Here is a 72089-nt window from a genome sequence, read left to right as displayed (position 1 = left end):
TGTAAATGTTTGGTACCATTGTATTCAGACCCCGTTTATGCTGATACTCCCAAATAAGATCTAGTGCAACTAAAACCCTTCAGGGATATTTTGATCACTAAATAGAGTCCACACCAGCAGCCTAAGCATATAGAAGCATAACTACAAAGATAGTAGGGTCCCACAGATTATACAATGTATCAAAAGAAAAGCTTTAAACTTAGTCTTGAAAACAGACAGGGTGTATGCCTCACACACATCAACTGGGAGTTGTATGATCTGCCTCCTATTCTACTGAGGTTTAAACATCTAGAACCATCAGTAAAGCTGCTGTCTGAGAGTGAAGTGCTCTCTGATCTTTGTATGATGGACTATTAAGGACTTTATATGTGAGGAGAAGTTTCCATTTTCCAACACGCTTATCCCTATTGGGGTCACGAGGGGGCTTGTGGTCTCTAGCTGTCAATGGGCAAGAGGCGGGGTACACCCTGGACAGGTCGCCAGTCCCATCGCAGACATTTGTTAATATAGAATTTAAATGACATTTCCAGGTCAAAAACAACTCCAAGTTTTTTTACTTAATTACAGTTGTCATTGAAATATGCCTGTAGTCTGTAGTCAGTCTAACTCATTGGATTAGTCAGGATTTATAGATAAATATAGCTGAGTGTCATCAGCATAATAGTGGATATTCATCCCATGCTGTCTGATAAATTTGGCAAAAAAAATAGTATGTCTCATGCAAACTCAACACATCCCAGCCCCACAACCAGTAGCAGACTGTCGATAGAGAGTGCTCAGGCACTGCCTTCATCATCATTGCAGGGAAAAGTGTAGACAGTAAACAGAAATCTTTTATCTAATAAAATGTGTCTGACTTTGGATTTTTCAGCATTCCCATTCCATTTTATATTCATTTGAGGTTATTTTTTTGTCTCTGCAATATTATTTAATAGTGTGGGACTGCCAACAGATGAATGTGCATGTATGCTTTTTAATCTTTGTCTTCCGTGTGACTTCATGCCTGTCTCCAATTGGTTACATTAAAAGATTCTCCTTCGGGGTGCAGTGAACTGCTGCAGCTAATAAGTGCTTTTTATGCAATTCTTCATCCAATCAGATTAATTCATGATGCATATCAATCAAAGTTACACCTCTGACAGTTAAACTGCACGTCACAAATGTAACTCAATCATGATGCAAACAATAACAGACAATAACAACAACATAGAACGAAAATGTGGTCATTTTACAAAATGCAATATTTACAAGCTGTTTTTGGAGAAAAAAAAAGCAAATAAAGGAATTTAGACTGGAACAACCAGGACAACCAGGACCTAAATCCTATTGAGAATATGTGGTTACATTTGAATATGTCGGTTTACAAGTAAAAGGTGGCTCTATAAAGTACTGAACTGATTTGCCCATTTTCTGTTATTTTTGTCCTGTTCGTTGCATGTTTTACAGTAAAAAAAAAAAAAAGTTCAGTTGAGAAGTAAATCTGCACATAAGCTTGAACAGGTCAGTAGTGAAATATGGTGGCGGTAGAAACCATGCTGTGAAGATTATTTTTCTTGCAGGAACAAAGAAGTCGGTCAGAGTAGAAAGTTCAGTCTAAAAGAATAGGAAATAAAATTGAGCCTCTAGATGTACAAAGCTGGTAGAGACATACCAAAGGCTTGCAACTATAATAGCACCGAAAAGTGTTCTTTTGTTTTGCTGAGTTTTTTCGTTTGTTGTTGTTTTTTTTGTGCTTATTGTGTATATGACTAATGAAGCAAGCTAGCATTAGGAACCATTGGCTTACCTTCACACGTAATTTCGCTCATATAATTAAATTTGATATTACTCTAAGGGTTCCCACATTGTCCTGTATTTATCCAGAGTATTTCATCTTGCTGCCTACAACCTTTTCTGGCCATAGACTGAGCACCAGGTTTTTCATGTACCCTCCATGGTGGCGCTGTCTTTGAGTCGCACACAAATCACACTCACTTCATTGCTTCAGACTCCACGTGCTAATAATGTTGTTATTATGTTCAGACTCTAGGACCACTAGAGCTGAGCTGAGTAGATACTAATGGAAATGGATCATTTGTGTAGGTCTATCACAAAATCCCAATAAACTACAGCAAAGTTTGTGGTCGTATGGAACAAAATGAGAAGTGTTTAAGGAATGCATAGATTTCACAAAGTACAGCACTAACAAAACCTAGAAAATTTTCAAAAGCTATGATGTGAATACATTTTTAGGGTATACCGGGGCTCCTGTCCTGTTCTTATTTGAAAGTGTTGTTAAAATCTAGCTCCAACTTGTTTGGAGCTGTTGCAAAACCATCCGACATTGTAGCTGCAGGATAATCGAACCACCAGAACAAGATTTAAAAAATAAAAACTGCCTGCAGAGTTGAGCTATGGAGCTCTTCACACATTAGACATGGCTTCACACAGGTGTATATTCTGTTCTGTGGGTATGTTCAAAACAACCCTGTTTTCCTCCGATCACCTGTCGTGGCTACCATCTCTTCACACCCTAAAAAGGAGAGGAAGCTTGGAAGCTCATCACACGTGGATCCCGGAGACCTTCGTTCGTATTTGCTTGTGTGTGTGTGTGCGGCCCCTGTAACAACATGGCTGTTTTTCCCCGCTGCTCACGTCAAAGACAAACATTCCACTCCTGGGACGTTCAATGCCAAGCGGCGTTTGATCTCCTCATCATATAACACCTGAAGGAGGTGAGCGAGAGCTCTTCTTCAACGCTTCTCCCAAACACAAACCCAGCAGCAGCTTGTAGAAGTGGAACCCGCTGTGTTGACGTGTTTTTGAAAAAGCGGGTCTGTCGGTGACCTTGGATGACTCGGCTTTGTTTGACCACTCCGCCTCTCGGATCTGACATGTGGCTCTTCTATGAGAATACTTCACATGTTTTAATGCTGCATGTCTCTCCCTCTTTGCATCAACCTGCTAATTAAACACAATCCCATGCTGTGTTTTCCCAGCAATGCCAGGCACTGCCATACCACAAAGCTGACTTTATGCAGCAGCAGATGACTTTGAAAGTTATTTTCAAGGGATTTAGGTGGGAAGAGCTGGAGGATTGCAGATGATCATCTGACCTCGGGCCACCGCTCCACCACATTCTTGACATCACAGTTCAGATCAGGACTCATGTTGTGTTTTGATCGGGAAACATGTTGATGAAAATGTTCCACTTTAGAAAAAAAAAGGGAGCTTTTACATACAGCTGGGTTACTATGTGGTGTAATAAACAAAAAGTTGTTGTTTTTTACATGATATAGAAATTTTCTTTTTGCTTTTTTACATTATATATTTTCAAGAATTTGTGGCTTATACATTTAAAAAATCTTTATCTGAAAGATACTAAGAAAAGCAGTGCCTCTGTTTTAGTGTGACCTCTGCATTAATACATGGCCTGCACACAGCCTATGATTACACTTTCTGGTATATTCAACAAGGAAATGCTGAACCCTAAAGATACACAAATTAAGTTTGCCAATAATTTTTATTCTCAAATGGCATACAAAGGAAGGTCTGCTTGTAAAATTTTGCTTTTCAAGCTAAAATGAATGAGTTTGCCCATTTTAAATGAAACATGGATGCAGTTCTCCACTCAATTTTTTGTGTATTATTTATTCAGAGCAAAATGTGTCTTATCTTTTAAAGACTAACGCTGATTCAAACATGCAGATTGCTGGAGAATTGTTACCTAAAAGAAGGTGAGAATATTGTTACCAGCAGAGAATAAGCAACTATGTTGCATTTTAAAAAGCAACGGCATTTCTTCTTTATTTTGACAATTTTTCACAAATTAGAAAAATATGTATTTTATTTAAGAAAAACTGCTCATAAATACTGTATGATGTGATACATCTTAATTTGAATAAACATGTTTTCTCCCTTGTCTAATACAAACTGCCTTTGTGCATTAAAAACATTTATTTCAGTGGTAATTAGAACTGTCTGGTTTTGGAAAAAAAATATTTTGACATAGCAGATAGGGGGATCAAACATATACAAATGATGGAGCTATAGGTGCATATTGAACGTTTGATTGATTGATTGATCGATCGATTGATTGATTGATTGATTGCACTTTAAAATTATTAAGTTGACCAAAGCACTTAACAGTAAAATCACAATACATAAAAAATTACAACCATAATGCAAATAACAGGAAAATAAATATCATAGATACAATTCCACCATGCTAAGTTGTATTCAAAGTCTGCCTGGAAAAATAGGTTAAGCTCTTAGTAAATTTCTTAGGTATGTATGATTTTATTAAAATCATGTAGTCTGCACGACTGCTAGAGAAGTACCTCCTAAAAATCACTAATCATGTTTTTTTTCAGTGATTGTGGTCCTGAATATGATCTCTGAGAGATATAGAACGAGGACAAACTTGTGCTAATCATTCCTGATCAGAAGGGTTAAATGGTTATTTATTCAAGCACATACAGTTTGATCAAGAGCCTCTTAACAAAACCCAAAGTGTAGATCATGCTAAACTGGTTTTAGAACAATCCGCCCAAAGTATTTTCTGTTTGTGCAAATTCTCAGTTATTCAGGGTTATCACAACAGCATACAGGCTCATATCATAGGCAACCGGACTTTTGCTCAGTTTTTCTGAAAACATTTCGACACCTATCCAGGAGGTGGCTTATGCGAGCTATCAGACTTCTGGATAGGTGTCCAAATTTTTTCAGAAAAACTGAGCAAAAGTCCGGTTGCCTCCAATTTAAGCCTGTTTGTTGTTATTCTGATTTTAATAACTGACTAAAGAGTATCTTATGAATGCATTCAAAGGACGCAAGCTTATATTTTAAGGTTTGATTTTTCCTTTTAAGAAAAACTTATACTAAAGATAATCTTACCATCTAAATTTCTTCTTTTAGGGCCAGTCAAAAATAACACAGTCTTTTTCTACCAAATATAATAGATATTTCCATGTGAAACCTAATAGCGCAGTTATTTTTCTAAGATTAAACTGCATTTTTATTAATAAAATCATCATTAGAAGTTCATGGAAACATACGGCGATAAGTCAAGGTACATACCTTACAAAAGATGAACTTAGGAGATTTAATACAGGAGGCCAATGAGTTAAGGCCATAAATATATAATTTATATATGTCTGTGACAATCTATTTCCTGCTCTATAACTGATTGTAAAAAAATCACACTGTTTTATGTTAAGTTACATGGTCATTTAATGTGCAGTATCATCTTGTCTCTTCTCATTGCATACTTGCAAGGTTTAAAAAATATTTTACATAAACATGACCTCTCATCTTTTAATACTCAAATTTAGAGTTCAAGTAAAGTTTAACAGAAATCGGTGCATCTTTGAATCTGCTCTCGCTACAGTTAAGTTTTTTTAGATTCATTTCCCAAAGGGAAAGGAAGGGAAGGGAATCTGCTCTCACTTATCGAGATGCAAGGTCTCAAAAGAAAAAAAGTAGCTATTCTCCATTTAAACACGTGACGCATGTTCATGTGCAGCTTATACAATTTGTCCTACAGGATGTCCAAGTGTGGTTTGTTTTTGCTCACTCTCAGCCAACAGGAAGTCCTTTAATGCGTTGAAAAAAGAAGAGCGGCCTTGTCATCATGCACTGCTTCAGTACATTTTATGAGGTGATTTTTTTTTTTTTTAGAATATATGAGTGTTCTACTTTTTCTTGACATTATTCATTTTGAAGGTTATATTTAACTGTTTATAGTTGTTAAAGATGTCAGGACATTTGAAAAGAGAGCAAATTTGCAGTTCTGGTCTCTCCTAAAGTGATACTAGAGATGGTGAACTCTTTATAACTCCAGCTACCTTTATTGTAAATAAAATACATGACACAAAGGTTGAAAATGAAAATAAATTACAGCTGTTGTTTATCTAATGCTATATATTCCTCATATACAGTGCAACACAGTGTCAAAGTCTTGAATGGTTTTGTGATACCATGAAATAATAACATTTTGGTAAAAAGATCCCACCTGAACCACTTCCACTCACGCCTCAGTATAAAAGCTTCTCTTTCCACAGCTTCTACATGTGGGATCGTTGCACCTTCCTTTCAACTATACTGAAGGGTGTTAAGGGGTTCTACTTAGTTGGAAAACTTTCTTGAGCTCCAGCCAAATCAAAGTTACCCCATTGTCCTCCTGGTCTATTTACTATTTACTGTAGGTGAGGTCTGCATTTGCAAATTCACATTTTTCCTTTTAATAAGCAGTCATGACGTCTTGTAAGAGTCATGTAATGTGGGATTGTGATTTTTCTTTCAATAGTTTCTGGATGAATGTTGTCTTAAGATATGAAACCTACAACATATTGACCTATAAATTAATGATTTATTTTATATATCTGCTTGATGTACACTTTTGTGGCTGGGGTTAGAGGTAGCAGCATAAGGACATGCAGGAAACCCATCCATGTATGCTCATTCACACCAAATGGCAGTTTCCAGCAACCTTGACCATGCAACCTCCTTATAGGGGTCCAGGATTCAAACCTAGGACCTAGTTGCTACAAGACAGAAATGCTTACAATTAGAAACCTGCCATGAATCATTCAAGCATAAAAAAGTCCTAAACGCAAAGGATGAACCGGTGCTTTGTCACGATATAAAAGACAACAATAAAGCACTTTTCAACAAGGTTGTTATGCATTTCGATACATATCACATGTCGCAAACACAAAATGTATTACAATTACTTTGCTTTGATTTCGTGAGAAATATTGTTTTGAGAGAAAATGGCATTAAGGCCATGACAGAGCAGCTCTTTTTGAGGTATTGGATTAAAATGTGGGATAATGAAGATGATAATAAAGATGATCAGCTAAAGGAAGATGTGTTTCCTAGAACCTTTCTCAGGTCTTAGTTCCCTGTTTCTGAAATATTATTTTTCTGGGGTTTTTTTTTACTCTGTTTGCCCACTTTCTTTATTTTCTAAGCACACACTTCACAAACTGCTGTCATGGGTCAGACAAAAATCTGTGAAAAATCTGCTGACCTCCAAAGAAAAACTTTTGGGGAACTATTGGAACAGATTACTTTAAGAGCCCACTTTTAAAGGACAACATGGAAATGGAAATACTTAGACCTGTTGAAATGAAATGCTGTTTGAAACATTTGCACAGTACTTGATGTTTAAAAAAGTGCGACCAAATTCTATGAGAATTTCTGTCACTTAAAGACTGGAAAAGAAACACAACAGACTTTAGCTAGTTTGTTTGTGTGGCATTAAAGAGCAGATTATCACAAGATTCAAACAAAGGTATAAATGCATCGTTCTTTACCTACGTGAATGGGCAGATTTGTGAAGGGGTCCAGACCATGCGTCAGTTTCGAAGGGCATACAAGATTTAGTTTATTTTGCAGAATTGAAACAGCTCATTATCCTAATATCTAGTACATAATACAAAAAATAACACATGCCATAAACATAATAAAGAAAGAAAGAAAGAAAACATTTTAAAGTGCCATTTTCATGACCAAGTTGATTGTGTTGATTCTCAGTATTTAGCTTATACACACAGTTAAGTTGAATGTCCTTTTAATATTATTCAATTAAATACAATTTAATTATGAGACAGTTTAACTTTTCTACTTGTATTTCAGGTATGTATCTGGACTGATACATGGATATTTCATTGGATGGAGGTAGAAAATGTTCAATGCCACACCGGATTATATTTAAAGCATTATTTAGTCCGTGGCTTAGAAATATGGGCATGATTTAGAGTGACGGTTAACGCCATGATTCAGATGATGCAATCCCATCAGGCAGTTGCAAGCAGAAGAGGACACAATGCCGCTCATTGCATCAGAAAGTAAGACAGGAGAGGCCAATTAATTGAAATGTGTCAACTGGCCCAGTTGCGGCCGTAAAGCAGCTGAAGCAGTGTGCCTGCTGTGGAGGGAAGCTTGGAAATGGAGGGGTCGTTGTCACATTCTGGGCTGGAGTGACAAAGCATAAGCCGTCTTTGCAGCAAGCCGTGAAAACGTGCAGGGTTGTCCAGCGTGGGACCCTCACAGCCCCCCAGAGGATGGTGATGTGAGGGACGTGTCTGTGGTCATGTCAGACTGCCCCGATTCAAACCTCCGGTCTATTATTATCATCAGGAAACGGGTAATTTCAGCGGGACATCTCCTGGAAGGAGTTCAAAATCAGGCGTGCGCGCATACCAAAAAAGTCCCGAGCCACCCGTTCCCTTTACGAAAACGGCGACCCTCATCTGCGCTGCTATTTCTGAAACGTGGCGTTATTATCCCGCTGCAATCCTCTGGATGCTTTCTGATGTCAAACCGGAGCGACCAGTTCGTTCTCAGCGCACCCACGCTCTTTGCGCACAGCGTGGGCGTGCGTAATTTGCGCTTATTAGGTTATTCGGGTTTATTTCCCCCCCAAAGTTGTGTAAGGCGTTATTTCGAGGACAATTAAAGGGGAAACACACGCATGAATAGACAACATTGACACACATAGAGGGTGGTTTGTGTCAGAGCCGAAATCCGACACTATAGGAACAACCAGCAGCTCCAGCCTCCAGAGTGCCAGCATGTTCGCCTTTCAGGTTGTGGAAACCAGCTGAAGCAGAGTTTAATGTGTTGTTTCTATAATGTGGTGTTTTGGGGGTAGCACCCGCGTGAGAAAGGGGAGTGGGGAGGAAGGGGGCGGGGGTCCTTGATTGCAACATCAAACACTGGTGTCGTCAGCGATACGTGCCAAGCACCGCCTGTTCCAAAACAAATATTGACGTGATTGTTGTATTCAAATGAGCGGCATGACCGGACACGGATGGGCCAATCAGAGCTCATCGTATCATTACACCTTCTTTTCAGAAATCATTCATAACGCCGATGCGTCAAACACTCACAGAGCGGCCGGCTATAAATACGGCTGTGCGCAACGCACAGTTAGACATCTTCCCAAAATCAAACGAAAGGCACAGAGCAGCAACCGTGGGAATCCAATCCGGCGCCTTTTTTTTATCTGCACATTCTCTCTGAACTGCTCTGCATTTCATATTTCACATTTATTACTCAGACCATGTTGGCTATGCGTGGATTGAGGCACGTCGCGGTGGCAGTTGCCGTGTGTTCGCTTCTCGTCACGGTGACGCTGGGGTCCCCGGTAGTAGGGTCAGAACCGATCCGATGCGCCCCGTGTACCCCGGAGCGGCTGAGCCAGTGTCCGGCGGTGGCGCCCGGCTGTGCCGAGGTGCTGCGGGAACCGGGCTGCAGATGCTGCCTCGCCTGCGCACTGAAGGCGGGGGAGCTGTGCGGGATGTACACGGCGCCTTGCGGCTCTGGACTGAGATGCACTCCGAGACCCGGCGACCCCCGTCCTCTGCATTCCCTCACCCGCGGACAGGCCGTGTGCACGGAGAGCGCTGCTCCGGCGCCCACCCCGGAGCCACAGACCCAAGGTAGGCCTCGCACCTCCACAGAGTCACACATCCCACAGCTGCGTCGTTGTATTCAAAGGAGATCCTCGCATATGTGATTTAAATTAAGCCGGTTAGACTCCCCTCTCATTCATTCATTTGTTCCCTCCACCAGATCAAGGAGAGCCAGACGCGGAGATGGACAACTCGGCCATCATCGGCTCCAGCTTCGTCCCCGGTCTCCCCTTTGACCCGCGGGCTGTGACCGAAGCACAGGAGAGCATGAAAGCCCGACTCATCGCCATTCACAAGAAACTGGTGGAGCAGGTGAGACAGACACTGTGCAAGCGTGAAAATGTGGATTTTTGCAAGGATGAAAGTTTTTTGGGGGTTTGGGAGATGACCTCCCACCAGGGGGAGCTGGTGCACTTTTTGAGATGAGAGGGAGGCAAGGAGACACATTACTACAAATCGTATTTGCAGTTTAACATAACCCCCTGCTTGCCCCCTAATAAAACAGTGATAATATTGATGCTTATCATAATTTAAATCAACCTGTTCGTGTTCATTGTTTCCTCCACTTAGGGTCCGTGTCACCTGGAGCTGCTTACTGCTTTGGACAAGATTGCCAAATCTCTTGAGAAACTAGGAGAGAAATTGACCAGATTCTACCTCCCCAACTGTGACAAGCGTGGCCTTTACAAACCAATGCAGGTAGGTGTTATTTGGGGATAAAGTTTCATGAGTCATTTGACTCATTACGTGCAACAGGAATAGGCATGGCTCAGCTTATGGCTTATTTGACTTATTCCAAACATTCTCAGCATACAAGTGTTTGCGGGCTCCAAATGGATAAAGCTCAGGCTTGATGGACACTCAGGTCTTTATTGGGTCTCAAATGGTTCCAAATAAAACAATTGTAAGTTGTTTAGCCCACCTTGGACCCATATAGGGCACCCTTTTTAAACAAGGTTGTTCTGCATCAAGCCTATATAGGCGATTAACATGTGGCCATTATGTAATCTCCAGACAATCCCATCTGCGGCCCATCATTTATCCCATTTCTAACCTGTATGAGCAGCATATGGAGAGAGTGGCTGGCAATTGCTCCTAACAAAAATGGCATTCTATATTTGTTATTTTGCATTTGATGCATAGATCTAAACTAAAGTATCAGCAGTTATCCATATAATCTACCTGCGTTCTACTCTTTATAGAAGTTTAGCTAGCTGATATTAGGTAGTTAATTAGCCAGGCTATGTGTTCAGGTAGCGCTTGCAGCTTTACAGAAATCCCACTCATAGCTTGTCAACTGTAGTTTTAACAGTAATGCATTAATAAGAGTGACACTCTTCACAGTTTCCACACCATGAGTGTCAATTTTATCCATGACCAGAAGATGTTCAGCCAATATTGTCTTCTCTTTAAGCAAGGGGAAACTATAGTAGCCTTATACAGCCAGCTGACTAGCAGTGTGCAGCAACATATTGGGGAGGGGCAATGCAACACTGCTGTACAAAGCCAGAGAAAACTCCCGCCACTGGCAGGCACTTTAACTGACATCTCCTCAAACCATATTAAGAATATGAAGGAGCATTTTATTTATTTATTTTACCTTGGTACACGCTGGTGACCAGTCCATGCCTAGCCAGAAACTGTTGTGAACTGAGACTGAGGTTTGCTATACACTCAGTTTCATTTTAATGATGACACGTACCTCTTGTGTTCTGTGAAAATGAAAGCTGTTGTATTAAAGAGTGCTTTCTGTTTCTGTTTCCCCCACAGTGTGAATCCTCCCTGGACGGACAGAGGGGTCGATGTTGGTGCGTCAACACCTGGAATGGCAAGAAGCTTTTAGGTTCCAGCGACCTGCCTGAAGACGCAGAGTGTTCTTAAGGAGATCTGAGCTTGAGGCTCTTCTCACACAGAAAGAGAGCGAGAGAGAGAGAGAGTAAGGGAGAAAGAAACAAAGAAGCAAGCCACTATTTTCTTTCCTTTTTCTTGGGTAGCTGTTTATTTATTGACCTTGTCCATGGTGGTGTTTAATTCAGGTACACTGTCATTATGGGGCTACAGGTCCCAACCACCCTGAACCCCCCCACCCCCACCCCCCGCAACAAATTCCCGTCCCATAGACACAAAGAAAATCTATTTTTGTTTTTCTGTAAAGAAGATTTTGATGTTGATGCATTTACATTTAAGTCTATAGCCTTATTTATTTTATTGCATTTTATTTGTTTTTTGTAATTATTCATGAGTATTTATATCATTTTGCCTTATTGTTATTATAATATTATTATTTTTATGCGTGTATAAAGTGTATATATGGATCTTGGCCCCCACAGCTCCACAGCTGAGTTGAGCTCGCTCTACCCATAAGGAGCTGTCTGGAGGTTTGGTTTGAGAAAAACCAAGCAAGAACAAAAGCACTGAGTGACCAAATCACATTTAGAAGTTTTTCTAAATGATCTTCTTATTCTTTTTCACTTTACTGCCATTTTTGTCTTTTTATTATTTTATTTTTTTATTATTGTTTTTGTTTTAATTATTTCTTGATATGATACATCAGTTCCAGTAAGTCAGTGCAAAAGCTCTCAGTTGGGAATCGTCTACACTCAGAAACCATTTCCCATGGTTCCATGGGGCTGCAGATAACATGATGGGTGGCAAATCTCCCACGCCGCCTCTCAGACGGGTATCTCTACATTAACCTACCTCCAACATTTACGTGTCTGCTGTCTTTTTTTGTTTATGTTTCTGTGCTCTTTGACCACATGACCACAAAGTGTGAGCCGCTTGACTCGGCTCTGTATACATGCTGCTGTTGGAGAGAGAATTGTATTGTATGTGGATCTATTCCAAAGTGACTAACGCTGTATGTACACTTTTGTTACTGAGATATAATGTAAGAAAAAAAGTGATATATTTAATAAAAACATTAATCTCAGCTGCATTCCTGTCTTCTTTTTCATATATTGTCATAACACAACCACAAATGTTATCATATCTTATTCACATTTTATGTAGTAGACAGAGGTGGGTAGGGTAGCTAAAAATTGTATTCAAGTAAGAGTAGCACAACAACTATATTTTCATGTCATGTAGGAGCACAAAGTAGACCGAAAAAATTACTTGTGTAAGAGTAAAAAAGTAATTGGTAAAAGGGCTACTTAAGTAGCAAAACATCTGATTAAATTTGTACAAAATTTAAAACAAAAATTTAGATTTCAGTTTTTCACAACATAAAGCTGAATACAGTGCTTGCATCAGTTGACATATATACATATTTGATTTTTCTTATGCAGATTCTGTATAAGGTAATGTTAGAACAGTGCAAAGTTCTACTACTGGTAATATATACCATTTCCAACGTATTCACTTTACCTCCAAATGGATAGAAAACTAAATTGGAACCATCATGCTTGTGATCCAACAAGAAGTCATGTTTTGGAACAAACTGTGTCTGGTTAATTTTTATTAAAAACGTGCTTGTTTTTAATTTAGCAACCCATTAACTTTAGAATTCAGTTAACTTGTAAAGACAGTCCGTCTTTTCTGTGATCTAAGCTCTGTATGTCAGCAGCTGTTTCAACGACCACCAAAAACACACAACATACAGGTCAAGGATACAGTTCTGTGGTTCAAAACAGGGTCAAGTTTTTACATAATATCTCAAGTTTTGAATGTCTTGTAGAGCACTTTTCAATCCATCATCTAAAAATAGAAAAAAAGGATTGTACAACAGTAAAGCCACCAATACTTTGTTGTGGGTTTGGCAAGGTGCATGAACAGCTTGTCTGGGCACTTACCAGATTCGTACTGTGGGGGGTTTATGGGGTGCATGGTCTGTGGAGCACTACAGCTCGGGCCCTGGGCACTGTGCTAAGGTTTAGTTGTAATTGGGGTGATGGGGTGCATCTTTCTTCTGCGCTGTGGCAGCTGGTGTGCTGTGCTGGGCCTAGGGTGGTGAGTCGGCTGAAGTATGGGTACTGGGATGCGTGGGATATACTCTGCAGTGTGGTATTTTGCTCGCTATGGTGAGAGGAGATTGGTGCAGTGAGTTGGGGGGTGCCGTAGTGGAGCATCACTGTGGCACCCCCAACCCTCCAAGTGGTGGAGAGGTTGTGTCCCTTCTCAGGGGTGGGGGCGCCGATTGTTGCATTGATCAGGTGATAGTGCTGGGCTGGTTGGTGGTCTTTGTGTGTGTCTTGGGGGGCATGGTGGGGCCCTGTTGCCCCTGGGTGCCTGCTGCCTTCCAGGGACTGCTTGATGGGTTGGTTGTTCCTGTCTTGGTGTGGGATTGGGAGTCCGGTGGTGTTGCATGGATCTGTGGCATCTGCTTTGTTGTACTCAAGTGTGTTGGCTGGGGTGGAATTGCAACTCAACTTACCATTGAGTTGCGCTGCTCCAACCATCCCCCGAAAGCATCGGGGGATGGTTGGAGCAGGAGCTGTGTTCAGGGCTGCACTATCTGGGTGTGCTCTTGTCAGTATCTTCAGAGGTAGAGCTCTCTTGTTATTGTGCCTCTGGGGTCGGGGCCGGAGCCAGAGCTTGGGGTATAGGCCGAGTTTGCTAAGGTTAGGGCAATGCTCTGCCCTGGTCTTGACTTGTGGCTCGGGTGGTCTGTCTCCTCCAGCCTACTCTACCCAGGTACCGATACCCCAGAATATCAGTACCTAGACCTGGGACTATAGAATTTGTGTGGTAAACGCAAGTGTGTGTACAGTGTCCATTCCTGTCTGGTATTACATTGAGTATATGGTTATGAGCTTCTGCATGTGTCAGCATTAGGGTGGGAATGTGTGATTGTCACTGCATGTCTGTAACTGTGTGTTTGTCTCTTGGTCAGGTTGGGTTTTGGGCTGCCCCCTCTCCTGGATCACCTCAGATTTCCACTAATTGTGGTGTGCCTTTCTTTTTTTAGCTTTCCATTTGTGTATCCATTGAATTTAAAATAATCCCTATATAGTGTCCAATAAAGTTTTTTTACATGAGTATCAAGCAGAACACTATAGCGAAAGCACTTGTGAAAGTAAATCTCTTTGGTACTAGGAAAATAACTCTCAGGGTTACACTGCCAGACAAGACACATAAGAAACAAGTAAAAGTTAAGTTAATTTCTATAGTACCCTTGACAGGTCAAAAACCATAAAGTACTTTACAATTAAGGTATTTACCTAAAAACAACATAGACATGACAGTAGAATCAAAAGGGCATAAAGGTAACTATAAACAACAAATATAAAAACAGAGAAAATCATGTAGCCTGCAATGGATCCATCACCTCACTGACAGATGTGGTCTTTATTTACAGCAATCAGCCTAGTGTTGACCTGTTTAATAGTTTTACCTTAAGGTGTTGTTTTTCTCATCACTTTCTTCTGCTCCTTGAGATTAGCTTGTCTTGTGTTGGAAACACACCCATTAACAGTGCTGACAAGGAACAGGTGTGTTCAATCAGCTTTACCGGGAAAAAAATACCATTAACTGGAGGGAGGTGTAGTGATTGGCCTGGCCTGGGGTCTCTCTGCATGGAGTTTGAATGTTCTCCCTGTGCATGCTTGGGTTCTCTCCGGGTACTTCAACTTCCTCCCACAATCCAAAGCCATGACCCAATGATGGGTCCAAAGCATCAAGCTAAAGTCCTTAAGGATTGAGGAAGCAGTGCCAGTGAAGGATGTTGAGAAGAATGGGGCTAAGGGTCGGCTGACTGTAGCTATGTAGTTCACTCAGGAGAAAGACTGCGGCCATTTTGCAAAAATGTCTCCCATTTAAGAGTGACTTTACTGACAGATGGGACATAAAAATGGTTAAGCAGGAAAAGAGATGCTTGTATATCCAAGTCCAAGTTAACCTGAGAAACAACCTTGATATGCAGCATGAAGGTGAATCCTTTCCTTAATCAGGATCCTCACAAACAAGTAAGGAATCACTTGGTGACGCTTGTCTAGATAATATTTACAGCAGCTTGAGGCAATAACACCTTTTTCATCTGAGGGAGGTTCTGTAGTAAAGTGGGCTGAACCTGACCATCCATTCCATCCGTTCCAAGATACAGTAAGGTAAGGAGAGAAGTCAGGGGGAGAGGGGAGGATGGAGAAAGAGAGAAAGGACAGAGAAATAAAGAAAGCATATAGACAAAAATTACAAAATCCAACAGCTACAGAAAATTCTTTATGGCAGCACAGTTACTGTATTGTAAGTGACTAATTCTGTTTATGTTAAGTGGGGCGTTTGAAACTTATCAAATATAATATATTATTTAATTGACTGACTTTATTTGTCATTGTACACACAGTCCAATGAAATTTGTCATTCAACCCATCCCTTAAGGAGAAGTGGGCTGTCAATGCCCAGTGCATTCTGGGGCTAAGGGTCTTGCTCAGGGACTCAGAGTGGCAGTCTGTGGGATTTGAACCTTACAACTTCCCCAGGACACAAGTGCCCTGCTGCCTTACCACTAGGCCACCACTCCCCTCTCTGTTATTTTCCATAAGGAATATGTTTGGTTGCCTTTTCAAGAATTTTGAAGATAAAATGGTCCTTAGAAATGGGCCTGTAACCTCTAAGCATTTTTATTATTATTTAAACATCTCTGTTTCAATAATGGCTCAACAAAATTATGTTTGAAAGAGCAGGAACCACACGTGTTAAAATTAAAGTAAAATACTACGTGAGGCATAAAATGTACACATATACAGGAAATTGAGCCACCACCATGTTTCACCATTCCTAAGGTGAAACATGGTGGTGGAAGTATCAAGCTGTAGGGATAGTTTTCTTCATTAGAGACAGAGACGCTGGTAAGACCTCAGTGGAGATGAAACTACAAAGAGGTCAACACTGGGAGAAAACCTGTTGGAGATTAAAGAAGACTGGAAATAGGGTGGAGGTTCAACTTCCAGCAGGACAACAACTCTAAACATAAAGCCAGCTCTGTAATAGAATGGTTCAGATCAAAGCAATCTTCATTTACAGTAAATGGTAAATGGACTGAACTTATATGGCGCTTTTCCAGTCATACTGACCACCCAAAGTGCTGTACACTATAGCCACATTAACCCAATCGCTCTCACTGAAGCACACACAATCATACACCGAGACACAGCTCAGTAGGCAGTACCCGGCCAAAAAAAAAAGTTTTCACCAAAAAAGAGCTCACACACTCTAATATTTCGTTTGACCACCTTTAGCTTTGATTATGACACGCATTCGCTGTGGCATCTAATCAATAAGCTTCTGCAATGTCACAATATGTATTTCCATCTAGTGTTGCATACATATTTCACCAAGATCTTGCATTGATGATGGAAGAGTCTGTCTGCTGCACAAAGCCTTATCCAGCACATCCCAAAGATTCTCAATGGGGTTAAGGTCTGGGGGCCAAGCCATGTGCAAAAATGATGTCCCATGCTCCCTGATTCACTCGTTCACAATTTGAGCCTGATGAATCCTGGCATTGTCATCTTGGAATATGCCTGTGCCGGCATGGAAGAAAAGAACCCATTGATGGAATAATCTGGTCATTCAGTATTTTCGGCTAGTCAGCTGACCTCATTCTTCGAGTGCATACTGTTGCTGAAACTAGACCTGAGCAACTGCAGCAACCCCAGATCATAGCACTGTCCCCACAGGCTTGTACAGCACGCACTAGACATGATTGGTGCATCACTTCACCTGCCTCTCTTCTTACCCTAATGCGCCCATCACTCTGAAACAGGGTATATCTGGACTCATCAGACCATATGACCTTCTTCTGTTGCTCCAGAGTCCAATCTTTATGCTGCCTAGCAATTTCAAGCCATTTTTCCGGTTAGCCTCACTGATCAGCGGTTTTCTTAAGGCTGCACAGCTGTTCAGTCACAATCCGTTGAGTTCCCTTTGCATTGTACGTTTGGAAATGCTCTTACTTTCACTATAAAACGTAGCCCGGAGTTCTACTGTTGTTTTACTGTTGATTTGTTTTCACCAAAGGTTTAATTAAGTGTTTGCTGATCACGATCATTCAGGATTTTTTTCTGGACACATTTTTTTCCTCAAAGACGATGGGTCTCCACTACTCTTTCAGTTTTTGTGATGCAATGGATAGTTCTTAACCCTATTTTGGTAATTTCTGCAATCTCCCTTAGTGTGTTTCAGAAGGGTCAATTTATTGGCACACATCAAGCAGAGAAAACATCTCACAGGATGTATCGTTCGACATGGTTGTTTGAGAAATGAGAAGCAACTCATTACACCAGTTGGGGTTAAATAACTTGTTTCTAGCTGAAACACAATTGCCCATGCAGTAATTATCTAATGGGAGACTTGTACCTATTTTCTTAGTTAAATCCAGGTGGCAACTTTTCTTTTTTGGCCAGGCAGTGTATTTTAATGTACCAGTCAATGATCAGATCTAAATCTGATTATAAAACTGGACATGAAAATTTAGGTTCATGGATACTTTCCAACCTGACGGAGTTTGAGCTTTTTACAAAGATGGAGTAAAAATGTCAGTCTCTAGATGTGCAAAGCTGATAGAGAAGACCTGTACTTGTAATTGATGTGAAAAGCAGTTCTACAAAGTCTCAAGGGTAGTGAATACAAATACACTCCACAATGTTCAGATGATTGTTTGTAACAAGTTTGTAAGCTGTGTATCATTATCCTTCCACTTTACAATTAGACCTATCACAAAAAATACATAAACAAATGTAATAAACTGATATTTGTGGTTGTAATCTGACAAAATGTGAAAGAGTTCCAGTGAAATGAATCATTTTGCGAGGGACTGTAAACATGGAAGTGATCCCAAAAGTGCTAACATTCGTGCCTTAGTGCTTCCCAAGATCACATTTTTCCGTATGTAGTGTGTTTTATCGCAGAGATCTAAAGTGGAGGTGCTTGTCTAACTTTAGCAGGCTCAGCGCTGCCTTTTGACCCGCTCTGTTTGCCTTGGTTGGGCACAGGAATTCGCCTCAACCTCCTGTGCCCACTGCCAGCCTGCCTGGCACCACCAGATTTATTTTAGTTCTTTACAAATTGAACCCTTGCTTCATCCTTATTGACACATTCCACCACTGAGGGGAGTCTGATTGCATCCCTGGAGCAAATTTTTGCCCTGATTCCCTGCAGAAATTAAAGGAATAGTTCACATTTTTCAGAAATGTTGTTCCAGTAAAAGCTTATGAGCAAACAGTAGCTTACCTGCAGTAGGGAAAGCTTTACTTTTAGCTTTTCAGTTAGTGGATAGACAGATAAAAGTGAATTTCCAATGTCTGAAACATCTCTGAAATTAAATGTGTCATAGGATGTCATGCACATACTAATTTATAACTTACTAATAGTAATGGTTAATCAAAAATTAACTATGATTGACCCAATGTTTTTGCAAAGCAGAGTTCAATTTCATTGACCACAATTCAGACCTGTACCTGTATAAGAAATCCCTCAAATAGTACTTCACTGACAATATGACATAGGTAAAATTATTTAAAACAGTAATGCATCATACCTAGATCTAAAAACATTAAAAGCTTGGATAATTTACCAGGATTGATGGGACCATACATTTTGCCCTCTACCAGAAAAGTTTCAGAAGAATGCTCCAACATAGTTTTGTAACCTGAGGCTCAAGGTACTCTGATTATGCTGAAGAACAATGATCTGTAGTCCACCTCTGAATGGCTACAAAAAAGCATATCAAAGTGGCTTTGTGAAAGTACCCTTTAAATCTTATTGAAATGCTATGACATAACCTTAAGAAAGAATTGTTGCTGTAAAACCCTCCAATGTGCAAATTAAAAATGTTCCACAAAAAGGAGTTGGCCAAAATTCCTGAACATCAATGTAAATGATTCCTGAAGGCTGCTGATGTCAAGGGTGCCTCAACCAGTTTAGGGACAGCAATTAAGTTTCTACATTAGGACAGGTTGAAAGGCTTCTTCGATTTAATAAATAATAATAAAATTCATCCAACAACTGAATTTTGTATGAACTCAGGTCATCTTTGTGTGATGTTCAAATTTGTTGAACAATCTCACTCACTTAGTGTGACAAACATGCAAAAATAGGCATCTGAAGGCGGCTAAAAAAATTTCACATGATTATAATAACTTCTACAAGTGAGAGTTAAGTTCAATTCAGTTCAATTACATTTTATTTATATAGCCCCAATTCACAACACATGTCATCTCAAGGCACTTTACAAAGTTAAATCAAATCAAATCATCATCAAATCAAATCAAATCATAAAGACAGATTGGTCAAAAGGTTTCCTTTTCAAGGAAACCCAACAGATTGCATCAAGCAGCATTCACTCCTCCTGAAAGAGCGTAGAGCCACAGTGGACAGTCATCTGCACTGTTGATGACTTTGCAGCAATCACTCATACTGAACATGCAGGAAGCGATGGTGGAGAGAAAAACTGTCCTTTAACAGGGAGGAAAACCTCAAGCAGAACCAGGTTCAGTGTGAACGGCCATCTATCCCGAAAGACTGAGGTTCAGAGAAGACAGAACAGAAACACAAAAAAGCACAGAAGCACACATTGATCCAGAAATCCTTTCTATGTTATACGGTAATGGCAGATGATCTGCCCCCCGGATGATGTCACAGTTAACAGAACGTCAGACCAGGTGTACCTGCTATAAAGAGGGGAAAAAAAGACAGAGAGAACATACGTTAAAAGTTGAAATAACAACTAGCAATGCAAATTGGAGAACAGTAGGAGAACTCAGCAGAGTGAGAAAAAATAGCAGCCTATATAGTCTATAGCAGGATAATTACAGAGATAGCTCAGGATAACCTAAGCCACTCTAACTATAAGCCTTGGTAAACAGGAAAGTTTTAAGCCTAGCCTTAAAGTAGACAGGGTGTCTGCCTCACGGACCAAAACTGGGAGTTGGTTCCACAGGACAGGAGCCTGATAATTAAAAGATCTGCCTCCCGTTCTACTATGAGAGACTCTAGGAACCACCAGTAAACCCTCCATCAGTAAAGCTGCAGTCTGAGAGCTAAGTGCCCTGTTAGGAACATATGGGGTAATCAGACCTCTGATATGTGATGGAACTTGATGGGCTTTATATGTAAAAAGGAGAATTTTAAATGATATTGTTGATTTAACAGGAAACCGACGAAGGGAAGCTAAAATTGGATAAATATGATCCATCTTGTTGATTTTCATCATTCAGAACTCTTGCTGCATGTTGGATCAGCTGAAGGCTTTGAACTGCATTTTGTGGACTTCCTGATAGTAAAGAATTACAATAGTGCAGCCTTGAAGTAACAAATGCATGGACTAGTTTTCAGCATGGTTCCTGGGCATAATATTTCTAATTTTGGCAATATTCCGGAACTGAAAAAAGGAACCCTGGAAATCTGTTTAATATGACATGTCTTGGTCAACAACACAAATATTTTTTACTTTATTGCCAGAGGCCAATTTAATGCCATTTTTAAGGACTCTGGTCCAGAGATTACAACTTCTGTCTTGTCAGAATTTAAAAGCAGAAAATCAAAAGTCATCCAGGTTTTGATGTCATCAACACATGCCAGTAGTCGAAGTAATTGATTGGATTCATCAAGATTTGTGGATAAATATAGCTGAGTGTCATCAGCAAAACAGTGGAAATTAATCCCATGCTGTCTGATAATTTCGCTAATCGGAAGCATATATATAGTTAAGAGAATTGACCCAAGCACTGAACCCTGTGGTACTCCACATGTGACCTTAGAGTTTGAAGAAGTTTTATTAACACAAACAAACTGGAATCTGTCAGACGGAAAAGATTTTAACCAGCCTAATGCTTTTCCCTTAATCCCTACAGTATGCTCAAGTCTTTCTAGGAGAATATTGTGATCAACTGTATCAAATGCAGCACTGAGATCTAACAGGACAAGTACAGACACAAGTCCATTATCTGAGGCCATGAGAATATCATTAGTGACCTTCACCAGAGCTGTTTCAGTGCTATGATAAGCTTTGAAGCCTGAATGAAAGACTTCAGATAGGTCATTGCTTTGTAAAAGTTCACATAGTTGATTAGCAACTACTTTCTCAAGAATTTTAGATAAGAAAAGAAGATTAGATATAGGTCGTTGATTTATTAAATCTTCTTGATCAAGAGATGGGTTCTTTAGTAAAGGTTTAATAACAGCTACTCATGTCTAAAATGGGGGCATTAATCAAAAGGAATGGAATAGAAATAACTTGGTTAGGATTGGATCTAACATACAAGTTGAAGGTTTAGATCAACCTAAGATTTTAGAAAACTCAGAAAGCTCTTCTGCCAGATTCAGATTGGGTTCCAAAGACCCCTCCAATGCTGCCTCACTTACTTAGGATGAGGTAATCGTTTCTGGGGGGATGCCAATGACTTTATGTTAAATAGAATACATTCTATTTGGGAAGAATCCCATAATGTCATTACTGCTGAGAGCTAAGGGAATGGATGGATCAACAGAGCTATGACTGTGGGTAAATTTGGCAACTGTCCAAAAGAGAAACCTTGGATTACTTCTATTCTCCTCTATTAATGATGGAACATATGCTGTTCTAACTATGAGAATATTCTTTTTATACAACATGAGATTGCTTTTCCAGATCAGGCATGTATGGAGTTAGGCATATATGACATTTAAACTCGGCCACAAGGTTTTCAATAACAACTTGTTTTCAGTTTTCTGCCAAATTCAGTTTGATATATATGTTCAAATACCATGGTATTTCATTTCAAACTGTAAATGTTTCCCAAGGCCAACAAAATCACAGATCATTCACCACACCTAACAAAAGGCGCCAAGCTTTTCCACATCTGCATTTGTTTGTTTGCCAAACCCTGGAGTGTTTACTACCAAAAAGCAAAATCTCTGTCTCATCTGTCCACAGCACATTAATGTCAGGTAAAGTCTAAGTAGAGTTTAGCAAACTTAACATGTTTGTGTTTATGATGGTAGGAAATAGGTTTTTTCCTGTTATGTCTTCCAAGCAACTTGGTGGCATGCTGTTGACACATACTGTTTCTGTCTGTGAGATTATGGTACTGCAATGAAATATGAATTCACTTTAAGGATTTTTACACATCTTTACCAGACATGCCAATACGTGTGGATGGTACTGCATGTTGATAACCACACGATAATCATCAATCCCAGTCTAAAAAGGAACAAAATAAAAGCTCAAAGACAAACTTCCTAAAATGTGTTCATTTTTTATTTAAAAAATGACATTAAATACAAAGTATATTTTGATTCAAAATCATTTCCTCTCTTGGAAAAAAAAATAGCTTTGTCATTTGTAGCTTGTACCACGAGAAGCTTGAATAAAATATTACAATACCCGTGAACAGAGAAGAGCTTCAGCCTTAAGAAGCAGGGGAAAACAAAATAAAACGGTACAGAATTATGACCCTGGTTCTGCGCTGACTGGCGGAGGCGGGGTGGCTGGGTGTGCATGCAGGGAAGTGAGTTCACTGTCCTTAAGGGCCAGTGAACATCGATGACCTGAATGCCAAACTGACACGGCTGTGCCCAAAGGGTGCGGAGGTAAGTAACAGAAGGAAATGGTTCTTTAAGAAGAAAACATTCATTAGTGATTATAGTCCCCAAAAATACACTGAATCATATAGACTGTGCTGTGCAATCGGCGAGTCACTGAATTCTTCATAAGAAAACCTATTTTGGATCAGCTTATAATTCTTTCATAGATAAATAATTTTATTTTTAAGTACTGTACATGGTGTCTAGTCAGACATGAAGCTGGCCAAGAAATATTACTACTAATAACAAAAATAATAATATATAAAAAGATACACGTACAAACATTATGGAGAGAATAGCTTAAAAGTTTTGTGTTTGTTCCTCCCCTTATGTCAAGTCTTTGAATAGATGGGATATAGCACCAACAGGCTGGCTGTACGTTGCCGTTATCTGAGCGTGTTATGTCGATGTGGTGCTACTGAACAACTGGGCGGACGCTTCTCAGCCGTCTTTCCACATTTCAAGTCTGTGTACAGGATGTGGGAGAGTATGGAGCAGGATGTTCCATGGAGTGGACTGCATTGCCTCTGTAAGACCCCTTGCCATGTGTGTGAATGCATTTTTGGTACTGCGTCCACCTTGTAGAGATTTGTTGGCATGTGATCACACAAGATTTTTTTTTCAAAGAAACAAAAATGTCAACAATAAAAACAAAGGAGAAAAAAATGTACTGAATAGAGAAAAAGAATCAAGGGGCTGATTTTTATGTTTGCTTTCAGTTTATACTACAGTCCAAATGTTTTAAACCACCTTTCATTTCTTCATGTTTGTCCTCCAATCAGCAAGACTTTCTTGCAGTTTTTTAAAGTGGTTTTCATCAACAGTTTTTCAAGCTTTTTGAATATCTTTAAAAGTTTTCCTTCAAAACCTGTTTGGTCATATTACCAGCCAACAGTGTTTTGCATAAACCAGCAGCTTCCTATTTAGGAGAATATTCTTATAACTCTAAAGCACACTGTTGAAATAATTATAATTTGGGTTGTTTTGGCTGTAACAGAAAGTCAATAGCTTTTTCAATGTTGAGCTAGTTTAGACACAAAAAACATACTAAAGTTAAGGGATGATAATTCAGAATGTTACAAAAACAACCCAACCCAGTGACTGTAGTATAATCACTAAAAAATAATAACTAAAGTGAAAAAAGGGAATTCTTATGGTGTTATTGGAGGTTTTTGGACATTCTTTTGCAAAACCAACCATAATTCTTGTCCTTCTCAGCAAGCAGCAGGGACTCCCTCCTCTGTCCCAAAGAATCCACACGTAACAGAACCAATCCCTCCCAACTACAGTCTGAGCTCTTCACCCTTCTGCATCCAGACTTTAAATTAATCACACAAGACAGCTCATTCTTAGTGCTAAACATATTCAGGGTGTTTTTTAATCACTTTCTGACACTTCTGAGTTATAGTTAAAAAAATATGTGAATTTGGCAATGATGTCATTGAGCGATTCCTTGCTGTTCTCACAAAAGCAAACAGCTACTTTTTCATTTCTGAGAAGTTTGTAAAACTGCTAGATTAAAAAAGATCCTGAACATATCTGAAAAGGTGCTAGCGTAAAGGCTTCAAAGGTTTTCATTAAAAAGTTTTAGTTAAGCTGATTTCCAACATACCGTAAAAAGCAACATGGAAGTCCACATCCTTATTTCTAATATCCAATGTAAATCTGTCCACAGGGACACTGGGTGCATGCATTTCACTTCACCAAAACTCAGTTTAATTCTAGTGTAGAGGTGCAGTCAAAGCATTATCCGGATTAACGACTAAACTGGATTGTTAACATCTATCTCATTATTTAAAAAATAATAATAATAATATTCTTATGATGTCTCAAGCTACCACGCTCAATATATCCTTTAGAAAGCCCAGAAAACTGCTAATGAAGACCACTTAATAGAATACATAAAAGTCTGTCTGCCAGGAAGAAAGAAATAGGTGTATTGTAAAGCTTTTTCACACAACTACAGCTTATGAAATATTGTTTTCTTATAACACGCTGTAACATTTGGCATTACCACCGTGGAAAGGTACACAGATGCAGATAGGTCCAATTGTCTTTAACTGCATACATTGGTGAGGAGCAGGGCAGCTAAAGTGCTATAAGTGCTTGTGCTTGAAGCATAGGGGGCAGCTGGCACCTGTGGCAGAGCTAAGCGGTCACACCTGACTCGACCCGTAAAGACAAAAAATAGAATCAAGCCAACACCATGTTGCACCACTGACTGGAAGATGCAAAAGGAAAGGGATCAGGATCAGGCACGTACATAGAATGAGGACAAACTGAGGACAATGGTATGTGGACAAGGACTGGAGGACCTCAGAGCTGCAAGAGCAATGGGAAAGAAGGATGAACACGAAACATGCTGTGAGGAAAACTGTTAATTCTGAAAAACCAATGTCACATGTGTAAACATGCAAGCAGATTTTAAGTAGATCGTAGCTTCCACTTTTACCAGGAAAACATCTTAAATTGGGTGTTCCAAATACACTCATGAGGACTTATGAAATTAGCTTGGACGGCTTTTCAATTCAGCGAACATCCACCAATCAGGTTGGGGTATTTTTTAATGCGCTTTCCTAAAAATCTAGACATCAAAAAGACCATGTAATGCTATAGATCTTTGCAAGAAGTTACACTGGTTTATTTTATTCTAAAACTATCCTAGAAATCAAGAAATGTATCATGTCATAGGTGCTGGTTGGCAAACTTGCATTTGTGAGACGAATGCTGCACTCTGCAATGACGACAACTACCAACTTCTCAAGTCAATATTTTAAACGTAGGTTTTCTCTTGCAACGAGAACCGAAGAACCAGATGGAAAAGGGAGGCATTAAAAGAGTTTAAGGCACTTTAAATGTACGGTTTCCCTCTAACCTATTTACCCTGCACATTAATGACAAACAGCAAAAAGGCAGCAAAAAATAACAAAGGAGGTCAATGTGCTAAATAAACAAACTGCCACTCCATACACACATTGCTTTACAAAAATGGACCCTGAGCCAGAAGGTGTTGTCTTTTTCTGCATTGTTTGATAGAGTAGGGTCGAAGGAAGAAGCTGTTTTGGGAAAGCATGCTCTCACACACCATCTCAGACAGACAGGCAGCTGTGAAAACGTAAGTTATGCTGGCGCTCACGGATTAAAAGACAAACAAACCTTGCGGTTACACACTTACAACAAACACACACATGATAGATCGGTGTTGGTGCGACTTTTTTCAAGGGGGGGGGGTCACAGTCATAAACAAGTCCTCTTTAAACTGAGTGGGAAAGTCCCTCCTTCCCCTCCCTCTATAAGAATAGTGCAGATGATAGGATGGATTCTTTCCTCCTGTTGTCTCAGCTTAATTGTATATATCTATATATATGTGTGTGTGTGTATGTGTGTGTGTGTGTGTGTGTACAGAATAGATGGAGGTTCCCCAGGTATGGGACAGATAGCTGTAAAGGACAGGAGGCTGTGCTCTGCTCCTTCCCCTCCCCCTAACCCTTGTTTCTTCCCCACCCCTGAAATAGGACCTGAAACCAAAGATCCAAAGTTCCTTCAAATGTTCACATCAATCTATATGTAAGAGCAAAAACAAGCCCTCATTCTTTTCTCCTTATTTCTTTCATTCCGTCTCTTCGTTTCCCCCTTTCTTGTGCTGTTTTCCTCTCTTTCTCTCCATGCATGCGCGGCCTCATCTGTCCTCCCCTCATTTGCTCTCCAGGTGATAGCACTTGGTCTTGCCCTGTTTGTCGTCGTAGCCTGGGAGAGGCTGCCCGTATTTGTCCACGCACCAACAGAAGCCCCGGTTCCTGCCTTTAGATGGACGGCACTGAAAACAAAAACATGAAAAAGTTAGAAATTGTATTGTGCTTTTTCTTTGATGATAAGCCAGCTTTACCACTTGGGGATGAGTTACAGTACTTTTGCAAACATACTCATAGAAGCGGAACGTCTTCACATTAACATTCACGTCAACATAAACTTCAGCATATTTTATTAGGCTTTTATCTGTTAGCCCAACACAAAGTAGAACAGAATAGTGAAGTTGAACAAAAAAATACATTGCTTTGAAAGGCTTTAACAAATAAAACCTGTACTTTTAGTACCATGGCTTAGCTTCTTTCAAAATATTTTGAAATAACCAGAAGGTTTTGCCCATTCCTCTTTGCAGAACTCATCAAGCTCAGTCAGATTGAATGGAAAGTGTCTTTGAACATAAGTTTTCATTTCTTGCTGCACATTTTAATAGATTTGTTTTATGGACTTGTTCTGGGCCATTTTAATACATGAACATGTTTTGAGTTAAATACTCCATTGCAACTCTATCTGAGTATTATGGGCCCACTTTGCCCCAGTTTCAAGTTTATTGCAATCTCTAATGGGTTTTCTTTTAACTATGCCCTAAATTTAACTCCATCCCTCTACCTATCAGATCTGATCAACTTTCCTGGCCCTGCTGAAGAAAATCATCGTCATGCATTAGAATGTTGCCGCCAACATGTTTCTTCAAGGGACTAGAAAGTTCAGTGGGATCTTCAGACTCAAATTTTCACCACAAATAGTATTAGTATAGTAGCAGTTTTGTCAAAAAGTCCCAAATCCAGGCATCTGAGATTGAAGAGGAAGATGTCAACAGGGCCTTCAAGCATCTGAGTGGGAGGAAAGCACCGGCGTCCCCCCCTTCTGCTTAAAAACATGCACTGACCAACTGTCCCCCATCTTCACCAACATATTCAACAAGTCTCTAAAACTGAGTGAAGTTCCCACCTGCTTAAAAATGCCGTACCAATAATCCCTGTCCCCAACAAATGGACCATCACAGGCTTAAACGACTATGGACCTTTTGCCCTGACATCTGTGGTCATGATCAACCTATCAACCAGGGAGATATGCCAGGATCCTAGAGTAAAGCTAGGCGTTTAACACAGTCAACCCTGACATCCTCCACCAGAAGCTCACCCAGCTCACAGCACCACCCTCCACCTGTCAGGTAGTGAGACTGGGAAGCATCTTCTCATGCCCAAGAACAATCAACACGGGCATACCCCAGGGGTGTGTCCTCTCCCCTGTCCTTTTCTCTCTGTAAACTTATGGCTGCACATCTGCGCACCCATCTGTGACACTCCTGAAGTTTGCAGTTAACCAGAATGTAGCTCATTCAGACGTACCATGTATCTTGTCTACCTCACTGAGCTATTCTAGACTAGTATTCAGTGTTGTGTGTAACGCGTTAAAAAGCAACGCCTTACAGTAACGCCTTACAGAAACATAACTACTTTTTCGTGTTAAAAGTGTTGTAATGAGTTACCACTGAAAATTTGGTAACGAAATGTAATTTCTTTCTTCACTTCGGCGCAACGTTATTTTTGTTAGGGACAGATCAGTGCTGTAGCTCTGGGACAGATCAGGCCAAAGGTGGGTGCGTGTGGAAGCAACAGTCCCCCCAACCACATGCGGGCGTAAGCGATTGTTACATGATATGATAGAGAGGCCAGAGATAACATGGTGATGGAGAAGAAGCCGGCTCTAACTTTTGAGGGATGGCGGTATTCTCATTACTTTGAACTCATTGAAGTCAAAGGAAGGAATGTGAGTGTAAAGTGTACACTGTGTCCTGGTGAAAACCTGTTGTCCACTGCTGGGGACTCAACTTCTTACCTATTCAAGTATTTAAAAGGAAAACATGCAAAAGCAAAGTTCGTAGCCCCAGATCCCGGCGGAAATGGCATGCTGGGTGACTCAAACTCCAGTTTCACCAGGTAACTGAACAAGTGTTGGACAAACTTGTCACTTTGTTTGTTGTCGAAGAAATTCTGCCCATCAGTACTGTGGAATCTCCCACTTTAAGAAAGATCCTTATCAAGATACAGGCAGGAGACAGGCACCCATGGTCAGATCACAAATTTTTCATGGGCTATCTGGATAAATGCTACCGGAAAATGGAGAATGAATCAAAGAAAACATTTGAGAGTTTGCACTATGTGTCAACCACTGCTGATATATGAAGCAGCCATAACAGAGGCTTTTTGGGAATCACAGTACACTGGATCAATCCATTCAAGTTTAACTGTGAAAAAGCTGCAATTGCATGCAAGAGAATATGAGGGCAGACATAAATATGATATCATAGGTTTGGAAATGGAACTGATTCACTCAGCTTTTGGCCTTTCATATCGGATCACCACCACCGTTACAGACATTGGGTCAAATTTTGTTAAAGCTTTTAAAACGTACGCATCCCCTGAGCATGACTGCACCGATGAGGAGGAGGATGAAGAGCAGGATGTTGTTTTCACAGATGTGGAAGAGTTGCTTAGGACCAGTGACACAGATGGACAGTTTTCTCTTCCTCTGCAATTTAGATGTGCTTTGCATAAACAGTTTGATCTTTTGATATGATGACAACAAATGGCTGTCATCCAGTAGTGACTCTTTGGACTAAGACAAGCCGTTCTACTGTGGCTTCTGACATGGTAGATGTGATACGTGTAAAGAAAACGGATTGTGCCTTCATCAACGAGGTGGGATTCCTACCACAATGGATTTTCCAATATCTGTGACATCCCAGTCAACGATCTGAATATGCTTTGCACTAGACTGGACATCAGAGCCCTGACAGAATGCGAACATCTATTCCTAAAGGAATATTACAGTGTTTTGAAACCACAGTGGCATTGGATGTATTGCAAGGGGAAAACAACTATAATTATGGCTGTCTTTTACCAACCATCCTCATGTCCAGGATGCTGGCACTCCAAAATTGACTATTGAGGAAGACAGCAGACCTACCCGGTGCCATTATGCAGGTAAGCCAATTTTTAATACCCAGTATGATAATTTATTTTAATAAATGCACTTTTCTTCCCGTCTGAAAACTAGGTTTGTGTCTTCCATTATTTTATCCATCCAGACACCATTTGCACTGATATTAGAGAGCAGGGATGCTCTATTGGCTGCCTGAATTTGCCAAAATTTAAAGTCCAATGGATTGGCTTGGAGGAGAGGAGAAAAATGTCACATGCACTTCTCATCGCAGAGTGCCACACTCTACTCCATGCTGCAGAGCCAGAAAAGAAAACCAGATAAGTTCCTGCAGCCACACACAGCAGCAGCAGCAGCAGCAGCAGCAGCAGCAGTAAAAAGCACTTTTTCTCATTTGCTGAGGGGGAGGAGGAAGACACAATGTCCTTTAGCACAGACTCAAAGGTACTAAACTATATGAGATCAGGCTCCGAGTTGGAAGTCCTTAATCGTTTCCCCCAAGTGAAAGCTGTATTCATGAAATACAACACTGCCACACCATCTAGTGCTCTGGTGGAAAGGCTGTTCAGCCTGGGAGGTCTGGTGCTTACCCCCAGAAGAAACAGACTTGCAGATGACCGTTTTTGAAAGACTGCCGCTGATGAGATGTAATCATGCATTCTGTGCTGATGTGGTATAGGTTGCCCATGCATTACAAATATTTCACGAGTCATGACTATTCCTAAACCCCTATTTTCCCTCTGCTATTATGCACTTTTAGGAAAGCCAGCATATTCAGTTAACATAGTATTTAAAATTCTGTTATATCAAGTTATACTTGATTTTATTTTGGCTAAGATGTCTTTGCCCCCGAGCTGTTATGTTATTTTATTTATTGATCTGATGGGCCAGTTAAATGCAGAATATTTATAGTATTTATATTATTGTATTTTCCATTGGACATTGTTGAGGCATGCATACTTTGGAGATGAATGGCATTTTGAAATTTTCATTAAGTTGCACAAGGACAAATGTTTTCTTGTCAAGTGTGCTGTTTGGAGTTTGTTTATAATAAAGAGCCAAAAATAAATACTTTTGTCCTCCATAGCAGAACTTTATAGAGGCCTACACATTTTGAAACAGACGTGTTTCTGTGCAAAATCAAGCAACATAAAAGTAGCGTAAAAGTAATGACTAAATGATAACTAAGTAACTAGTTACTTTTATAAGAAGTAAAGGGTAATGGGCAAAAGTTACTTTTTAAAAGCAACTTCCCCAACAATGCTAATATTATTGTATAGGTCATTAGGGCATTATTTAAGACATTTAGGCTTGGTTCGTCTGCAGTTGTGTTTTATGATCCAATGCTGTTGGCACACTGATATTGTCTAGCAAACCTCTTTCAAAGAGGAGCTGTATTTATACAGAGATTAAATTGCAAATAGATAGACTCAGTTTCCAATCGGTTATACTGGATTCCAGATTGCATGTCAAATACACCCTGCAGCTTATTAGATCCTTATATGTAAAACAACAGTTGGCAAAACCATGTATTTTTTCCTCATCCACGTTTATTCACTGTTTTATAGCCTATCACATAAACTACATAAAAACAAATTAAAGTTTGTGGTTGCAACATGACAGAATGTGGAAAAGTGGTATGCACAGGTCTAAAAGGCACTGTGAAAAAGGGAAAATAGCATAAGACCTCCCTCTTTCTCAGGCACAGCAAGAAATTGTTAGATATATGCATGAATGTTTTAGATTAATTCAGACTCTTCTTTTTATGATGCTTTTGAGCTGTCACGCCACGGCAGAACTCCAAGAAGCCAAACATCCAATCGATCACGGTGAGAGGAATGCCTTGTGTGGGAACATTTAGAGATAAACAACATAGGCGATGCAGCTGCATGCTTGCTGAGAGAGATCCTGGAATTCATTTTTTGGAGGCAGGGGTGGCGTGGGGGGTGTCTTCACTCAGGCATCTATATGAGGCCAGCATGCTGCAGAGTTTGTCCGATTTAGGCTCTGCTGAGGAGTTTACTTGGCAGAGAAGAGATTATTTCTGGTGGAGAGGGACTGGGAGTGAGTGAGAACCCTCGAGTGTGAAGGTAAACATGAAGTTGCTAAAATATTTGCCAAGGCCAGTTGGAGGGCTGCAGGGAAAGCAGTGCTGCTATTCTGGGAAGCTGGCAGATACTCAAATCTCATCTGGAGCTGATTATTCCCTGCGTGTGCATGTGGGCTCACATAAACATGCACCAGCAAATGTAGGCTGCACACAAACATGAGTTGTATGGACTGTGCAAAGACATACCTCCCACCTGCTAACACACATGTATGCAGTAATATCAGATGTCCCACAGGGGGCCGAGCTTTGTAGGGTGGCAACTTTATGAGCTCCATTTGGGTTGCACTTGAAGCGACACGATCAGCCGAGTCAGGGAAAACATTGACTCACTTTATTCCCCCTGCAATCCCCTACTGTGTACGGGAAGGAGACCAGCCAGGAAAAAGTTTTGTCAGTAAGTAACAGTATCCAGCAGAAAGACAGTACCAATCGGCTGGGATTGATATGCATGTCCTCCAGGACCACTTTGGTTGAAAAATGTTGAGCTTGACTCAAAAGAGAGAAAGAGTAATATCCTTCTACACGGTTTTCATATAAAACTATCATACATAGTTCTACAGTTCGCATTCTAGTTTTTGCCAATTTTTCAGAGCATAAAAAACATTACCTCAACTTAAGTCAATACAGATATGTATACAGGGGTCAGGTTTGAAATAAAGAGCCTGCAATGACCAAAACTCAATGAAAGTCAAGTGTATTTTTTTTTCAAACTGAGGAATACATTTTCATTAAACAATATTCATACTAATGATAATTGGCAATGTCAAACTTGTCAAACTTCCTAAACAAGCCTTTAAAAGATTGTATCATTTTCTATCTATTACATGTGTAGTACAACCCTAAAAGGATTGAAAATGTAATTTCATAGTGGAGTATTGAATTAATGAAATGTATCAATGTAAGTACCTATAGCATTGATGGACAACTAAACTTGATGTGCCGTATGAGGATGAAGCAAGTGTGATGTTTAAAAAGAATGTAATTGGAATTTAAACATGTGTCACTGTCCTGTAATGATCTTCCAACTGAGTCTTATACAGTGCCCTTTTCATGTCAATAATTATTGCTTGTATTTGTCAAAATACATGTAATAGAGACAAATTAAAAGGTTTAGATAATAAATTGTCCTTTGCATGGTGAGCAACCCATAACTTATGTGGAGGTCAAACATGTTTTTGTCAGGATGAATAGTTTCTTTGTTTTAGAGGTATAGTATCATATGTAAAGAAATTACACGTTTCCATCACCAAGAAACTGTTTTACATGCATGTTTGTTAGAACTGTATGCAAACACCCCTAAATTAGAGTCATGAATCGGCACAAAGTCTCCTCATACTCTGGAGCGGGCAGACAGACAAGCTTTGAGTGTGACCAGGTGTCTGTTTCCGGCATTCACGTGCAACCTAAGTGCATGATCAAAGGCAGCTTTATAGAGACAGAGGCCTATTAAAATACCTCACCAAGAACTACTGCAGCAGTCTGGGGAGCAAGTACGCCGCCCAACATGAAACATTCTTACACTCAAGCATCATCAGCAGATTTTCTGCAGAAAAGTTTTCCCTCTACACAACTGCCCTCCTTTTTATCTCTCTCATTCCACTTGTTCTGTCTCTTACTCTACACTCCTTCCCCTCACCGTGCCGTCGTCTAACTCTGTGGACAGCTTCTATTTTAGCCTTGACCCAGTAGACGAGACTGCAAAGACAAGCTTAACATTGTGTTCCTGTGCTCTGCTAGATGATGATACAGCCATTCATGTGCATGGATTGTGTGTTTGTGTGTGTCTGTGCGAGTGTGCGTGCGCACAAAAAAGGGTTGAAAAGCCAAGGGAAAAGCGGAAGGGAGAGGAAGAGCAAAATGTGCATATGTGCATTCCCCTGTTGCTTGGCTACCTTTGAATTTCTGCTCAGTCTCTCTTTCATTAGTGAACTATTAGCAGTCATCTCAAGCAATCCTCTTTTTACGCCTTTGTTACACACACACACCAATAAATTTAACACTGATATACTGTGCAATAGCACTATTATGAGCTTTGCTTTCACGTTTAGAAGATATTGTGTTTTTCCTACAAATTCAACATTTAACAAAATGTTCATTAAATTCACCTTCAAATAAAGCACAATACGCCAAGTGTCCTTATTGAAATGATCCTGAGGTGTTGGATTGTGATTTATATTTTCAGGATTTCCTTGTTATGTTCCAAATGGTCTTGTCACATACTGTTATTTTTGCCATTTGGGTTTTGCCGTTTGAGTCCATTCCTTGTGCTCGTTATTGTCAGATGTTCTTATTTTCTTTATTTATTTCTTCTCTGTATGTTCTCTCTATCACTGTCATTTTTATATATTCATTGAATATTAGATTACATGTTTGTCTGATTTTCTCTGTTCTCTTAACAGTTTGTTCTGTTACTCCATGCCCAGTCCAGTTCTTTTTATTCCTGTATAAGGTCTTTGTAAGTTTTCCTCTTTTTATCATAAAAACTGTCTGATTTTCAGTTCTGCTCTACATTTCTGTCCTTGCAACCATAACATGACACTTATAGTGTGGGAAAAACAACTTTGCACCAGGCACAAAACGCAGGCATAAAATCTTTGTGCCATCAGCACAGTGGAACTATATGGGGAGAACTGATGCAATTCCTCGTTGAGGACCGTCTTGCAATGCCTCACAGTAAAGTGACAGCTTGGCGTAGTCAAAGATCAACCTGATCTACATGGTTATTCAAAACATATATTTTAAATGCAGCCCTGCCCATTTTATGCCGTTGCTTAATTACCTGTTTTTAAATAAAGAACACTGAATTCAAACACAATCCTTTATTCAACCAGTTTCTTACCAAAACTGTAATCTTAAAAGAACAACACATGCTCTCTGAACTCTTTGAAGCTTGGTGAAGGAGCGTTCCTGGGTCTGTGTTTGTGATTGGTTGGGAGGATGTAGTGACTGTAGTGTTACCTTACATGATAGGCTATGCAAAAGAAAAGAAAACTGTTAATCTATTGAACTTTTCATTGACCCACTTTTTTTTCTATTGAACCACACATCTATTGATCAATATATATTGTTATTGAATTATCATCCAGCCCTAATAGTTAATACAATTTTTGGGGGGACAAATACCCAACATACTGAATCACTGAGTGAGGTTTGGTTAAACCCTTATGCTCTGTACTCCTAGCGCTCCTGGTGCTGCATGGTCCAACATGGCTGTCACTAGAAAAAAAACATACATGCTGCACATTCATAAGGCAGCCTTTATGAGATGTGTATGCATGTGTTGTACGTATGAATGTGTGCTCTTGTGACGCCAGTCTTTATAAGTAATGGCAGCGCCGCTGGGCTTCACGGACATTAAAAAGAGCCTGGTTCGACCACTGGATAAACACAAGCTCATAAACTGCAAGGTGTGTGTTTGTAGGTATAGAGGCATGTGTATTTGTGTAAAAGAAGGTGCATCTGTGCATGTGTTTGCAAATGTATTGGCAGTAGCTGCAGGATATTGCTTTTTCTAAAAAATAAATAAATCTGAGGGAAGTTAATTCCAGTATTCTTCTTTTAAGCAAACAGCGCATATGAATGTTAAAATAGACATTAAAAAGTGTCTTGACATAGTGTAGTATCGAGAAAGATACATTTTAAGGTCCATATGATCAACTGGCCCAAAATAGTGATACACGCTCAGATACTGGTCTATAGGTTGATGGCTTTAATATTTTTTTGTTAAATTGCATGAACACGGTAAGTAGACTTAGAATACCTGCTAGGATACTGGCATAGACACCTGCACTATTACCAAACAGATTTGTTTTTCTTAGAGGTGTTTTTGTGTGTGTTCCTTAAAACATAAGAAATTATGAAGGTTGAACAGCAGTATTACAATGGTGTGAAGATTTTGATTCAAACTATATATACGTTAATTAGCATGGTATTAGTTCTCTGCCCAGACATGCCTTCTTGTCTACACACAAACCTCTGAACAAAACGTGTACTGTTAAATTCTGTTCCTGCTCACAGAAACCCAGTTATCCTTCACTGTTGACTCGATGCAATCTGCTGGGCTTCCTTAGATAGGAAACGTTTTGACCAATCTCCATGAATTTCTTGAATTTGACTTTCTAAAGTCAAATTCAACGATGTGTTGTAAATTGGCATTATATAAATAAAATTTAACTGAACTGATCCAGATCACATGGCTTAAGCACCTAGTGGTAGCTTCAAAGACTATGACCAGTATCCCAAATTTTGGACCCTGTTGGGCCCTGCTGCAGAAGGGAACAAGGACTGAACTACATGCAAAAAACAAAAGAGACTAGTACAAACTCTAAATCCCAGAATGCACAGCGTTAACCCATTTTATGAGAGCTTCCAGGAAGGGGTCACAGCTGGAATCCTTGTTATGTTATACAGTGACAAAACTCTAGGCGCAGCAGCATTTCTCTGTCTTTGCCTGCAGCTATGCTCATCGCATCGGGGGGGGGGGGGGGGGGGGGGGTACTCACGTGAACATTTTCATATTGCCCGGGTAAAAGACTGTATCTTCAAAGAACCATTGGATCCAACGTAAGTATAATTTGCTGTTTGTGTACCAGGTGAATGTCCCTAAAAAATAAGACCAGCCACCTGAGCCTGGCTGTCTGAGCTCCAGCAGAAAATAATCTGAAAGAATTACTGATCCTCTGGAAGAGTCAGTATCTCTAGTTATGTAGACGAAGGAGTTTCTCTTCCACTGCCCAGAAAGAAGATGGCATTTGAAACCAAAACCCCACACACACCACGGCTGAAACCATGAGCAAACGCTTGCCCCTGCTGCTAGACAGAAAACTGTCACTGGCCCTATCAGACTTCCTCCAGTTCATGAGAATGGCTCATGAAAAAGGTTGTGTTTGGGCAGAGAAAATTACTTAAGGACAAAAAAATTAAATATTACTTGAAGTGATTGAAGCCTTTTCTCAATGAGTGGTTTAAGTACTATTAGTCTGTGATAGAATGTGAGCAAATTCAGTTTTATGGGTGTTTCCCCTTCGTTTAATGTCATTAACCTGCATAAAATATGTCTGCATAGTCCTTATAAACGTGCCAAATTGTGTCTCTATTATCTAAGCTGCTAATACAAAAGCTTAAAGCCATACTAAGTCATTTTTGAGTTAGTATGGCTACACAAAAACTTGCTTCCCTTTGTGCGCCTCCCACAACCCACAACTACAGCACACTGTCCTCCGTGTGGTAGTCTTCTTCATCCTCCACTAGATGGTGGCTGGGTGAGGCACAGGTGTTCTCCATCAAGACCTCATTAACAGGAGGATAAGAGGAGCACTTCCTTGCCAGATTGTTGACTAACAGTGGTAACTCTAGCGTCTGAAACTCCTGGTACTTGTGCCTAAGTTTGACTCTGATAGCCTTGTGCTCTGTTTCCCAGATTCTAGCCTGTGCTTTCCTGCTGCTGCTGTGTCTTGTCTTTCTGAGCACTGTCTTCATATCACCCGAACTCTGAAAACTATATATCTGGTAAGCTGGTCTCTCAATGCTATTGATCAAATTTTTTCGACGGGAAGGCAGGGAGGAGGGGACCCGTCCTGTCCTGATGGGACTCATTTCATGGGATAGACTCTAGATTCTTGGAACAGGTGGAAAGTGGTGTGTTTTTTTCATTTTGTTAGTCGAGGACGTGGAAGACGTATACATGATTTGAATTCATGATACTTGGATTTCTGCTAATTTGATTCGGTGGATTTTTGATGTATCGGCAAATTCAGCGGAGGTCGGTAGCAATTATGGCCTTGATCAGGCTGCCGGCCGCATACGACGCGATCAGTAAGGCGGTGAACGAGCAGACCTGTAAGTTGGAGAAGCAGAGCCGCAAGCTGGATGCGTTGGAACGCAGACTGGCTTCGGTGGTTGAACTCAAAGGGGAGATGGGATAAAATATGGATGTAAAATGTGGAAAAAAGCCCAACAAATCAGGAATATTGGATTTGCCACATGGAGCCAGCGATGAAAAGACTTAAAGCTGACGGAAAAGTTTGTAAAGCTTGTTCTCATTACAAATTGTGTATTTGGATTATGCCTCCCCTATCAATAACACTCCCCTGGATGTTATGGCGAGAGAGCTCAGAACTACTCCCCCGCTCCCTCCTTCCCCGCAAACATCTGTGCATGCGTTCTGAACTGTGGCACCGGTTGATAACTTTTTCATCATATCAAGGCCCTCTGGAGAGCGTTCATTGAAATATAACAACTTTCACCCAAACACACACACACATAACTGATGCCCACAACAACATACGGACTTCATGCGACTAGTCTCTAAGGTTAACCCCCAGCATAAATGTTGTCTCGTCATATGTGCTTTTGTCGTGCAAGGTTTTTTGATATCTCAAACTGTATCCTGGAATAGGATAAAGTGTGGAATATGTCTTTTTTTTCTCTCCCTCCCCAAATGTGGCTCCTATCTTTCCACAGAGTTAAAGGCAGCGCCCTATGCTGCTAATACGAAGAAAAATATGTGTATTACTACAGGCCTATGTTTTCAATTATTAAAGGGCTTACTGCAAGAAATAGACTTAAAAAAATCATCCGCTGTAATCTCACACTCAGATCCCATCTCACCCTCACACACACACACACACACACACACACACACACAAACGTGTGCGCGCGCAGACACATACAAACAAGATCACTGTGACAGAAACAATTGACTTGACTTGATCCATGAAAACAAGATGAAACCCACCAAGCCAAATGCATGTATTTATCTTGTATTTATACAAACCGAGACTTTTCCTGCTCGTAAAATAGTTGATGCAGAGGATGGGGGAGTTGAGCCCCGCTAACAGCTCTTGTAGAACTGCGCGATAACCAGAAAAAGGCATTCTGTCAGAAAAAAAGGAAAGCCCAAAAAAGCAACTTCATGTTCAAAAACCTTCAAGTATATGAAAATTGTACCAAAGAATGAACCAAATTTGATATGTTTTCTCTTTTTTAAATTATTTTTCATCAATACTTAAGAGACAAGCTGCAAGCTGAATTCTCACAGTATTTACCTGTTCACAAATACAAAAGACTCCATCTTGTCCCACTCCCCCTTCAACCATATGCACAGTTGCAGCATTATTCACATTGTAGTATTAAGGTTTAAGGCAGGACATACAGCTGTGATGAAAGCAAGAGGTGCCGAACCCTCAGCCAAACCAAAATAAACATGGCAGGGCCAGAGGATGCATGTGTTGCTGTCGCTATCACATCTGTTTTGTCAGAATCCACAAAATCAATCTTTAAAAGAACAGCGAGAAGCACTCTGTGCACTTTTGGATGGCAAAGAAGTCTGTGCCTGCTTTTAATTTGATACCGTGATTTGCTAAAACCAACCTTTGTTAGGTGGGCACAAGGTGTCACTTTGCCAATCATCTCAGAAAGTTCTGCTGAATGTCCCTCCTTTCCCTGAATGGATTTGAAGGGAACAGACCCAGATTGATAATGAATAGGAACTAAACCGAGAGTGCTATATCAATCTTCCTCGCCAGGTTTTCTAATATGCATCGGTTAACTACAAATGTATCTGTATAGAGATACAAGATGAAAGAAAGAGGCAAAATGGCAGTGTGTGGGTATGATATGGAGCATAAACTGGCAAAGTGGTGAATGGACTTGCAATTGAATGAAAATATCAACAAAAGGTCTAATTGTAGGTGTGCCTTCCACTTGTGCAGAGTAGCAGTACTGTTTACTATGCAGTGACATTAATCATTTATTCACTTCTGATTTTCATAAAGCAACATTGAATGGAGAAAAACAGACTTTGTTTAGGAGGAGTCAGAAGGAGGAGATCTGGATTTGAAATTTAGGAAGGGAATAGAACCATGCAGAGAGACAGAGTGAAAATAGATGTCTGGGTCTCCGAATGTTGGTCAGTTATTATAAAGCCATTGTGGTCAGCAAGTACGTTTATACAGATCCTTCTGAGTCACGCTCAATAAGTCAGCCCTTATGGGCCTGGCAATGGCAGCAGCCAGTGAAGGATGAAGCAGAAGAGTACGCTGGCACCTGGCTCACATCCTTAACCCACCACCTCCCCCCTTCTCTTCCTCTTCCTCTTCCTCTCAAACACTCACACTTAACCCTAACAAAGTACATGCAGACACTGCCGTCCCATTCACACCCCTCTGCAGGGTGATTCTTGGCCAAACAAGGAAGGAAAAGCCAGGTGGGCGGAAGGGCAGGATGGGCCAAAGATGGAGCCAAGAGGAAGAACAAAAGGCCAGTGCATGACTGTAGGCAAGGCACAAAGGGGGGTAATGATGGGTGTGTGTGGAATGATGAATAAGAGAAAGAGAGAGTGAGGCTTTGAGGGGTGTAATAAGCGGGTCAGTGTTGGTTCATGCAGGGCCTGAACTGGGATATGTAGCCAATTCATATAACTGCAGCTAAAAATAGGTTTCTATGTGTTGTCGCTGGGAGACAGACTGCACTGCTTGACTTCTTCTCTTACAGGCCACTCACATTACAAAAAGCACAGTTTAATTTCCACAACTTTTTCCTCTCTGTTCTTTAGATAATCAATAAGCACAGAATAACCTTCATGACTTGTGTTGCTTCATAATAAAATAATCATCTAGGTCTTAAAAGTGTTTATTTTCTCTTAGAAGATTGTGTATATATAAACAAGTGCAACATTAGAAATAAACTCTTGAAAAACATATTACATGAAAACTTACATTCGCTGGCTTTTTACATACCTACTTGAGTAGAATAGAATAGAAAGATCCTTGACTGTACCACAGTGGAAAAGTTAAGGTGTATCGGCAGCAAAGAGCAAATTTACAACATAAGAAAATAGTACTGTACAGTGAAAAATAGCCTACTAAAGAAATCAAAGAAGTGTTCAACTAGGGCAATTTTAAGAAATCTGTATGTATATTTATGTATGTAAAACACTAATAGAGTATTTAGTAGAATAAAAAAGACTGCAGCAAACTGCAATGATGATGATAAACACTTATTGAGTTTGTTGGGAGCAGAGATAGTTATAAAGTCTAACAGCTGCAAGACAGAAGTAGCATTGATAGGGCTACTTTGTGCATTTAGGATGCAGAACTCTGTCACTGAAGGAGTGCTCCACCTCAGCAACAGCTTCATGCAAGCGTTGGGTGACACTGTCCAACAGTAATGTTAGTTTTGCCAAAGTCCTTCTGTCTCCCACCACCTGCACTGGGTCGAGGAGGCATCCTTGAACAGAGCCAATCGTATCTATGTAACTAGCATTGCTAATCTGAAGGGTATGTCACACAATTAATAATTTGCTGCTCTTAAAGACAATGGTTTATCCTATGCCATGTTTTAAAGTGGCCTTTTCCGACCTCTCTAAATAATCTATGACAGCCTGGTCTATCTGGTACTAAAAGTATAAATACTACAGTGTGAAATACATTGTTATGCATTGCAGGAACATTATTTTTTTCCACAGAAATGAAACCCTGACACACGACAGTGTGGCAGGCTTATTAACATAAAAACATGGTGTAATCAGTCTGACTGATCCCTGAACTTACTTAGAAGCAGTAGCAGAAAATAGGAGCTTAAGATGACCCGAGGTTATTCTTTTTGGCTCCTGGAGATTCATTTTTCCTGGAAGTCAGCTCACCATTTAGTTCTTGGAAGAAATGAAAGAAGAAACCAGCCACCTTTCTGCAGTCTAACTGGGACTTAATTCTTTTAAAAGATTGTACGATACAGAGAAAGACACAGTACAGTAAACCGTGTGTACAACCCCTCACCCATCACCACCCCCACTCTTCTGTTCCCTTCTTTTCACAGCATTGTCACCCTAGACAGCTCACACGGTCTCCTCTTCACTAAGTTTCCGGTCATAAATCTCTGCAACACACCGTGAAGGCACATCCCCTCGGATGGAATTAACACAACACACGCCTTCTCCTCTGAGAAAATGGCAACGAGATCAGGCACACTGCTGCCCACACACTAACCCACCATTACCCGAGAACCGACACTTTAACAGGTGAATTTTGTACAAAATATTCAGAAAAACACAAGATAACAGTTGGCTGTAAGAATTCAAATGAAGGCGAGTACATTTTTTTAGGATCTACAAAGCAAATATTCATATTTTCATCCTTTTCAGTCACAATCAGATGTGCAGGGTGCCATATATCTTATCTACAAGTGATATTTACAGCAAAATGGCATCTTTTTAGGATGTTGTACAACATTGCTCTGATTTTGAACAAAACAGGATGGGGATATCAAAATATTTTTGTGGGAGATTTGTTTTTGAGTTATAAAGAAAAATTTGACTGGCAAAATGTCATGAGGAATAATATAGCTCGTAGTAATGTTGTCTGAGACACCTGACATCATAAGAGTAGTTTTGTCCCAAATCATTATAGTGCAATTCAGTCAAAGGCAGTTAACAATATTGCTAAAAAGTAGCAAAACATCTATAGGAAACCCAAATACTGACATCAAATCACTGACTTCGCAGCATCCCACATCCTGAGCAAGTACGTGACGACAGTGAAAAGGAATGACTCTCTTTTACTAACAATTCATCTCCAACAGAACCAGTGAGACTGGGATGGGCCATCTGCTATGATTGTCCCGTGAAAACTTTTTTGGATGTTTCCACTAGTATTTTGACAACTTATTTTTGCTTCAAATATTTGAGGCTAGAAGGTCCCCTTGTCATCCGTAGTTGCCTCCATAGATTCTCTAACAGATTAAAATTTAATTGGCTCCAGAGCATAAAAAATAAATTTGCCTACCTAAATTTGCCAGGTGTTTGAACAATTTTGAGCTCAAAATAATTAATGAATTAACTATTAATAGAGTGAGAGATTTGTGTATATTTGAGCATACATGGCTATGATAAACAAAGGGGAAGCTTACATTGCATAATTTAATAGAATTAAATTACCTAATGTTGGACAGGTACAGTATTTCCAATTACTCAACCAATCTAGCGATTATTCAACAGAGTACTCTATAAAAAAATTATAGCAACAACCCAAGGGCCCTGTTGATAATTTATTCCATCCCTGGGTAATTGCAAAACTTCTGTAATGATTATCAGCAATGTTATTGCTGTGACATATCTGCAAAATACTTTGGACAATTGGTAAAAGCTTAATGGAAAAATAAATTGCTGTAAGAAATCCATATCATAGCTCCACAGGGATCATCTTAATAGAAGGCATATGTCCCTGTGAAGTTGTGAAACACAAATCTAAATACATGACTGGGAAAAGAGCCAGCCACTTATTTATTTTTTTGTAAAATTTAACATATCCAAAGCATTATGTTTAGACAGGAAGGAAATCCTTGAGGTTATCTGAAATGCTTTGTCTGTCATGAACTTTTGGTAAATGCTGTGGCATCCATTTACATCTTTTCAGGAATTCCAGCTGACATACTTCTAGTTAGAAGAATTGCAGACAGGGATTTGATTATTTGAAGGAATAGTGTTCCATATTATGGATTACCATATTGAGGATTGAGGATTGGGGTTTAGATCACGAGGTTTATTTAGAGCTCTGTCTAAGTTACAGCTTGAGTTGAACTCTGAGAAATAAAGCTTGTTTTTGATGCCTCCTGTTTGTTGGAATGGACTCAGACATAGCCTAATAAAACTAGCCACTGGTAATTATTTGTCTCACCTGTCATCATCCACCACCTGTCCTCAAGGACCTTTAGCCAATTGTATTTCAACAAAATTTCACATCCTTGCTTCTTTCTGTCTTCCAATTTTTCTCTCTCCTCTTTTAAATGAGCTGGCCATGGGTGGCCTCGGTTTGCTGTTCCGCAGACAAGAAAATCTAAACCAGTGACAGGCTGTTTATTTTCTTTACCTCACCAACAGCACCCCCACCAAAAACTACCGCCATCAAACAAGCGCCATACATACACTCCCCTGCTGCCACATCCACCGCGCCACACACACACACCCAGACCACATTCTTACATACCTACCCCCCACATTCTCCCACAACACACACCCACAAACACACCTGACCAACTTCATTTCCTGTGAGGTATGAGTCAGACGGCTGCAGTGCATTTACCGGAGTAATACATGGTTATTAGCCATTCTGATAATATAGTGTTGATGTGGCTGTCAAGGCAACCTGAGGAGCAAAAAAGGGGGATTGTACATGTGTGGGTGGTTGGGATGGGTCTTTGAAGATTCTTTGGAAGTGTTCGGGCATGTGGTGGGTTTATTTGCATGTCCGCAGGTGTGTGTCAGGGTGTGTGTGTGTGTGTGTGTTTGTGGTGTGTAACAGAAAAACCTACGATGAAATAGCAGGAAGAGCTACTCACCTGTTTTTTCTTGTAGAAACCCTTTTTGTCACAGTTAGGTAAGCGGAAGCCTCTAGGGTTGAGCACGTTGTTGATCTTTAGGCTGTTCATGATGCTGTCTATCTCCCGACGACACGGCCCCTAACAACACACCAAACACACCGACATGAAGACAATACCAAGAGGTCACAGACACAGAGTATATCGAGATTATGTTCACAACTTTGAGAGTTTGTGTTGCACAATTGAAAGGTTGAAATAGTGACCTGTCACTATTACTTAAACATCACTCAATCCTGGTTCTGTTTCTTTCATGTAAAAAATATCCTAATTTCTAAGTTAAACCAGGGAAGTCTTTGTAAGTAATCATTGTCTTGCAGAAATAAACTTTCTGGTGGGTCCAGGTTAAAGAGGTCAGGCTCCAAAATGAGACACCAGCTTTGAAAAAAGTGGTACCTTTTGCTTAGAAATATTTGTAATCAAAGCTAATTGTACCTAAACAACAGTAAAGCACATAACGTCAGCCTGTGAACTTTTATCCACAAATTGCAGAGCACAGCGATGTTAGGTAGGGTTTTTATGTAGAGTTTTTACTGCATGTGCATCAAGCTCTCCATACATACCACCTACATGTTGACGGGGGCACAACTTTTTTTCAACTGCATCTGGCTAAGGTATATCAAAGGCCCAGAGTTAATTTGTTGATTTAGGAGACATCAGACCATCCATGTGCTCAAATGTCATCAAACCTTTCTACTTGTGTCACTGTGGTGAAGAATCAGCCCTAAAATAAATACATGGTAAGTGACAGTGGTTCAACATATAGCTTTACTCTATGGAATCCAACATCCTGAGTGCCTGGAGATGGTTTGCAGTTTGTATTGTGTAAGATATATTGCTTCTTGTTCCTTTTAATTTATGTCCTGTTTTTGCTGTTGAACTGAGTGCATCTGTTTGGTGTCTCAAACTCTCTTGGTTTGATCTGAATTCTCTGTACTGACATTTGAGTCATTCTAACAAATAAACATGTCAAAATACCTATTTTCTGTTGCTGTACTTTACGTTTGGGAACCCTTCATGTTTTACAATGTTTTGTGTTACGGTCCTGTCTGCAACAATGTGCTTTGTTTACTGGCTGTGATCTGCTCCTCTGTGCTCACCTCCACCGATCGGCGAATTGGTTCCACCTGCACTAAGCCCATTAACTGGCATATGTGACACTTGTTTTCCTGCCTATATATACCTGCCTCTCACAGCCAGTCTATGCCAGATTCTTGAAAGCCTTCATGTTAGTAAATCATCCAGCGTTCCCTGATTGCCTTGCCAAGATTGACCTTGCCACGTTTGTGGATTCTCCTGCCTTGCCTACCCAATGTGGGATCCTCCAGTTGGCCTCTGATTCTGGACATCTACTCTCTGTTCTCCTTCTCGACCAAGCCTCTGCCTAGCCCCTTTTGGAAACCTCAGCTTGCCTCTGCTTCATGGTTTTGACAGCTGTCTGGATTCTGGATTTCCCTCAGCTAAGCGCCAAGCCTGCTCAGTTAAAGACCTGCATCTGTGCTGTCTGATGTGTCCTTCCTTGTTTTCACATCTCCATTGAGTGTTACACAGCCATTAACATCGTTTTCCTCCACAGTGGTTCCAGTGTGTGTGTGTGTGTGTGTGTGTGTGTGTGTGTGTGTGTGTGTGTGTGTGTGTGTGTGTGTGTGTGTGTGTGTGTGTGTGTGTGTGTGTGTGTGTGTGTGTGTGTGTGTCTGTATGCGTGCGCAAGCAACTGCGCTCCCAGCAGTGACCCGACTGAGCTTGCTTTAATTATTATTAAATCATTGTTTAACCAATCCTGTTGTCTGGCTGAATTATCGGGTCCTCTGTCTGAGCATAATAGTTTTTCTCTGTATAGTATGGGCTTCTAGCTTAGCTTTAGCTTCAGCGCTACTAAAGCTACCCATTCTGCCTCTCACGATCTTTGGTTTCCTCCACTCTGCTCTGTGTCAGGTTGTTAGTCACTCTTCCTCCTTTAGTGATAATGATCCGTGTAATAAAATTTAGTATTTTTGTGAGGGTATCAGAAAGCTACTGGTCACCTCCAAACTCCCTGCATTTCTAACAGCAGACTCAAATAACTGGCAGCTCCTTTATCAAAAACATGCCTTTAAAGACACCAGTGACTATAGTAAAATGTTTGCCAGAGACCTGAACATGGAACATGAAATCCTACCTGAAACGAATGGCTAAAGATAAGCATAAGTATTGTAAGATTCTTATTCACATTGGTTGCAATTTCACCAATCAGACGTCACTAAAATTGGAGTTGATTTTGTTTGCAATTTTAGTAAAAGAAATGTAGGACTCCATCCAACTAGATGTAGGTGGTGTCCTGATAATAATATGGCATAAATGACTGATATTTTGGGGAATACCTGATCTGATGTGGAGAAACAGCATTCATCCCACTTTAGGCAGAGGGGATCTTCTTTACATGACTCTGACAAGGTTTATTAATTCTCCAAAAAGATGACAACCCATGGGGCATAACAGAGTCACGGTTTAACCTGATCATGGCTAAAATCAAATAGATAAAAATAAATCTAAAAGGAACAAATCATGATGATCTAAAAAAAATAAATACAAATTTGTCTGAAGATAGAGATCTGACATTCAATAAACATTTAATAGTTTTATTTTTCTGTTCAAAGTTTTTGTAAGTTGGTGACTTACAAAATTGTAAGACTGGATTTTTATTAACCTGACTGATTTTAATTAACTAAAACCTGGTGGTAGAAAGGGGATTACACATAAATGAGACAACTCCTCCTAATTATTTAAATTGTACATTCTTTAAAATACTAGGTGAAGATGATGAATGGCTACCATCTTTCAGTCAAATTTCTTGTCTAATCCCTGATCAATCAATAGCTACAATATTTTTTAATAGCTAACCCTTAATTTTCTGCATCCAGATTGCAAAGAAGTAAAACCTCTTCTGTTTTGTATCATCCACCAGGCCCCTACTCTTAATTTTTTTTTAGATCTGTTCTCAGACTTCTTATCTTATGGGTTAAATATCAACAAGGTCCTTCAAGTGGGACATTTTAACATTTATGTTGACACTGAAAATTATAGCCTAAATGTAGTGCTATCTCAACTTTCCTCAAAATATATGCAGACCTATCAACTTATGTCTTCATACTCTGGACCATGTGCTGACATGTGGCATTGAGTCTGAACAAACAGTATTTCCTCATAACCCTGTCTTGTCTCACCATTTTTACAACCTTTGGGTTTAATTTAACCAAGTACACCATCCCTAAAAAAATTGTTATATTAAATCTGTATCAGACAATGTTGGAACGACATTTTAAAAATCTGCTCAATTTTTATTTTCCTCAGTATCAGAAAAACACAGCAGAAGCCAACATTTAAATTTCTAAACTTTCACAAATTGATGTTATTGGTTCATAGTGTTATTTCCTCATTGTGTGGCATTACAAAATGTGTCCCTCTTGGAAAAAACAGTTATTCTTTGGAGGCTGGCTCCCTTCGTTTAATTCAGAGCTGTGGACGTTAAAGCACAACTCTAGGAAATTGTAGAGAAAATGGTGCTCTACACATAGAGGAGTCCTATGTAATCTGGAAAAAAAGTTCACTGTTGTATAAAAAGACACTGCAAAATGAAAACAAAGTATTGTACTATTGATTGTTAATCGATTAGGACAATCCTAGGATTTCTTTTAAGTACAGTTGCCAAACTTGCACATAGTGATAATTCTGTTGAGCCATTCGTCCCCCACCTCTCAGCACTAATTACTTTATGGAATTTTTTATTTGATAAAACTGATCACAACATTCGCTTGGAAAAGCTTGAAGAATTGATACAAAGTCAACATCATAAAACAAGCAAGGATCCACTGTCACTACATTCTGAAGGCTTAAATGCTGGAATTGAATTACTTGATGCAACCTGCTGGGTTTCCTTTATTTAAAAAACTTGATATTCCTAGGCTCTGTCTATATGATTTGATTTAATTTATTTTTTTATTGCAAAGTGCCTCAAGATGGCAAGTGTCGTGAATTTCTTTCTAAATTAATTGAATTGAATAGTCTATGGTTCGTAAATGTCCGTGCAACATGGACAATAAACATGCTTACAAAAGCATTCAGATCTCAGAAACACACGTATTTCTGCTGTTAACCAAACAGACTACCAGTGAGACACAGTCATGATATACAAAAGGTAATCCAAATAATGCCACGTGGAAATATTCCCACACAGACATTGACAGATAAACGTTGTTATCTCAGGTATTTAACCCGTAAGCCCAGAGGATTTCAGGAACAATTTGTGGCTGAAATTACATGTCTTATATAAATCAAGTACAGCTCCAAAGTTATAAAGTGTAAATGTAAATTTTAGTATTTATTTGAAGCTGAGACATTAAAGAATATTTTTTAAGTAGAACCACTGTTGCAAATGTCACTATGTAATTTATAGGTGATTAAAAAAGAAAAAATCAAATGTTTCGAGCCTTGCCTAAATATTTTGCTAAATAATGCCAAATTACATGAAAACCCTTTTGAAAATTTAGGAGTAGCCTCAGACTTTGTGAAACAAATATGCTCCAGCTTATTCAGTTCAGATGTGCTGCAGTTATAGTCAAGATATTGTTATTCAAAGGTTTTAGTTGGTAGTGTGCAAGGCGGACCTGTGATTTTGGCACAACGTAGCCAAATGTGCCAAAACTGTGCCAAATATGTTCTTCACTTCATAAAAAAGAACATGGTCAAATAAAAGTGCTGTTTTTCATTGTAGAAGTGCTTCTTCACATGACGCAGCCTTTGTTAATAAGATTTGTGCTGTGTTTCATCAACATGTATCATTGTGTACAGCATAAATTAATAAAATGAAAAGAAAACTCATAAACTCCTAACTCACATCTTCTTACAAAGCTTCTAGGGTTGCCAACTCCTCTGCGTTGCTATGGTGATAGACATTGAGATACAGAAAAAAAGTGCATCATAAAGTTAACTCTTTAATGAGGCACAGGTGTTGAGCTCTGCAGCTCTAGGAAATTCCCATGGTAAAGCCCAGCTATGCACAAAGCAGCAGTGACTTGTAGGTTTGTAAGATCCGTTACACTGGGAGATTACTTAACCAAGACACATGGGAGAAAGATGTGCTGTATCTTGTTTAAAAGGTTAAACTCTCTAGTTTCCGATGATACCAACCTTGAGGGGGTGAAGATAAGCATTTCTGTGCAGCAAAGCATTTTTGAGAGAATCAGCAATGTTGTATGTATAGTTAAATGGCACATTGTGTGTTTAAAGTCAAAGTATATGTGGAAAAAAGATTAGGGACTTGTTTTAAAAATACAGATATTTAGGGAAAAAAACTTGACCATTTCTGACCTACTTTTCAAGCATGATACCGGTATGATCGGGTTTAAGGGGTTAAACTTTTGGCATTCAAGCAAACCTGAAGAAATACATGACATCAGATGTCCGCGGCAGAGAAGTAATAAAGTTGCCTTCAAATCGCCTAGAACTGACCTCCATATTGTGAATCATTTTGATTCCAAAAGGATTATGAACATTCAGCTGCAAGCTTTTGCTTTAGCATGCTACAAACTGAAATCCCAAATTTAGGTAATTAACCATGTTCTCAATTAGCGTAATTTATTTTCTCCATTTTGTATCCTTGTTGACATTAAACAATAATCACATATTAGACTTTATCTGGACCGTTTTATGTTCCTCTTCTAGCGCTCCTCCACCACGGCTATTTCTTTTACACTTATTGTGGTCTAACTCCCCTTAAGGATGAGCAGTGACACACTTTTCTGGATGGCAGCCACGCTACAACACTGAGATAAGGTCTGTCTAGCAGACGTTATCAGTTAATCGGGTTGAACAAACTGTAATCTAATAAACAATTAACCGATAATTGATCATAAGACGATTGTTGGTTTGCATCCCTAATGCAGCATCATTTGAATGCAGAAACTAAATAGTCTATAGGGGTGTGGCATATTTTTGCATATTCTAGTTGGCAAAATAGTTCATTCAGATGGTGCTTTGTAGCCACTTACCAGACTCTTTCTAACTGGTAAAGCAAAGCCTCGCCAAAGCATCATGCTTCTTTCACCGTGTCTGACTACAGTGATTATTTTTTTTCAGGGTGATCGACAGTACTAATTATTTTGCACTCTGAATCTTGTAGATCATCAAGTTAAATACTGAGTACTGTCACCGATCCTGTCCACAACAATGCTATCCACATATTTTCCAAAAAATATTTTGAAAATTTAGAAAGATCTTGATGGGATGCCTTATTGCCAAAAATCATGTGAAATGAAAATTCACTATCCATCCATCCATTTTCTTACTCACTTATCCCTCATGGGGTCGCGAGGGGTGCTGATGCCTATCTCCAGGAGTTCAGTGGGTGAGAAGCAGGGTATGCCCAGGACAGGTCTGAAAACTGACTACTAACATTGTAACTGAATATGCTAAAAGGACAGGCCATTTTCTTGCAAATAAAATCATCTACATATCCATCTCTAGTCTACATCTCTACTAAATTATATTCTGATCGGAATTGTAAAATGATTTGCTTGCTGCTGTCTTTAAAGTTGGTATTAATCTGACAAGGCATGTGAGATGGATTTAAACAGTGAGGTAGCTTTTTGTAGGTGTGCATGAAAACATGAAGCGTGATCTAATGAGCTGTATGGAACCCACAGTGACCACAGAGCAAATTTTTAATGACTTCTGTCGATGTTTTTACCATCCCAAACACAGATTTTACCACAGAAAGTCTCATTGCCTCCGGGTGTGACTTACATACTCAGTCTCCCTCTTGTTCTCCAGGGAGAAGTTTTGCATGTCCTTACTGACTCCTCCTGACACATGTTCCATCTTGTAGCTCTGCGTCTTCTTGTTCTCTGCTATCTGGATCAGTTTGTTGTGCAGTGGAGGCCTGGTGTTCATTGACCCAGGGCTGTGCCCATCATTCACAGTTGCCTCAGCAGGCATGACCGTCACGGATTCAGTCACATTGGCACCATCATCCACCTTATTTCCTGCATTTTCTGCAAACACAAACTTAAATTAGAACTGTCATACTGATGCCAATTTTCTCTTTTGGCACGGTATACACATGTATGGAAAACATTTTGTGACAAAACTCAAGATTGTTTAGAAAGCCATCACATTTGGACCAGATTTTGCTCCATCATATGTGGTTCCAAATATGAAAATTGAGCTCCAAATTATAACAATTTATTTTGCCCAAACATTTTTTTTCATTTACCTCTAAACCAAAACCAAACTTTTAGGATCTCCTCCTGTAAATTACACAAAATGAAATAATGAACGACTGCTAGGCTTCTCAACCCAACAAAGAATTACTGACTGTGTAATAAAAGCTTGTTAAAACCAGACAAAATAAGTTAAATCTTTTCCTTTTGAGATGTTGGGTGCCAGAGAAATGTTACTATTACATATCCATACATTTCCTTACAATTCAGAGGAGGATATAAGGGAGGAACTGGAGATTTGTAAGCAAATTAATCAAGTTGACACTATTAAATGTGTGCGAGAAGATTAAGAAATGTAGAGTAGAATTTGAGGGAGCAAATCAAACAGAACTGGGCTGGTATGGTTTCATTTTAAATGTCAAAGATGAGTGAAATAAAAAATGAGGCTTCAAGTACTCCCCCCAAAAGAGGGGTGCACCAACCTACCCATGATCTGCCCCCTGATTGACCACATCATCACACAGTAAAGTGGGCAATGGAAAAGCACACCAGAACCCCGAAGACTGTTTCTAACTCAAAGCAGATTTAGTGTGCTCGAGCTGTGGTGAGGGTGGTGGACAAGCATGTAGGCGTGTAGCTCATGTGGCCAGCCAGGCTGGCAATCCACCCTTCCATTTTTTTCCTGTGGCTACCTGATCAATTTGTGAGGCAGTGGTGCTACAGAGTCTAGAGAACTAGAGATGACAAAATGAGATGTCAACAACAACCTCTCTAAAAAAACAAAAAAAAACTTTTTGACCTCAGATGTCCAATCTTGTGGACAAAATTATTGAATTTAGGATTCTATCCAAAATTAATTGCTATAAAAATAAATCACATTTTTAGGACAACAGAACCATTTTGGATAAACACATTACGCAATTTGTTTATACACTGACACAGGAGTAAACAGCACAAACTGTGGTCAGGAGAGCTTGTTAATGTCTGGGAGGAGAAGCTGCTCTGGAAATGGGAACCAATGGGAGTGGAAACCACTAAGCGGCAATTACATAATATGACCAAAGGGGGCGCTTAAGACCAACTACATTCTTTTTGTTTCATAATACAATCTGTGATTTCCTTAAAACTGATATTGTTAAATGTAAAAGAACAGAGAGAGAAAAAATTAAGCATTGTTTGTGCACACAGTTGTGTGTTTAAACTGAATAAATGATAAAGCACACACACACAGGGGCACCTGGGTGCCTAAACATACAACTGTGTATTTTCACATGAAAATGGCATGTGTGCCATTTTACCCATCTGAACAGCTGTCACAGAAACCACTACACAAAGCATTCCACCTCCAATATTGTTCAGTCTTGCGAGTAGTTCATTGATAATCAGCGGGGATTTTTTTTAGTGTATGTAGGTTGTTTATACAGGCCAACCAACCACCACCTCGCTCTACTCACTGCTAGACACCTGAGCTATACTGGCCCCTATCCTGGACTAGGGAAGTTGCTTTACATATTTACAAGCAGTGCACAAGGATCCAAGAGTTTTACTGAAGGAAAGCCAGGCTATTTCAGACTAAATGGACCAGTCCTGCTGCTCAGGCTTAATGTTGCATTATTCTCCACTAGGCATTAGCTTAAAAGAGTCAGGTTCTGTTCATGCCTGTGTGAGTCAATGCTATGTTACAGTAACAAGCCAGACATTTCTGTAGTCAATCAAAATCATTATAGTCTATCATCTATAAAACATGTCATGGACAGTTTTTCTATTTGTGCTGCTATATTGTTGTAAATCAACATTTAATAAGAATAAAATCTGCCCTCCAAAAAGAAGATACCATGATAATCTTCCCTTGATGACATCACATAAGGCATTAGGCATTAATCCCTCTGGGATTATTAAAGTATTTATGGTTCTGATTCTGAGGCAACTGATTAAGAGTTTTTTTCAGTAGGTTCCTTTAATTTTGTGTTTTTTAAACATCTTAAATCGAATCCCATTGTCAAATGTGTTTTCAATAAATAAACGGACTGTGTCATAACCCTGCCAGATTAGGAAGGGGTTTCAGAGCTTCAGAATCTTTACTTGTGTAAAGTTAATTGCCTGTCATATCATTTTTAAATGCCTGCTGACCAACACATTTCTGGTGTATCTTATAATAAAGTCAACCCACAAGCAGAATTGTCTTTTTTTCTTCTTCGGTGTGGTCTATATACACTATTTCTTGTGAAATCTTACAGTGAAAATCCATACTTCATTATTAATATGTATTACCAGTGTCCATTTGTTATGACAATAAATAAACTGAAACAGGATAGTATCTTTAATTGAACACTGGTGGCTTTATAATAAGAAAAACCTCACAACCCAAAGTATTTTTTCTACATTTTTAATTTCAGGCACGGATTTCCAAACCTATGCGCACATATAATCACATAAAGTATTTCATATTGTCTATTCATCCAGTGTGACTCGTGTAGTTCATTGCTCTTTAGGTTAAACATGTTCTTAATGAAGTCAATAGCTCATATGATACCAAATTTGCGGTATGTTGCCAAACATAGCACCTTTGTGCGTGTTTCCCTTAGCCATTTACCTTAAGATCAGTCTCAACCTTACGCACTTAATCTGTTTGCATAAAGAGGGAGCTCCCCTGACCTGGTCATAGGAGCGCCTCATGGAGAAGGCGCCTGTCAGAATCACCCAAACAGACACACACGGGGAATAAAATAACCATGAAATGCGCAAATGGAAAACACCATTTTCTACCTTGTTTTTGCGGCGGCTTAAGATAGCTGTTGAGTTTTTTTGTTGCGCTGGTGCATACCCCTCGTCCCTCCAACAGAGCTTGCAAAGGACGGGTCTCTCCGGGCTGATGCCTGCAGGTCAAGCCGGAGCCGCAGCGCGCAGTGTACACTCCACAAGCCTTTCCCTCGCCGAGGGCGCACGTCATGCAGCAGCCGCAGCCGGGCTCCCTTACGCTCTCCGTGCAGTCCTTCGGCAGCAGTTTGCACTGCTGGAGCGCACTGGCGTCGCACGGCTCGCATCGGACTACCGGCCCCACAGAGCCGGCGAGCCGGGCGAACGCAGCCAGAGTGACGGCAAGACAAAGCGCGCAGAGACCGGGCATTATAGTGATTAAGCTTTTCACAAAGGGACAGTGTTGGAGTTGTCACACGGGCTTAAGGGGACTCTATGTGACAAAGCGAGCCGACTGGCCTTCTCCATCTGTGTTTTCTTTTACGCAAACTTCTCGCTTTATACAGGCGGAAAAAAGAGCAGCAAGTCACACCCTCCTGAATAATGTAAGCGGAGAGCCCCAACACCAAGAGCCGCAACGTTCAGGCTCGGGAGAGCGCTGCGCAAACATTACATTTTCTCTGTCAGGCACGCATATACAACGTTTCCATGCACTCCAGGGATCCTAAACACAGACAAGGCAAGTTAAAACAGCTTCAGACTTGGCCCCAAGAAGATATTCTTCAGTATCTGCTAAGATTAAAATTAAACAAAATAATTGTCATGTCCCAGATAAGGTGGAGATTGTACAAATTGAGAAGTGAAAGACGCACGTGTGACATAGGCTTGGATTCCACTTGTGATACCCCCACATCCAATAATATTAACACATTACTTCAGAAAGTTGCTAAGTGGACTCAGAAACACCCTTAGTGTTTATTTCCCCTTGTCATCACAGCCCCAAACTAGAAAAAAATAGAATATAATTACAACAGTCCAGTCTTGAAGTAATAATTACATGGACAGGTTTTTCAGCATCATTCAATTCAGCATCATTTCAGGCATGCTCAGTATAAGGGATTGCTGCAGAGCCATTGACAACGGTGATGACTGTTCATTCTGGCTCCATGTTCTTTCAGGAGGAGTGAATGCTCCTTGGATAGGAAACTTTTTTAACCAATCTGTCTGTATGATTTTACTGAGTTTGACTTTGTAAAGTGCCTTGAATTGGCGCTATATAAATAAAATAGAATTGAATTCCCTGACATGATATTTCTGAATTTGGCAATATTTCAGAAGTGAAGGTAATCTTAAAGACCTGTTCAGATTGAAATGACATGCCCAAGTACTCAAGATGCCCTTCTTGACACAACCAGGATTCAAACTCAAGTCCCCCATATCAAAGACATGGATTTAGCCCACTGGGGACTCACCTGTAATCAAACTGATTGGATTCACCAGGATTTATAGATGAAGAAAGCAAAGTATCATCAGCATAACAGTGGAAATTTATCCCATGCTGTTTCATCATTTTTCAATTGGAAGCATATATATATATATATATATATATATATATATATATATATATATATATATATATATATATATATATATATATATAACTTAAAATCTAACTTAAAATCTTGTGGTGTCATGATCCACTAGTATTGGTTTTCATATGTTTCCTTTTAATTATTCACTTGCTGTTTGTTAGATTCTGCCTTTCCAGTTTGTTACTTTAGGCTTGCATTGAAGTTTATTCCGATCTCTACATTAGTGGTATTTCTGTTACCACTCTGTTTATCTTTCCTCCTTCAATTGTTTATCTCTTTGTGTGCCAGCTCAGCTCCTCTGTGGTAATTACTTATCTCCCTCAGCTGCACTGCCTCCTTAGCTGATCCAGATAGCCTCTGAATAACTCTTCGGGCTTGTCTATCATTTCTATACCACTGCCTCAGTATATATGATTTTTGGCTGTCAGTAGCTATGTTTACATGCAAAAAATTTCACGATCAGATTGAAATTAATTCGGATTAAAAAAAAAAAATAATCAGATTGTACCATTTATATGAGCACATAATTAATAAATCCGATCACAATATGTGTGTATATGCACATGGCTTTATTCAGATTAGAACCATTCTGACATGTGCAGTTATCAAATTAAAAAAACAAAAAAAAAACATAGAAGAACTTTGCTGAACAACATGAAATAGCAAACAAAGCAGTATTATATGAGTTTGTTTGTCTTCCAAGTGCCCAGAATGGACTTGCACCAGCTTCTAATTATGGTTGAAACGTTACTGAATAAATAACAATTTGGAGCTCTTTTAATATTTCGAATATAAATATTATATCTGGAGCCCCAATAGTTTATCTCCCAGCTGATTTCTGAAACTCAACAATGCAGAGATATGTCATGTGACGTTTACATACTTGGATCAGTTTGCCACATTTGGAATAACTTGATCCTGACAAGCGTTTACATGTGTATTGATCAGATTATCAATCAGCATAAACCACCCCTCTGATTCGGAATATAATTTCATTCCAATTGAGCTTGATCCAATCACAATATTCCGATTGGCTTGTTAACATGAAACATTTTATTGAAATCGGCCCTTAATTCTGATTACTTTTGTCCATGTAAACGTAGCTTGTGTTTCTTTGCTGGAATCTCCTGTATATCTGCCTCATGATCCATGATTTTTTTTTTTTGCTCCTCATTCTGCCCATTTCACTTGCTCTGCTTCAGCCTGCTCTAGTTTATGAGTTTTTGTTAGTTAATTTCTCTTCTTTCTTTATTACAGAAATGTATTTTCTTCTACCGTGTTATGCATATGGATATGCATAACACTTCTTTCTACAACATCATGACATGTGGCACATTTCCAGTTACAAAGGATAGATTAATCATGTCTAAAATGGGGGCGGTAATAGGAACACTTCCTTAAAAAACGTAGGTAGGTACTGGGTCTAACATACAAGTTGAAGGTTTAGATGAAGCTGTTTTTGGCAACTCAGCGGGCTCAACTGGATCAAAATAGTCAAAACACAGACCAGGTTCTGCAGGTATCTCCAAAAGATTCATTAAAGGTTGTTGCTAACCTTTATTCATCTCCTTTCCCGGGCAAACCTCCATCTCTGTAGCTTTTCCTCCACTTGTTCTCTGCTATTACCACAGATCCCAATGTCATCTGCAAACATCATAATCAAAAATATGTTCGTTGGGAAAAGTGAGATGCACCTTCGTGTTCCTTTTGGTCAGCAGCGATTTTGGCCTGGGGAACTCTTACATGAATACTATTTGAGCCTGTCTCTCTCATTGTTGAATTAAAAACACTGAGCTTAACTGAGGCAAATTAGGCTGGCGGTGTAGTTTTTTTTTTTTTTTCCTTTTTTGACCCGTTGGATGAATTTTTTAATTTTTTATGGCGGTTTTTTGGTAGGTCAGCCACTCCTTGAAAAGGAGTCTATTTTGGGAAAATTACTTTTTTCACAGGTTAGCTCAGATTGTTTTCCCTTTTGGTTTTTGTCTTACTAAAGTATGCGTATTTACTCAGGTTTTTTATCTAAAACTTTCAAATGTCAACAAGTTAAAGCAGAAGAAACCTGTAAAGGGGTTTATTCACAGCCCATGTCAGACATAAGTGTTAACTCCTCCTTCTTTAGAATAATCCAGGCTGGTCCAACTGGCTGCATGCCGGGACTCCCTGGATATAAAAAGAGCTCAAAAGCTGTCTGCTTTTGACTGCTTGCCTGTTGAGAGCCTAAGACTCTGCAAGCAAGTGGGAACTGGTTTTGTCTGCTACTCTGGGACTGGAGATCACTAGATGTGAAATAGAGAACTTCAAGCTCTTTTCACTTTTTTTACCCTCTGAACAGATTTTAATCTGAATAAGTATTGCATTTCATGCAAGGTCTCATGAAAGTCTGATGAACTTCAGCCATGGAGTAATACAATTACTAAATGTTTTGTCATCATTTTAGACCTGTATTTTTGAATTGATATTAACAGAAATTGTGCTGTGTGTTGTGCTGTGTACAGGATCTCTGATTTGATAATAAACTATATAACAGAGTAAAGGAAACTCCTGGTCTTTGTTAGTATGATGCAAATCCTTACATGGGAAGTAAAATAATTCACTTTAGATTGATGCATAATTGATTGACTCATTAATTAACTGATTGCTATACCAGCAAGGTGTACATCTGTATAAATTGATGTTCACAGTTGCTCTGTATTGAATATGAGTTTAAGCTATTTTTCAAATATACTGTAACAAAATACTTTTGACTTTAGATGTGCAGAAGAGGTGGTTTAACATAGTATTGACGTAAGGATGTGTTATAGATTTTGTAAAACCATTTGAGAAACCATGTACACTTTTCCTTCCAATCGTGAATTTTGTGCTGGTTTACATCTGTGGTTGTTATGTCACAAAACAGTGAACAGTTTTACAAGGTGCTGGCCATGTTTACAACCAAAGAGACATTGTTTTTCTCTCCTGGTCTATTAAAACCTTTTAGCTCAAGTACTAACATCAGCCAGAAACCAAGTGGCACATCTGTCTGCTTACCTTTCATAGATCCTGAGCAGATCTGGTGATCTGACATTTTCCATTGTCCTCACAAACACCCCATACTCTGCAGCCTGAGCTCCAACCATCCAGAGCCTCTTCCCATTCAACTTCTACAACATAACTGACCCAACATGATTTCAAATCTTTGGACAGAAAATGCTTAGATGTGCAGGCTCAGCTCCACTTGCCCTCTCCCAGTCTGATATATCCCCGAGTGCTGCAAAAACAAACACGAGAGGGGGGTATCTGCTGAGAAAATAAAGCAATCAGTACAGGCCATTGTAGGATTTCTTCCACAGAAGCAGAAAAAGTGTTGAGACTACATAACAAAAAACAAGCAGAGAGTAAAAACAGCATGAAAAGTGAGAAAGCACTAAGATTAATTTTGCTATTTTCAGCTTTTTGTCTGTTCCTCGGATTTTGTCGTTTGTTGGATATTTATAGTTTCTCCTTTAGCTTGTTTATGTCTGCTTTTCTGTCTAAGGTGCGATTTACCTGACCAACTTTGGAGGTTTAACTAATTCAGGGAAAAAAAAGACTGTTTGACATTCTTTTTTAGCATTGTTCAACCAGCGTTTACTTCTGATTTGTTTTATTATTCACCAAGATTTAAAGTGATGTTATGTTGGGGTGGTGATGGGTAGGAGGGCGAAGCTTTCTGGCAATAGCTTGACCTCTTAAAGCTTTATGACAATTTATAGACAGTAGGAAAACTACATGAATCCTAAAGCCAAACTAAAATGTAATATACCAAATTACCTCTGGGGAAGGATTTATGCTGCATTTTCAGCATAAACTTCAGATACTTCATGCCTAAAACATCAACACTCAAATGCTGAGTGACTACTCTGGGTGTGAATGTGTGTGATCTACATAAGACAACATAAAGAAAAAAAGGTTATCCATATCAACAATATTTTGGATAATTTTTATTGCCCCTATGGCTTGCTGAAAAGCCCCTTTTCAGCCAGCCATACTCAATTTCGCCAGCCCTACTCGGCTCCGCCCCGCTCGGTTTTAATCTGCACTCTTTTTTCAACCAGACTAGGAATGCTTGGAAGAAGGAAACACCTCCTGGAGCTGTAGTCTTTAACACCACTCCCACATCTTGCTGCGACACTAACACTTTAAAGATGTTGACCAGATCTGAAAAAAAAAAAAAAAAAATGTGGGACAACAAGGATGCCTATGAGGGACAATACGGGACACATTACCAACACCATGATGATATCATACATTTTAATTTAGCACAGATCACAAGTTACATTAACCAATATCTGCTTTGCCTATTTAATAAAATTGTTCTAAGTTTATAAGAAAATCTTTACTAGCTTTTAAATATTAATACTTTTAAAAATCTTATTAGAGAAAAAAAATCTTAAAATCTTGCGTAAAGTTAAATATTGTTTAAATTAATCTTGGCTGCTATTCCCTTGCCTGTCTGGCAGGCATCTTTGGGTTTGAGTGAAAATTAGTCCATTGATTGGCAGGAGGCTTTTTCAGCTGTGCATTTTTTGCGTGACTCACTTTTAGTGTTGCTACACATCGTGCTCCCCTCCGTGTGACTTTGGCAAACTTCACAAAAAGCTCCTGGAGAATCACCTTTCTCTGGCCTCAAAAACCTTTCCCCAATAATTGTAGCAGCATTTTCTATTCTTTGACATAGCTTCCTTAATATTCCCTATGCATTAAAATCCTTTCCGTTTTATTTTACAAGCATCATGTAGCGCAGCTGGTCATGAGGTTGGATGCTGCTGCGTATTTTGACTGACAGCCGAAGCAGCTGTCATTAACAATGACTGCAGCTCTGCTTTCTTTATATTTTAGAAAAGCGTCTCTCAAATATTTTGACCTTTCAAGATTTTGATCCAGTCAAATGCGAAGCATTGTTTGAAATTGCAGGACACCGGGAGAGGATTAAAATACGCAGCATAGTCACAGACAAATCGGGACATGATCCCTCTATGTTAAAGACATCCGTAAGAAACTGCAAGGAATAAAAAAAACTAATACGTCATTGTAAAAACAATACAAATAATGTTTTTGATCATATATGCAAGATTATCCTGAATATTTAATCCACTGGGATAAATATTTGAACCACACATTATCCTAAACTGATAATAAAATAAGGCACAGCTTTTCTCTGTCTCCTCTCTGGGGGGAGAGGAGACATCTGCTCCAAAGTTTGCCTAACAGAGTTCAATTTTGGGATCTGTGAGGATGTTTTTGCTTCAGCCATGGGGGGAACAACAACAAGGACTTTAATAGTGCAATACCGTGGACTTTTGACAGTGACATTATTTTATAGGTTGGATGTTGGATATTCATGCTGCACTGCACAGATGGTCTGCTGCAACGGCAGCTACTCTCTGCCTTCTCCCTCCTCCCCACAGAGTTGATCGATCAGGGGGGCGGTGAACAACTTTTTGAAACAAACACTCTTTAGAGACTAAATGGAATAGCTTTCAGCGAATGTAAAATTAGAGAAAGCCTTGGTGAATCCGTGGATCTGATACACTGCAAATACATATAAGATGTGTAATTTTTCATTCTTTTCCCTTCAGGCGTGGTTCATGGTTTGTAGATAGTAAAATTATATTTAGGTTTGACCCCATTGGTTCATAGTGGTCCTTAACGATAATGTCATCACAAGCAAGTTTTTCCTGGATTTCCTCCGAGAAAAAAAACAACTTCTCATTTCTCCTCTCGCCTTGGCCATTCACTCAAAAGCAGAGTGTTCACATTGATCAGAATTGATCGCATCCAGTTGCGGTTCTCCCAGGTTATTCGCCTGAATAATGCGGTGTTCTCAAATTGTATCCTTCAGTGACTCCTATAGTAATAAAAATACGCTTGAAACAGAAACTATACTTCAACATATCTAATCCAAAAAGGCAGAGAGATGTTTACAGCTTCAGAACTGGACTCTCATACAAAAACAATGCAAGACGGTAGATTTACGGACATGAGGGAGTGTGCAATTCTCGGTTATGTCAGTTTATATGGATAAGCAAAGCCTGCTCAGGATTGGTTGATTCCCCCATGTTGTCTTGGGATCCACGTCGCCATTAGACTGAGAGCTTGGCTCCAGGGATATCCGGGTCCAGTGATAACAGTCCATTTGTTTATGCACGCCATACCTCCTTGGCTTTGTGAGTTCTTTGCAGCCCCTTCCTCTGTTATCTCATAATCCGTAACAACATCAAAACTGTTCTCAAGTTCACTTGGTTTGACCCTGCTCCTGAGCAGGGCCAGAGAAACTGGGGCTGGTCCAGAAAAAATACTGTTCCTGAAATGCTTGAAAGCGGGCGGAGCCGAGTAGAACCCGGCCAAACTGGGCTGGTGGAGAGGGGGCAATACAAGGCTGGATGAGGACTCACAAATAATCCATCCCAAACACAAATGTGGAACATTTACTAAACCCTCCTGGGGCTTTAACTGGAGTAGTGTGACCACATGGCTCCACACATACGTCCGGGATTACTCCATTGGAGAATTATTTCAGAAGGAGGGGCCTTATCAAAAATCCCCACATATGATTGGATAAACAGCTTGTCCATCATCTTTACTGATGTATCATATTTATACATCCGTATTTCATCGATGGTTGCATAGCTTCCTGCCATATTACTAAATCACAGCCCTGTTCTTCCATGAGAGGGAGCTTATTTTAGCAGGCTGCTTTCATTGTATTATTATTATTATTATTTTTTTTTTTTTTTTTTTTTTGCTTTTTAAATGGATATCAGAGTGAAGGGGTCTGGAACTCATTCAAGAAGAAGAAAAAAAAACACATTTATGCAGAAAAAAACACAATTACTCTATTTCCTGCTACATCCCATCACCAGCTCTGATAAAGACAAAGAAAGGCTATTTGAATTTGTGTAATTAAATATATAATATAATGAAATCCAACCAAACCCTTCTGTTTGCAATTCATATTGTGAACGGGACATTTCTTTTAAGATGTCAATGTGTTTATCTTGGAAGTAGACAACATGAAGTCATGTGTTTGATTCTAGCCACCACTAAATTCCCAATATTTATAGAATTGTGAATGAAGTCAACAAATCCATTTAAAAGGGCCATAACAGCAAATCTATTTATTTATTTTTTGAGGTATGTGTGATATAATATGGTCTGTAATTTGGTTGTTCACTGATGAGGCTGTGTTCATGTCTAAATTGAACACCAAAAGGACCTGCTCAGGGGCAGTCAGCTTTGTTAACCTGCTTAAAAACGATCCGATCACAAAACAGGTCGTCTTTCTACGCAGGTTGTCTTCCTACATGATTCATACTCTCCAATCAGAGCACAGCGGCAAGCAAACAGCATTCCCCCTCCCCTCTCCTTCCACCCTCCCCTCCTCCCCCAGCTGATGCACCCTCTGACTTGAGAGGATGAAGATGAAGCAGTGAGCGAGTGTTTCACAGCTTTTCCTAATATGGTTGTAGCCAACAGTGAAGTCATCTGAATAGAGCTGCATATAATCACCACAACCAACCCTTTTACTGAGGAGGGGCATTCAGCCTGACGAAACAAGCTGATGTTATGTTTTTTAAGACATTTTTTGGAGAAGTCACATATGCAGCAATATCAACTACATGAAATGTTTTATACAGTGATATCCTGGCACCCTTAATACAATGATTTTGAGTAAACGCCACCTCCTATTCATTATAGAAATGAGTGAGTGAAATTATGTTTCCAATTACAATCAACATTGTTACAAAAAAATGTTGTTTAAACAGCTAGCAATGGTTATTTTATCCTAACTGAGATGATTATTGCTGAAAAAAGAGAGGAGAGTTGTAACAAACCAGAAACAAAATTGACGTCCCAAAAATGTTTGACTTTGTTAAATCATTTAATAAGAGAAAAACATTACAAGCCACAAAAATCCAACCAAACCCTTCCTTTTGCAATAGGCTCTTCATCACAGGCAAATTAGCTTTCAACGTTTCTTATAGCATTCACCAAATTCCAATGGGGATATTTGGACTAAGACCAATTAGATTCCTTTTGGCAGCCAAATGGAAACCCTTCTTATCAAATGGAAATCTTTTCTAAACTCATAAACAACATCATGGGACAGTCCAAATATTTTAAGATTGTCTGTACTCTTGTTGGCTTTACACTGTGTGGCTCGACCGCCAGTCCTAACTATTTTTTTTTTCTTTTCCATCGGCAAAATGATTAACATGTCATTTTGCTGAATGATGTTGACTGTGGCTTGCAGGCAAGAAAACTTGAATAGTATGTATTGCCAGCATCCCATTGAGGAAAATCAGATGGTGCTCCTGAACTCAGTGCTGACAGCAAAGACAGGCCTTGTACATCATAGGGAGAACAAAGATCTACTAATAAAAAAAAGCCAGTATATTTCTACAGGCTGTTAATTACGTCTGGGCTGGTTCTTGAGCGTTTAAGTAACAAAATACACTGCACGATACTGAAAATCTGGTAACCATGACCAAATGAAAGAACTAATTGGTACAGTCAGTGGATTTTTCATTTTCATCATAATCAGACTTGACATCTAGCATTACAACTTAATGCTTTTAATCCTCTTTTTAACTTCAGAGGGAGAAGGGTAACCATAGTAGGATGCCAACTTGGGTGGCAAACATCTGCCTTTGTTAACCACCATCCTCAGACCCTATTAATCTGACTGTTCTGAGGTTAGGAGCAACAGTTGAATGGTTTTCGAGAAAGTCCAAGGTCTTAAGTTGTTGGAGGTCGAATAAATCAGTAAAAGTTTTTATTTATTTTATTTTTTTGCAAAGTTACATTTATGTTTTCTGACCTGTATACTAGATACTTATATTTTCCTAATAGTATGTTTGTTCTTTTAATCAAAGGACTGATTTTATCTTAGTAAACATTAACTTTTTGAGTTTTATGATACAGGTTTTATTGCTGTAAAACAATATGGCTCTTTTTCCAGAAACAATGGTTGGAGATTTTATTGAAATCTAATAAATGCCATGGATGTTTTGAAAACAAGGCGATCTTTATTGATTGTTGTAATGGGGGTGTTGTTACATGGGAATACACTCCTCCTGTTGTATCTGTTTTCAATAAGTTAATGGAACGGTCTCATTGCTTCCCGCCAATGTCTGCATGACATAGACAAACATCTGGAGACAAAAGAAGAAGGAAGAGATAAGGAATGCGTGCAGATTCAGAGGTGAATATAGAACTAAAAACAAACCAACACGTTTGTTGGGTATTCTAATAAAGGGAACTGCTTGTAGGAGCAAAGAGTGGCTTTAGGAAACAGACATACAGTTAAAATCAGATGGGTACATACACTGTTTTAAAAACACACATATTGTTTTATCTGATGCTCAGACACTGTCAGACTAAACTTTATGTTTAGATGTCATCTATTTTTTGAAGCGCTTACACAGTTGCAATTGACTTTTAACGTAGTTCAGAAAAAACATATGATTTATAACGTCTGCTGAATGCAAATAAAACATGCTTGAGTCAGCCACCAAGGCGAAATTGCAGAACCTGCCCCAAATCGTCACTTTGCACGGTTTCTACATTGAGTTTGTGCCACGCTACAGATATCTTGTTTCTTTATTGTTGAGTCTCTTTCTTTTACTCTGCCGCGTCTCAGAGTCGTTGTACCATGGATGCTGTGTATGATGGAGCATTGAGGTTCATCACAAACTTAAGATCACTAACTCATTGTTTGTTGTATAAACATGTTGGTTGGTCCTCGTTGTCCTTAAGAGGGCATAGACACAGGCATGTAATGATTTACAAAGCTGTCATTGGTCTACTTCCCTCATAACTCTCAACTTTTCTCTAGGTGAAGAGTTTGGGGTCGTATAGTCTTCGGTCTCGGGAGCTTTTATTAGTTTCAGTCCCGAGGCTGAGAACTGAAATGGGGAAAAAATGCTTTTCCTACGCAGCTTCCTTTGCCTGGAACCAGCTGCAGAAAGACCTGAGGTTTCATGACCTGGATTCTCTGAATGTTTTTAAGAAAATGTAGGATGAGTTAGATACAGTTACATCTGTAAATGTTTTGCTTGATTTGTGGCTTTTAAATAGTTATTGTATTTTTATTTTACGGCGGAGAAATTATTACAAGTTTCAGCGCTGAGCTTCTTGCTGGTCTCTTACAAACTCCGGCAGCAAAACAGGCACAACAAAGGGAATCACAAATATTTATCTCCTCCTCCTCCTTCCCCTGGCCAAGCCCTAAAATTAGACATGTCATTTATTGAACAAATTATTAACACCTTGGACCTTCTTGCTACAGGGCAACAGTTCTGTGTCACTGTATAGAATGAATACTAAGCAGCGTGTTTAAAAACAAGGAGGTTTACACTTTAATTATTTTAAATGACAGCTGTTATAATAGAAAAAGGAAATATTTTACCCTTCTTTGGACTACCAAGAGATTTTGTAATCCAAACTAAATGTCACGATAAACACACCATAGCAGCAGCAAACAAGATTTAAGGTGAGAAAAAGATGGAAGGAAGACACTTTTAGTAGTTTCAGGCTGACCAAATTAAATAGCTCATACCTGAGAGTAGGCCAATTCCAGCCTTCTAAGAGGATCAGTTTCCCTTTCCTGACCTGACACACTTACCCAGCTAGCATCACTCAGTTGTCTTCAATCCCACTGCTTACAACCTGAAATACACTTTCACGGTTTGTAAAAAAAAAAAAAATGCTTTCCTGTGGCAGAGATAGGATCACGCCATGTGACACTGGAAAGATAAAGTCGTCACTAAGAGGATTTCGATCTTAAGTTTAACTCTTGGAGTAAAACCATGACCACTTGAAGGGAGGCTAACACCTGCATGGCAGCACGTACAACTTACTCACAGGTTGGTTCAAACAGGTTACTACAGGGCTGAATAGATCTATCTTAGGACCCTTTGGTAAATAGACTAAAGAAAAAAAAGCAGGCAAAAAGACAGATGCTTTTGGATTTGGAAAGGCTGTGTCTTAATCTGAGACCTGAGATGTATAAGATGATACATCCCAACTACAGAAAGCATAGGGGATATTTTGGTGAGTTCACAACAGTTTGATCAACATAATTCTTTCCATAAAATGCAACAGTGTGTACTTTGCATAAACTTAACCTGAATTTACCGACACAGGCAACTCACAGGCAACTACTGTAGTGTACAGGTTAATTTTACTAACTTCCAGCGTTTACTCTCTGAATGCCTATTGGTTATTTTCAGATGTTTACTTTAAAATACTGAAACTCTCCTTTTTACAGAATTGTGGGGGGATTTTTGTGACGTCCCATAAAGAGTAACATGCATGTTCAAGAAGGTAAACTATAGGTTCCAAAAAAGTAACTTTTAAATTTCAAGTAACTCACAGATTCCTAGAAGGTACACTCTAAGTTTCAGAAAGGTTAAGAAAAAGAAAAACTTTAAACCCCAGAATATGAATTTCAGGAATTAAACTATACGTTCTGTAACTTCTTTCTTTCGAAGGGAAAACTGTAAGTTTCGCAAAAGTACTTGCTGTATTTTGGAATAATGTTTGTCTAAATTTTGTGTGACATATTTAAAATATTTTGATAGCTTTAGTAGTTTACGGTTTGCCATATTATGTCTCTGTCATGTAATATGTGGCTATTGATAGACCAAAATGCAGGCAAGAGCTTTGGTGAAGCATGATGAAGTGAAAAAGTATTTATTATAAATGAAACAGCAAAACTGTTTCATTTATAAAAAAGCAGCGCAGGTGAAGACAAGGAGTTAAACAAGGAGCTGAGCAGAACAGGAGTAGCATAACGGAGGATCCGGCGAGGAGCGAGAGGAAATCAGCAGTATACATAGGGGAGGAGACAGAGAGGAAGGCAGGAGAGAGTAATCAGCAACAGGTGAGTGGCATGACGGTAATGAGCTAAGGGAGAGCAAATATCTGACACAGATAAGGAGGAAAACAGAACCTAACAAAACTACAAAAAACACGATAAATAAACAATAACTAAATGAACCCTCTAATGACTGAACTAAAGACAGAAGACAGCTAAGTTGGAAAACAAAGATCTAATAGAAGTGAGAATAAATTAGCTAAATCCATAATGAACGGAATACTAAATAATGACAGGAAACTAGAAGGAAGGGAATATATACCCTAAATAAACAACAGTATTATTTATACATTACTGTGAATAAATAATACTACTAATAATAATACTAAAATGTGAAATGGAAAAAGAACAGACGATCCCTCGGAACCTAAGACTAAAGAAAATTCCAACATCTGGTGATAGTGACAGTCTCTTTTCTGCCTGAACTAAAGCAAGCGGGTCTTTTAGATCAAATCCTTTTGATAAACTATCATTGTACCACATTGTCCTAACCACTCACTAAAGCAGTTAAACATTGATTAACAGCAAATTAGCCAGATATTTCCTGGAAGCAGATAAATTGATGGTTAAAACACAGAGTTTAAAGAAAGTAAATATTGGACATGACACTGGCCAGGTACTCAAAAATGTATTAGTGGTAAATATATCTCATTATGCCAGGACCAATAACAAGGATTTGCACCTTAGATTTAAGTGGCTTTCCATATATAGCATTCAAATGAGCTTAAAGCAAAAACAGTGCATTGACCTGAGCTGTAAAAAGGAAACATACCATCAGCCAGAGCTTGCATAGCTGAAAGGCTTAGGCCGATTATTTAATGTAAGCAGTGAAAGAAAATTATCTAAGCCAGGCAAAGCTTTAGAGAGATATATGTGCAGCTTTCAAAATTCTGCTGTGAAGTAGTATACTTTAAGGTTAAAATTAAGTTCTTAAACAGTTTTGAGGATAATCCTGATGAATAAAACATAAACATTCAGAAAAAGTATGGAAAAAGAAACATTAAAACCCATAAGTACAAATCAAATGGGATTTGGGATTGTATGTATAAAAAGTAGTTGTTTTGGAAGTTAGAAGCTCTGGAACAAGCGAATCAGCAATATACTCAGAGAAGCAACCATTGCTGCCCATCAAACAGAAGAAGGTAATAGGGTCATTTCCAAAGTATCTGAAGTCCATCATTTTATAGTGAATGAAATATTCAGAATTGGCAAACATTTATACAGTTTCTAATCTTTCCAGAAGTAGATGACCCAACAGATTCACCTCAAATTCAGAGAAAAGACAGAAAGAAAAATCTCAATAATGCAGACATCTATTGTTGGGTTTGTACTTTGTTTTTGGTTTGGTTTGCCCCTTTAATCTAAAGAAACTTTTACAATGTCACAGAGAAAAAAAATGTTCACAGTACATTTGTGTTTATGTTATTTCTATGGAAACAGACTGTCAGACATGGAACTGTGCTCTTCACCTCAATGACTCTGTAAAGATGTGGAGCTCTCAGATTGTTTTAGTGAATGGAAAGACTGACGGTGTGCTGGCTGGAGAAATTAATGGCTGCCCTCAGTTTATCTCTTGGCATAAAAGCTTGGTGAAACATTGGTGTTAAGTGGCAATGAGGTGGGGAGGTAAAGTGGCTGTAAAAGGCTGTTAAAGTAAATAAAATGTGCTACTCTGTCAGCAGTGGAAAAATATAAAAGAATCAAACTGTAATACTACTGTCGCCTTTTAAATCTATTCTTTAGAAGACCTTGAGAATATTATGTTTCCCATCAAACGGTGGATTAGTTTTGTGCAAACTGTGCACAGTCACATGCTGCTCCTGTCATTGTACTGTAAGTCAGAAGAGACTTGATGTATACATACTTTTCTACTCCAATAAAAGTCATGTTACTGAAGCATTATCGGCTTAACCATAGTCCTCCATCCACCCACCCATTCATTTTCTAACACGTCTATCCCTTATGGGGTCGCGAGGGTCGCATAACATTGGTCATTACTCAAAAATTTCACCCTTACCCTGTCTGTACAACACCTGCATGTATACATTAAGTACATTGAATTATTTAAGTATACATATATCAAGAACAGTGCTACACAAAGAAAAGATAACTCTTATCCAGCTTTCAACGACTATGGATTTTGTTGCCCTGTGTGTAACTTAAAGCAGCTATTCACTGAAAGGCTCATGTTTATCCATCTGGGTGGGCATTTAAAAAGGAAATAAACTGTACCATTTCCTTTCAAGGACTGCAATTTTAAAACCAACATATACTCAACATTCAATTCCCACAAATGTAGAGACCACCAAACCTCAACAAACTATAATGAAGGCATTGTACAAAGTGTCATACATATTAACCAAAAAGATGACATGCAGCTTGATTCAATTGAGACATCACATGGAAATGAAGCAGCATCCACTGGTGATATCAGTCTGGCTGGCTTTTTGTTGAAAATGCAGAGCACTCTCCATGTTTACGAGAGAGCAACACAGGAGATCCTTGAGCATGTTGACCAGTTGTTATCAGAACCTCTGATCAGAAAATCAGTAGTTGATATACTAAGAAAGAATACCTGTCCATATACTGACAAACTAGTTGATGAAATTTGTCAGCAGTTTGTGATGGTAATATTTCACATAAATGAGTCACATCTGAAGGACCACTGTCAACAGCAAATATGAGAAAATCATACACTGAAGCAAAGTTTTCACATGTCAAGCCTGTTGAGTACTTAATAGAATCCTCAGAGCACACCTATATGTATGTGCCTATTCTTACATCTCTGCAATTGTTGTTGAAACTATTTGCTTGAAAAGGTTAAACAGGCACCCATGCAAATACCTGGACATCTTACATCATTTTGTGCAGTTTATTGGACACTGGCAAACTTTCCAGTCGAATCCCATTCTGCTCTCCATTGCATTCAGCTTGCTCTCTTGCACAATTCTAATGATGTATGCCTTTTTGGGTGAAACCGTTTTCACCACTCTTAAATGATCTGAGAACTCTTGAAGAGGTAGGTGTCTAAATTGATACCCTTGGTGAATGTCTTAAAGGCACAGTCTACTCTGTTGTGGCAGATATCTTTGCTGCCTATGGGCTTGCTGGTTTTAATGAGAGTTTGAGGTCTACACATTTCATGCTATGCAAACAGAAAATGCTATTACAGGGGATTATTTGATGAAAACAAAAGATGTTCATGATAATCTTGTGCAAGAGCTTCAGGGTGGTGGCACTGAGGAAAATTGTGGTGTGAAAAGCAGTTGTGTTCTTTTTGATCATCTCTCATTCTTCCATCCATCACAGGCTTCCCACCTGACCTACTGCATGATCTATTTGAAGGTATTGTTCCCGTGGAGATGGCGCATTGCTTAAAAGGTTTCATTTATAATAAATATTTGACCTTAGAAGACTTAAACAGAGCAATATTGCATTTTCTATACTAACAAAAGTTGATCGCCCTCATCCAATACCCACAAATTTTGCCTGCCATGGGACAACTGGTGGGAACGGACATGAAAATCATGCACTGCTCACACTATTGGTCTTTCTCATTGGCTCAAAAGTCCCCAAAAATGACACATTTTGGGAAGTACTAACGGACATAAAGGATGTTGTTCAGCTTGCCATGTGTCACACTTTTAATAAAGAGACCATTCAGTATGTGGCTTGTAAAATACTGCACCACCGACAACTCATCCAGGAAGTGTTTCCGAATTTGAGGCCAAAACATAATTACATCAAGCATAACCCCCACTTAATACAGTGCTTTGGTCCCTTAGACCATCTCTGGGCAATACGATTTGAGGGAAAACAAAGTTTTCAAAAGAAAATTCAAGACACTCAAAACTACAAAAATGTGTTAAACATTTTGGCAGAACAACATCAAAGCATGATGGCATTTTATTTGTCGTCTTTAAAGTTTTTCAAACTACCTGTGCAGACATCCAAAATGGAGTCTTTGTACATTTCATTACCTGCAGATACACAATTATTTATCTCAGGCATTGCTGACACTGACACTGTATATGGTACAAAACAAGTAACCACTGATGGTGCAAACTTTGGAATTGGCGTGTTTGTATGAACTGGTGCTTATGCTGCATTGCCAGATTTCAAAGAGATTCGGCTGTGGTTTGGGTGTTCTGTCTTTGGGGTGAACCAGTTTTTTGTCTGAGATTGTTATTAGGTTAGACATTTAGTGGTATGTTGTGTTTTGAGTAAATTCTCCTGAGTTTCTCAGAAACTCGTGACACATATGGAATGACTATATTTTTATGTTAGATGCAGTATTGTTTCTTCTGCCAGCTTTGTCGGCCAATTTGACAAAACAGCCAGTTTGGGTAATCACAAGCTTGCAGTAATTTCCTGACATGCTTGTCTTCTTTTTGTTTCTCTTCTTTAGCAGAGGGAATGTTGTCATCCCGATAGCTCATAGTTTTGATAACAGAGAGTTTTTGTTCCAGTGGGTGATGGGAATCAAACTGCAGATCCTCAAGTGTGAGCCTCCAGAAGTGACAAAGACTCCTGGATAGTTGTCAAAATGTTTTCAGAAAAACTGTCTCC

General features: G+C 39.3%; 2 protein-coding genes across 2 annotated transcripts; one reads left to right on the top strand and one right to left on the bottom strand.

Annotated features, from left to right (window-relative positions):
- Positions 1-8853: 8853 nt before the first annotated feature.
- LOC118556373 (insulin-like growth factor-binding protein 1) lies at positions 8854-12333 on the top strand. The gene is made up of 4 exons (XM_036134259.1): positions 8854-9428; positions 9562-9713; positions 9972-10100; positions 11172-12333. The coding sequence occupies exons 1-4, from the start codon at positions 9050-9052 to the stop codon at positions 11280-11282; spliced, it is 771 nt and encodes a 256-aa protein (XP_035990152.1). The 5' UTR covers positions 8854-9049; the 3' UTR covers positions 11283-12333.
- Positions 12334-22560: 10227 nt separating this feature from the next.
- On the bottom strand, positions 22561-54611 carry igfbp3 (insulin-like growth factor binding protein 3). Its single transcript, XM_012872199.3, has 4 exons — positions 54099-54611; positions 50917-51164; positions 44098-44217; positions 22561-26721 (listed from the first exon to the last, which is right to left on the bottom strand). The coding sequence occupies exons 1-4, from the start codon at positions 54457-54459 to the stop codon at positions 26599-26601; spliced, it is 852 nt and encodes a 283-aa protein (XP_012727653.2). The 5' UTR covers positions 54460-54611; the 3' UTR covers positions 22561-26598.
- Between the last annotated feature and the right edge of the window lie 17478 nt (positions 54612-72089).

The sequence above is a fragment of the Fundulus heteroclitus genome, unplaced genomic scaffold (genome assembly GCF_011125445.2).
Source record: "Fundulus heteroclitus isolate FHET01 unplaced genomic scaffold, MU-UCD_Fhet_4.1 scaffold_78, whole genome shotgun sequence".
NCBI lineage: Eukaryota > Metazoa > Chordata > Actinopteri > Cyprinodontiformes > Fundulidae > Fundulus > Fundulus heteroclitus.
Note: the sequence above shows the minus strand (reverse complement) of the source record. Positions and strands in the feature narration are given on the sequence as shown.

What these genes read in the sequence shown, in the direction of transcription:
- LOC118556373 (XM_036134259.1), top strand. Translation starts at nt 9,050, where the DNA reads ATGTTGGCTATGCGTGGATTGAGGCACGTCGCGGTGGCAGTTGCCGTG. An exon ending in ACAAGAAACTGGTGGAGCAG is followed by an intron (nt 9,714 to 9,971) that starts GTGAGACAGACA and finishes TCCTCCACTTAG; the next exon opens with GGTCCGTGTCACCTGGAGCT. An exon ending in GCCTTTACAAACCAATGCAG is followed by an intron (nt 10,101 to 11,171) that starts GTAGGTGTTATT and finishes TTTCCCCCACAG; the next exon opens with TGTGAATCCTCCCTGGACGG.
- igfbp3 (XM_012872199.3), bottom strand. Translation starts at nt 54,459, where the DNA reads ATGCCCGGTCTCTGCGCGCTTTGTCTTGCCGTCACTCTGGCTGCGTTC. An exon ending in TAAGCCGCCGCAAAAACAAG is followed by an intron (nt 51,165 to 54,098) that starts GTAGAAAATGGT and finishes TTGTGTTTGCAG; the next exon opens with AAAATGCAGGAAATAAGGTG. An exon ending in GTTTCTACAAGAAAAAACAG is followed by an intron (nt 26,722 to 44,097) that starts GTGAGTAGCTCT and finishes TTTTGTTTTCAG; the next exon opens with TGCCGTCCATCTAAAGGCAG.